This window comes from Lactuca virosa, chromosome 4, assembly GCF_052849685.1.
Source record: "Lactuca virosa cultivar CGN04683 chromosome 4, Lactuca_virosa_CGN04683_v6, whole genome shotgun sequence".
Lineage (NCBI taxonomy): Eukaryota > Viridiplantae > Streptophyta > Magnoliopsida > Asterales > Asteraceae > Lactuca > Lactuca virosa.
Window position 1 is genome coordinate 400506877 of NC_136429.1, and position 72089 is coordinate 400578965.

Genomic DNA, 72089 nt, shown 5'->3' on the forward strand with positions numbered 1-72089 from the left:
TAAGAATATTTTACCAACTATATGTAGTCCGGCATATTGAAATTTATTACAGAAAACTATAATGAAAGATTGAAATTGTTCATTAAAAACCCGATAAACCTCTTCCCATAATCCATCAAAAAAAACAATGTAAGTATACATAAGGTAGGTGTCGGAGGAAGTTATGAAGATTCTACTGGAGGTCTATTAAAAAACACATTCGAAATACATAGATGTTGGGGATGAATTCCAAAATAAAAAATAATATGAGTTTAAATACAATAGGAAGAAGCTAATAGTGACAGAAAATTGTGCTTTTTTAATCAAAATGAATTCAATTTAGATGGTTCTATACATAATATTACATACATGATAGCCACATATTCACTTTATTACCCCCGCCCCTACCCCGTTCCCCCGCCCCCAATTGATTTTGGGTTGTATTTTTTTGGGCTAAAAGAAGTTGTTATTTAGGCTAAAAGAAGATATTTTTTAGGTAACAAATAATTATTTATAGCAGGATTTTACATGTTAGAAATAAAAAAGTTATAGCATCTTAAAAACATTATACTAACAACTTAAAACCATTTTTTTTATGAATTTTGGAAGCTCAAAATCATGTTATTGTTTATTATATTTATATAATTAATATATGTAATTATATATGTGTAATTTATTAACGGGGTCTCCATGAGGGTTTCGGGACTGGATTGCCTACCCTCTCCCCCACCCTCGAAATTTAAACGGGGTTAAACTTGCCCCCACCCCCAATTTTTTTAAAAAAACTTCCCCCAAACGGGATGGGGCCCTAACGGGAACGGGAGCCCACGGGACATTTTGACATCCTTATCCAAATTAGATCTATATATAAAATCATTGATTAATAACTTAAATATTATATTCACAATTTAATAAATTAATTAAATTACTTATTAAGAGTTTAATCCAAAATAGTTATAAAAACGAATACATTCTTACATATTTATACAACACAAAAAATACATATATTCACAAAAATAATACATAAATCATTCATATTTTAACAAAGAAATCATTAAAAAATCACATCTTACTACAATCAATACATAACTCGGTATATAAAATTCACAGCTTAATCTAACAAATTTATAGTTTATGTACAAAAATTATACATTCACAGCCATATTTTCAACTTAAAACTTATATTTATATTTTCAGATCTATATGTTATTGTTTCTTTCAAATGTATTTACATAAATATTCACAATGTAAAATTTACATACTATATTAAAAATTAGATAAAATTATATTTGTGCATAATAATTCTTCGATCTTATATTTCAGAAGCAAACAAAAAAATTATAAAAAAAACAGCTTAATACCAGTCAATTTACATCTTAATACAATCAATTAACAGTTTAAGAAAAAAAATTATAGCTTAATATTGGTAATTCACAGTTTAAACAAAAAATTCACATCTTAGTGCAGCAAAAAATATTATAAAAAATCACAAGTTAATACAAGTCAATTCACGGCTTAATACAATCAACTTACAATTTAAAACAAATAATTTACAACTTAATATAGGCAATTCACAGTTCAAACTGGAAAATTCACATCTTAATGCAATCAATTCACAGCTTAATATAAGCAATTCATAGTTTAAACAGAAAATTCACATCTTAATGCAGTCAATTCACAGTTTAAAACACAAAATAAACAGCTTAATACAGAAAATTCACATTTTAATACCTCAAAAATATGCATTTACAACTATAATATCATGTCGGGTTGTCAACAATATAATACAAGAAAAATATAATATTAGCATCACCAGGAAAGATCAAATATATTTAAAAGAAATTCGTAAATTTTTTATAATTATCTAAGAAGAAAAGTTATCATATTTTGAGAACATCTTTAAATGCATCGTTATTGAACTAAATTAAATAACAAATAAATTATTGAGACAATTTTAAATTCTTTGATTAAAATGTACTTATCAATTAAATAAATTACCATCTAAATGAAATTATGTTTGGAAACCAGAAGGAGAAAAGAAATTATCTAAAAAGAAGAGTTCTCATATTTTAAAAACATCTTTAAATGCATCGTTGTTGAATAAACTTAAATAACAAATTAATAATTGAGACAATTTTAAATTCTTTAATTACAAATATACTTATCAACTAAATAAATTACCACCTAAATGAAATTATCTTTGGAAAGTAATGAAGGAGAAAAGAATAAAAAGTTAAAAACTATTTTTATTTCTGATTTCTACACCTAACGTTAGTTGATGAGTCACATTTACTATGTAAAAGTAGTGATATAGTACATCTACTTTTCAGACTAGACTAATATGTTTTGACTTTTTAATTAATATTTTTATTTTGAGTATCTGTGCACACCACGAACATATACCTTAAAGATAAAGAATATTAGTCACCAGAAGAAATAAAGAATGTTATGAATTTATGATATTATTTTATCAGATTACAATATACTCATAATTTAATTCAGAAAGATTTTATTCACAATTTTACAGTTAAAACTAAGATTTACAAAAGTTGATGACAAATGAGAGATTAAAACATCAAATTCACATCTTAACACAAAGAAAAAACTATCAAAAAAATAGCATCAGAGGTATGATGCACAATCAATTCATAAAAATCACACACCTCAACATAATTCCATGAGAAAAGGCTATTATTTTGCTAAAGCATATCCTGATATTTAAAACCACTGGTAAAGCAAAATCATAATTTTATGTTCAAAATATGCATCAGAACACAAAAACTTCAAACACAAAAGCAATTCTAAAGTTATATTACCTTGGTAAAAACCCTTGGTGGTCAGAGATGAGCAAGATAGATGAAGGTGGTTGGAGACAAAGCAGATCTGGAGGAATCAGAGACAAAGAATATCTAGAGGTAGGTGGTTTTGGTAGATCATCATCGCTCTCCGAAGTTGTAGAGCTAGAGAAAGGATGTCATTGATGTTACAGCATAAGAAAAGAGAGAAAACGATGACACGTGGCATTTTCTAGTGTTTTGGCTATGTCGGAGGATGGAAACGAAGCATACATCTTAGATCTGAAGGTGTAGAAAATCAGATCTTATGTTTCGGCGGTGATAGTTGGTGTTCGAGGGGTATTGTTGGGTATTTAGTGTTGCGTCATGGGCTGTATTTTGTATATCCGGATTGGGCCTGTCCATCCGTGATTATTGATTAGGGTTAAGCTATAAATAGTGCATGCATGTATGCCTTAGATACGGTCGTGATTATTATTATTATTGCTTTGTAAACCTAAACACCTCTACAGTCGAAGTTCTTAATCAAGCTCTTCTGAGGTGTTAAAGTTTAATCATTCGACATCAGTTAAACCATTATTGTGTTCTTCATTACATTGTTTATTGCTTTTCTGCTAAGAATCAATCGATCCTACTAGAACTTTGTTCTAACAATTGGTATCAGAGCAGGAGACTGTGTAATCAATACACATTCCTTCTGTTTGAAGAATTCTTAAGGGTTTCCACTTTTATCGAATATAAAGAAGCCGTCTTCTTCCTGTCGACGATAACTCTTGTGTTTGATAAAACCCTAATCTCAAGTTTACAGGTCTAATTCTAGCAGTTTCAAGAAAAGGCTCATCATGTCTCACGACGATACTCAAACTAATCCCATCATCATCTCCAACAGCATTGGATCCACTACAAGGGTTCCCATTCTTTACACTCAAGACTATGAAGTATGGGCGCATCACTTTGAAGATTACGTAGTTGGATCTGAAGATAATGGTTATCTCATCTGGGAAGCTATCACGCTCGGACCATTTGTTCACTCTGGAACGAACAGGACAGTGAAGACTCAAAAAGAATATAATCAGCTTGTGGTGGACGTAGATAAGATGCCATAGGATGAAAAGGACAAGGTGCTATGTAACGTGAAAGCCATGAGAATGATCAGATTCGCATTACAATCTAACACTTTTCGCTTAGTCGGATCATGCACGACGGCTAAAGAAATTTGGGATATGTTAAAAGAACTTTACTCAACCGATCAGGATCTAGAACACTCAATCCAAACCTTGTTGCTCTTAGAATTTGGAGTTTTCAAACAGAAACCTGAAGAGAAACTGATACAAACCTTCGATCGCTTCAATCATCTCCTAAGCAAGATGATCAAGCATGGAATTGAAAGGAAATTGATTAAGCAAAAGGTGACTTTCATGAATGGTTTAAGACCATAATGGATGGCTGTGGTTTCAACAGTGAAAGCTCATGAACAATTTAAATCATACTCACTCGCGAAACTGGTGGGTATCCTTAAATCCCATGAAAGCGTGGTAACCAAGGAGGCGAAGGTAGTTTCTGGTGTAGGATCGCTGGCCCTTGTCTCAAAAGGAAAAAGTGTTGCAGAAGAAGAGGAGGATTCGGATATGTCTGAGTGTGACCTTACAAGCGAAGAATATGCAATGATGGTCACCAACCCAAAGAAGTTTGCACGAAAGAAGTCCCTGTCAATAAGAACCGAAATTGGCAAGGAAGTTACAGCTCTGAGAAGGTGAAAGAAGAAACGAAAAATACCTCCCAAAAGAATGACGACAAGAAAGAAAGCAAGCTTGCAGGAGACTCTGGATTCGACTGCAATTATTGTCATGGCAAGAACCATTTTGCCAAAGATTGCATGTTGAGGAAGATGGCTGAGAAAAGGGACGGTGAAGATGATGAGGCATATTACATGCGAAAGTTGGAAGAAATAAAGAAAAAGAAGGCAACTAATAGTTCAATGAATGCCTTGATTGTGAAGGAAAATGTGGATGAAGATGATTTCGGTGTCGTCGAAGTCTGGTCAACCGATTCTGAGGATGAAGAAGTGAGAAAACCCACACATGGAAGAGCTTACGTAGCGAGAGACACTGGTTCGGCTGGAAAATGTTTGATGGTTACTGCTGAAAGACCAACCGAAGGTGAACCAAAGGAGCCGAACCTGAATGAGGACAAGTGCTTTGCAGCCAAGCCAGTGAGTGAGAAAATCAGCGACTGTGATCGGCTGATCAAAAAGGTACAATCCATCCTTGAATCACTTAAAGTTCCAGTAACAAATTATGAAGAAGAATTAAATGAACTAAAATTTAAATTTTCCAACTTAAGTGGTAGTCTCACGCAAACTCGCTTAGCGAATTCTAACCTAACTGACCAACTCAGCAGTGTGTCTTCGAAGAATGAGGAGAGAAGGATGTGGATTGAGCAGAAGGAAACGGAGTTAAATAGGGCTAGGGATGAGATTATTTATTTGCAACGAGACAATTTAAAGTTTTTAAAACAAATGAATGTTTTTTGTTTGATTGCTAAACGCTTATATACAAATATTTCTCAGTTGTATTTAAATTGTGAAATAGGGAAAAAGATTCATAAGATGATCTTACCCTTCCTTGAATTTAAGGAGGATGAGGTCATCGCTGAGTGTGAATCCATAATGTCCTCAGAAGAAACTTCCATCGCTTATAAAATCGGACTAGACAAGATTGAGACCTTTATTGACTCTAAGGAACATAAGTGTATGCTCAAAAATCTTTTAGATGAAAATGATAGGTTGAAAATTAAGTCCGAGACCATTCAAAATTTTGACTCGTCTAACGCCAAATTAATTTCAGAACATAAAATGAATATAGAAAATACGTCTGAATTTGATGAGGAAAGTGAGATGAGCGAAATCTCAGTGGAAGATGTGGTTGATTGCTCTGAATTTATGAAGAGCAAAACCGAGAATGAAAAACCACTCATATCTGAGAACTCGGTTGAGTATGCTCGCCTGTCAAAGGACAAGCCACAGAAACTCAAAGAGAAAGCAATGGTCTATCAGAGAGTTCAAACAGTGCCAAATCAAGTATATGCTGTTACAGGGGTCTCTGAAAAACAAACAGCAAAACTGAAAATTTTGGTCGACAAAGACAATGCTGAAGGGTGTGACGATTATTTCTGGTCTGCCCCTATCGATAATGCAGATGAAATTGTCGGCTTATCTGAGCAAACCTCATGGAGGGTAAAAGGGAGATATGTTGCAGAACCCATCAACAAACCCTCAAGTTTTGACAAACCAAGCACGAGTGGAACAAAATAGATACCAGAAGAACCAAAGAAGGCATCTTATGTACCTTCCAAGGTATCCGAAGCTCAAAAGGAGAAGCCAAAATCAAGCTTCAATATTCATAAATCTCAAAAGCAGCTAGCTGAACAGAAACGCCAAAGAAATCAGAGGTACATGAAGAATCTGAATGAGCGAAAACGGTACTGGCAGTCTCAAAACCCTAACTACGTTTCTTCCAAGAAAGAGTCAGGCGTCAAGAAAAATGACAAGCCAAACCGAAAGGAGAGTTTTAGTCCAAGCTCTTACTATTCCAATGCTAAGAACCGAACATCTAGTTTCGGTTCCAACACCAGAGTCGTGAACCGAACATCCAGTCTCGGTAACACCGTCAAGGCTAACAACCGAAAGTCAAGCTTCGGTCCTTCTTGCAACAAACAAAAGAATAATTCCGTGAAGGACATCAAAGGAAAGGGAAAGCTTGATTCGAATTCTGACATCAACAATAAGAAAAAGTCAGTAAACCCTAGGACTCAAAAGAATATTCCAAAACCATCTAACAACAAACCATCTGAAACACCACAATTTAAACAAGATAAAAACAAAATCAAGGTGTATACAATCAAAAGAAAAGACGAAACCACTCTAATAAAAAGAACTTATTTGGTTGATCTTTCTGTTGTTATTCCTTTTTCTGTAAAAGACTTACCATGGCCCAAGAAACTTTGGGTTCCTAAATCTGCTTAAATTTGTAGGTTATAAGTGACGAGCAGTTCGATGACGAATGGTACATAGACAGTGGCTGCTCACGTCACATGACAAGAAGGAGGGAAGAGCTAAGGGAGTTTCGGTCCCTTAAGGATGGTGGGTGTGTGAAGTTTGGAAACAATTCTTATGGCACAATCAAAGGATACGGAATGATAACCAACGGAGAATTCTCGATTAGAAAAGTGGCTTACGTGGAAGGATTGCAGCACAACCTAATCAGTGTATCTCAACTGGTTGTAGGAACCAGTTTGAAAGTTTCTTTCGATGATAAGGGAACTGAAATAATTGAAAAGCAATCCAAAAGAGTTCTGTTGAAGTCTGAACGCAAGGGAGAGATGTATCAACTGAATATCAACCCAATACGAGGAAAACCAGTAATATGCCTGTTGTCAAAAGCGAACTCTGATGAAAGCTGGTTATGACATCGACGTCTATCACACCTGAACTTCAAAGACATTAATAAGTTGGTGCTTGGTGATCATGTTCGAGGCATTCCTCTTCTAAAGTTTGATAAGGAACACCTGTGTGAAGCATGTGAGCTGGGCAAACAAACCAGAAAGAGCCATCCTACACGTATCAACACAAAGATTGTTGAAGCTCTTGAACTTCTGCATATTGACTTATGTGGACCTTCGGCTATCGAAAGCCTCGGTGGTAGTAAGTTCATTCTTGTCATAGTAGATGATTTTTCACGCTTCACCTGGGTTTTCTTTCTTAAACAGAAATCAGAAGCAACTCCCAAGTTGAAGGTGTTTATTAAGCAAGTGGAAGTGCAGCTGTGAAAGCTGGTGAGGAACATTAGAAGTGATAATGGGCTTGAATTCAAGAATAAAGATTTTGAAGACTTTCTGGCAGAAAAGGGGATATCTCACAACTTCCCGGCCCCCTACACACCACAACAGAATGGAATTGTCGAAAGATGAAACCGTTCCTAGTGTGAAGCAGCCCGAACCATGTTAAGTTTCGCTTTTCTTCCCTTATACTTCTGGGCCGATGCAGTTGCAACCGCGTGCTATACTCAGAACAGATCCTTACTTAACAAACGATTCTCCATCACTCCGTACGAGATACTGAACAATAGGAAGCCCAATGTTAAGTTTTTCCACGTATTCGATTCAAGATGCTTCATTTTCAACTCAAAAGAGAACCGAAACAAGTTCGACATCAAAGTCGATGAGGGAATATTTCTTGGTTATTCACTCACATCAAAGGCATATAGGGTTTTGAATAAACATTCCAAGCGTATTGAAGAAACCTACTATGTGACCTTTGATGACAATTACATGAAGAAAGCTCAAACAAGCGAAAGTACTTTGGGGGAAATTTTTCCAGCATCAGGACAAGTCTCGGTTCCCATTTCTAACTTGTTTGAAGAATACATAAGGTTATTTGATGAACCAGAAAAGGCTATCCACTCTGAGGCGAAAGCAACATACAACAAAATTGACAATCTGCAAAAGATCATCGATGAAGCTGCAAAAGAGATGGAAATTAACCTCCTAAACAACCGACTGGTGGTCAACCCTCAACTGACTCACCAAACAATAGCTCAACGTTCAAGGGGGAGGGCTCATTTGTACCAAAAACAACTCTTAATATTCCAATTGAGGGGGAGAATCCAACTCCAACCGAGGGGGAGAATTCTGAACCTGACATGGGATTCGGTTCGCCATTTGAGGGGGAGAGTGAGAATACAAATGACGAAGGAGATCAATCGGAACTTGAAGAAGAGGTAAATGCAGAATTGGATCCTGCATATGACCCTAATTACCCTCCTCTAATGAAATGGACTAAGGATCATCCCAAAACACAAATCATTGGTGAATCATCTGAACAAGTTCTAACACGTTCTCAATTGAAAGCGAAACAAACTGCTTTATTCTCTCAAGTTGAATTCTGCATGTTTAATTCGTTTGTCTCCAAAATCGAACCGAAGACGGTTAATACTACACTTGATCATGTTGATTGGGTACAAGCTATGCAGGATGAACTTCATGAGTTTGAACGTAATCGAGTTTGGAGGCTGATTCCCACTCCAAAGGACGCTTTTGTAGTTGGCTTAAAATGGGTCTTCAGGAATAAATTGGATAAAGAGGGCAACGTAGTTCGCAATAAGTCTAGGTTGGTGGTGAAGGGATATTGCCAAGAAGAAGGGATAGACTATGAGGAGACCTTCGCTCCTGTAGCAAGGTTGGAATCAGTAAGAATCTTTCTGGCATATGCTGCACATAAAAACTTCGAGGTTTTGCAAATGGATGTGAAGTGTGCTTTCTTAAATAGAGAACTAGAAGAAACGGTGTATGTTGAGCAACCACCTGGGTTCGTAAACGAGAAATACCCTGATCACTGTTATGTGTTGGACAAAGCTGTATATGGTCTGAAGCAAGCACCGAGGGCCTGGTATGAAACATTAACTCGCTTTCTTAAAATGTCGAAATTTAAGCAAGGTTCGGTTGACCCAACCTTCTTCCGAAAGAAAGAAGGCGAACATCTAATGATAGTTCAGATTTATGTCGATGACATCATCTTCGGCTCCACGAATCCTAGCTTAACGGCTGAATTCAGGAAGTTGATGGAGACTAAATTTGAAATGAGCGCAATGGGTCCAATTAACTTTTTCCTTGGATTGAATATAAGATAGGGATCAGAAGGCATTTTTATCAACCAGGAGGCCTATACCAAGAACTTGCTGACGAAGTTCGGTATGACGGGAGATTCAAAGGTGAAGGTTCCCATGGCGTTTGGCACAAAGTTAACACCTTCTCTGCAAAAACCTGCTGTTGATGTAACACTCTATCGATAAATGATAGGGTCTCTTATGTATCTAACGGCTAGTAGACCAGACATTATGTTCTCTGTTTGTTATTGTGCCAGGTTTCAAGCGAATCCAAGAGAACCTCACATGGTGGCAGTGAAAAACATTTTCTGTTATCTGAAGCGAACCTCTTCTCTCAGTATTTGGTACCCTACTAGATCCTGATTCTTTGTTCAAGCTTTTTCTGACGCCGATCTTGGAGGATGCGGTCTGGACCGGAAGAGCACAACTAGAGGATGCCAATTCCTTGATGGTAAACTAGTTAGGTGGCAGTCCAAGAAGCAAACCTGTGTATCTCTTTCAACAGCCGAAGTTGAGTACATTGTTGCAGCATCCTGTACCTCACAAGTGATATGGATACAAAGCCAACTAAGAGACTACGGACTGAGTATGAAGAAAATACCCCTCTATTGTGACTCTGAAAGCGCGATAAGAATATGTCACAATCCTGTGCAACACTCAAAGACAAAGCATATTGCACTAAGATACCATTTCATCAAGGACCATGTTGAAGATGGAAACGTGGAAGTACATTTCGTTCGGTCCTCTGATCAACTGGCAGACATCTTCACTAAAGCCTTACCAGAAGCAAGCTTCAGTAAAATTCTACAAGGTTTAGGAATGATGGAAGGAGAGTCGGTACCGAACCCTCAAACCTCTCTCTAAAAATTAGACAAGCGAAATAGAGCGAACGCTCAGTCTATTTCGGTTCCGGATTTATCGGGAACCGAAATGAACCGAACGCTCGGTCTATTTCGGCTCCATAATTTTCGGGAACCAAAATGAACCGAACGCTCGGTCTATTTCGGCTCCGGAATTTTAAGGAACCGAAATGAACCGAACGCTCGGTTTATTTCGCTTCAGTATTTTATGGTTTGATTTCGGTTATATATTTTGTAAACTTTCTTTTAACTCTTTTTCTTGCTATATTTTATTCCTAAAGGTTTTAAAAAAAATTACTTTGTTTTATTTCTATTTTTTGTTTTTATTATTTTTTCAGAAACTTCAAAAATCCAAAAATATTTTCTGTTTTTATTTTTTTTCTTTTTCAGAAACTTCAAAAATCCAAAAATATTTTCTGTTTTTATTTTTGTAGGAAATTCAACCTCAGTATCTGACTTGGAGTGCACAGAAGATCACCACAGTCAAGGTGCTGAAACCTTCGTCTGCAGGGAAGTTTGTCAACGTTAGTTTCAAATTCACCCGAGGTTCAGACAACTCGGTTTCTGTGATTTCCCTGGCAGATCTTCCTAACTTGAATCCTCATGATTGGATCCTGTTGTTCAACATTTTGCTCACTAATGCGAAGGAGTATGAGCCAATCCTGTATCATCTGAAGAGGATGTTGGCTTCCTATGTCCATGAAGTTGCTAAAATGGATCAGGAGATTGCTAAAGTTTTGAAGAAGAAACCAACTGCAAAGCCAACGGAAAGCCTGGAGATGTAAACACGATGCAAATGGGTCGAATTGATTCTACACATCTCACAGTGATGTTCACAAAAGGCGAAGCTAACAGATTTCTTTTTGCTCTTGTCGATAAGCATCTGTTCTCAACCGACTGCTTGGAGCACATAATTAGCATTATACATCGGTGCAAGCAGAACTCTGAGTCAGATAAGAAGAACTTCACTGACATGCTTCGGTGGTATATTACTTTTCGTCATAATCTACTGGCCATTATACCGAAGGTGTTCAAGACAGTTAAGAAGTCTTCTATCGCTCAACCGAACTGAGCTCTCGGCTCCATGGACGCAAAGGGGGAGATTGTTGGGTGTTTAGTGTTGCGTCATGGGCTGTATTTTGTATATCCAGATTGGGCATGTCCATCCGTGATTATTGATTAGGGTTAAGCTATAAATAGTGCATGCATGTATGCCTTAGATACGGTCGTGATTATTATTATTATTGCTTTGTAACCCTAAACACCTCTACAGTCGAAGTTCTTAATCGAGCTCTTCTGAGGTGTTAAAGTTTAATCATTCGACATCAGTTAAACCATTCTTGTGTTCTTCATTACATTGTTTATTGCTTTTCTGCTAAGAATCAATCGATCCTACTAGAACTTTGTTCTAACAGGTATAACAACAGTTGGCAACAATGGTTACGTATATGGTGGTTGTTTGGTGTCGTCAGTGACATCAGTTCACCAGAGTAGCTATAGAGGAGAGGCAATCATCAAAGATTGTAGATCTAGACCCGAACACTTCAGATCTGTAGTAGAAAATTGTAGATCTAGAGGTGAATATGGTAGATCTGAGCCGGAAATCACAGATATGTAATCGACTATATCTTGTACATCTGAAGACGATAGTTCACCGGTGGAAGGAGATGTCGACGGAACACCGGAGATGCAACGGAGAAGAGGTAACGATTGTTCCAGATCTGAAATCTGTCGTCGACGGTGATGACAGTGGTGAGCTCGTTGTTGACGGTGGTGGTGAGGTCGCCGTCGACGGTGGTGGTTGTGGTGGTGTTCATCAGAAGAAATGAGAGAGCTTTTTTATATTCTTGGCTATTATGAAAGAATGTTATATAATCAAACTCAAAAGTAGTGGAATGGGTTTTACACAAAGACCATTATCTCCTTATTGTGTTTTTTTAATTACAAAAAACTTAAGAAAAATTAAAAAAAACATAATTATAAGTTAAAATGAGTGGTTCTTAGGGTTCTTAACATTTATTGGTTCTCATTTGATCTTTTACCTATATATATATATGAACCCTAAGAACCCTCATTTCACAAATATGTATTGTAAACTAGGTATGAGACCCATGTATTACATGAGTTTATTTAAAAGAAAAAAACTAAATATAAATTTCTAAACGTTTGAGAAGTTTGAATTTATAAGAAAAATGAGAAAAATATTGAATTATAAAAATTAAAGTGTTTTTTTCTCTAAATTTAAACAAATAATTTAGATAAACAAATAAAGGAAATTAATGAAGCTTTAACTTAGTAATTTTGAAATTAAAAGGAAAGTTCATTAAGGAAATTAATATGCATTTATTATTGCATTTAAATATTATGTGAAAATTAATAAAATAGAAAAACCATAAAATGAGATGTGAAAAAAAAAATTCAAAATAACCACAAAATAACATTTGGCAAATTAAATGAGGGTGTGACAAGTGGCAAAAAAACTTTCATTTATTAGAGATGATACTTATTAAATATGTTAAAACCCTACTTTTTGGTATGAAAAAGGTAAAATTATAATTTTTACAGTCTAATATTTTCATTCACACATTCAATTTATATTTAAACACAAATTTTATATAAAATTCACAACTTAATACAAATCTATTATACATTAATTCACATATTGAGAGAAGTCAAACATAAACTCTACAAACACCAACTATCACATGCTGCCACTAACCACTTTTTCCATCGTTGCAACCATCCTTTTTCCAAATCAGATTTGTATAGATAAAATCATGCGTTGGCATCTTAAATTATATATTCACAGTTTAATAAAACTATTAATTTACTTATTCAAAGTTTAATGCAAAATAATTACGAAAGTTAATACAATTTTACATATTTATATAACACAAAAAAATATATATATTCACAAAAAAAATGAATACAAACCACCATACATAAATAATTCAAATTTGAACACAAAATTCACAAAAAAATTGTAGCCTATTAAAGTCAATTTACAGCTTAATACAGTCAATTTACAATTTAATACACAAAATTCACAATTTAATACATAAAAATTATACATTCACAACCATATTCTCAACTTAAAACTTACATATACACATTTAGATCTGGAGGCTAATTTTTCTCTTGAAGTTTAATTTGCATAATATTAACAATTTAAAGTTTACATACTTTATTCCAAGTTAAAGAAAATCATATATGTGTATAATGTTTTCTTTCATCTCATATTTCATTAGCAAATACAAAATTCATTAAAAAAATTACAGTTAGTTACAGTCAATTCACAATTTAATACAGTTAATTCACAGTTTAATACATAAAAATTATACATTCAGAGTCCTATTCTCAACTTAATGTACTACTTCAAACACTAATTTACAGCTTAAAACTTATAAAAAATTTATGAATTCACAAACTAAAACTTATATTTTCTTATTAATAACAGTTAAAGTTAACAATAACTGAAACTTTTAAACATCACAATTCACTCCTTGTAAAAACCTAAAAAATCACAACTTAATACAGTTAATTCTTAATACAATTAATTCACAGCTTAATACAGTTAATTCATAGCTTACAAAGACCTAAAAAAATCACAATGTAATACAGTTGATTCACAGTTTAATACAATCGATTCACAGCTGAATACAACCAATTTATTGTTTAATACATAAATTCACATCTTAATATAATAAATTTACAGTTTAATAAATAAAAATTATACATTTACAACCCTATTCTCAGCTTAATAGACTAGTTTGTACACTAATTCACAGCTTAATACTTTAAAAACTCATGAATTCACGGCTTAAAAGATTATATTTTCTTATTAATAAGAGTTAAAAATAACATTAACATAACTAAACAATAATTGCAACATTAAAACAACACAATTTACAACTTAAAAAGAGTTGAACTCGTAGTATTTGAAAAAACATTAACATAATAACACATATTATAAATTCAATTCACATCATAACAACAACAAAACATAATCAGTTTAAAACATTAAATTCACACCTTAACAAATAAGATAATAAACTTGGATTCAAGAGCGGAGACAATACAGGGGCATGCATGTGTGCACCCTCTGTCAACTTTTCTCATGACTCTTTAGTCTTTAGCCATAATATAAATTTTATCACCTTAGCCACCTTAGCCACCCTACCCATATAGCCCAAACTTTTTAAAAAAAAAATTAAATTTACTTATCACAGAAAAAACTAGTTACGTCAATTACACAAATAAATAGATAACTAAAATCAAGTTATTTATTCATCTACTTTTTATATTTGTTAAAATTATTGTTATATTCTATTATTTTCAAAGATATGTGTTGATGTTTGTAAATATTATATTTTTATTATTTTAAAATATACATATGAAATTAAAGGTAAATTACTATTGAAATTAAGAATGACTCAAATTTAGATGTTCGTGTGATAATTGTGGTTATTGAAATTCGTTTTGATTTCAGATTATGGTTGAAAATAAAAGAGATCAATTTTTATTTAAAATTTGATTATAACTAAAATCTATAAACTATTTTTTGTTAACTACCAATGATATATATTGTTTTAATGCAATCATGTAAACTAAATAGTTGATACCTTATTTTTTTTTTAGATTTAACTTCAAAACACAGAAATATCACTTGGTTGAATACAAATAATTGTTTATGTTTTTAATCACTTATAATCAAATGATTGTTTTCTATATTTGTCTCAATTTAATACATTATTTGGAAAATAAAATTAAAGTCTTACACTGATGCAAGCCCCCGTCATTACCAAATTCTAGCTCTGCCACTGCTTGGATTCATAACTTATTAGCAGGTAAAACTAAGATTAACAATAGTAAAAAAAAAGAGATTAAAACATTATATTCACAACTTAACAGAAGTAAAAACAAGTAAAATAAAAAATGACATACCTGAAAGAGATGGATGTGAGTTAGAGGTGGTTCACCAGAGTAGCGAGGTAGCAGCGGTGGTGGTGGTTGATGGCGATCTCTGATGTGGTCCCTTAATCCCGTCAGAGATCGTTGATATGGAGATATAAATCATACATCTAGAGACGGACATCGTAGACCTGTCACCAGAGAGTGTAAATCTATCATCAGAGATCATAGATCTCGACTGAAACACTTCAGATCTGAGAGCCTCGTTGAAGAAATCATAAGTTTGATGTTCTCCCTAGGGTTCTGGAACGAGATGCATCAAAATGAACAATGTTCATGTTCTTCTCTGGTGAAGGTGAAGCCGCCAGAGAAGGTAAAAATGGTGGTAGATCACGACTACGATGGACAAGGAAGACCAGGTTGTTGTTAAATGGCGGTATATCGTTGGTGATCGGAGGTGGTGGTTGTGGAAACACCGACGACGACCTGCAATCATAGAACCAACACCGGAGACGAGCGATTGGAGTTGTCAATAGTCGATTTCTTTTAGATCTAACCAGATCTAGACAGATCTTGACTAGGTACACCATCTGAGACAAGAAAAACCATCGGAATCGCTTAGATCTAACCATGCATGAGCAAGAAGTGTTGGATTAGGTGTCTAAGCCCATAACTATAAGTGGTATATACTTAAACTGATAATAGCACAGTCCATTTGGGTTGCCCTCAAAACTAGCAACTAGACATGATGACTTTTGGAGAGAGGTTTAATTTATTATCTGATTAATAAATTGAAATAAATAATTTGTTGATATATTATGAGAATAATATATTAATAAGAAATTATAATATTTAATTAATATTTAATCAGAAATTAATTGGAATTAATTTTGGGATTAAAGGAATTAACTAAAAGTGTAGGGGCTAAAGTGCAATTGTTCAATAGTTACCAATTTGAAATAATATTAATTAAATATTATAATTTCTTAATAATATATTATTCTCATAATATTAATATATTCAGATTAGGGTTATCCAGAGCATCCTTGGTGCACTATATAAATGTCTCTCCATCCTAGGACTTTCAGCCATTCTAAACTCTCAAGAGAAAGCCGAAAATCTCATCTCCCTTCTCCTCTCTCCTCTCTCATCATCTTGCTAGTGTTGGGTGTGAACCATTAGAGGCACGACATTTGTGGTGCTTTCTCTCTAAGCTTCAACAACACAAGGGTTTCTTGTTATTCATCAATAACAATCAAAGCTATGTTTTTTAACCCTAGATGCTAATTTCAAAAATAGTATAGGATTCCTAGGGTTTCTCAATTGATGTTCAAATGTTGTATGTTCAATTAGAGAAAACATAGATCAAAAAATAGGGTTACATGCACACATAGGTTTTGTTTGTTATGCTCAAAATCCATCAGTGGTATCAAAGCCTTGGCTTGTTTTCTATTAAATGGACTACAATTATTGAATTTGATCAATTAGGGTTTATGTAACGCCCGTAGATCCGGGCTAGTCAATTTAGAGACGATAAGCATCAAAAACGACTTTTTGATGGAAGATTATTTAGAAGGATTAATCTTAACCAAGTTGTAGTATATGTCTCAAGGTTTCTGGATATATAAAGAATGCCGAAATCCGAGTTATAACGAAGAAGTTATGACCTGTCGAAGTTTCGCGACAAACCGGCACGGTGCCGAATGTCGTAAAAAGTGAGTTTTTGATAAACTACTTTTTAGCCTTAGTGATCTAAACGAAACTCGTAGTATTCATTAAACCGAGAAGTTCGATAAAAAGAACGCCCAAATCTGACTGCGTATGAGGAAGTTATGATTTTTCGAAGTTTCAGTTTAGCAGTAGACAACTAAAAACTCGAATTTTAGATCGAGTGATTTTTAGCCGACACAACCTAAACGAGAATCGAAGGTCTCGTAAATAGTAGCACAACGGTAAAAAGTCTGACGAAAACGGACGTTGGATGAAGAAGTTATGAATTTTTAACGGATTTCCTGTCCCGGTCTGTTAAAAAAAATAATAATATAAAAATAAAGTCAAAATTTTCCGACGAAGTCTAAACGAAAGTTGTAGAGCATAATTTTCTCTACGCGTGCATATAAAGAACATCAAAAACGGAGTCCGTATGAGAAAGTTATGGATTTTACAAGATTTGGCACATTTTTCGAGAAATTTCGCATGGATTGGAGCTGGACACGTCACCCTTCGCATGCAGCCTCCATGTGGCATCTTCTGATTGGACCGCAGCCTCGCGTGGCAACTGCTGATTGGTCCGAAGTCGTCACCCTCTTTCCCCATTGGACCGAAGCTCGGTCCACTTAGGAGCTTGCATCTGTCCGAGCCGGAGACCCAGCTGATGACGAGTCCGAAGCCGATGACTCCTCGCGTCCGAAGCTGATGACTCCTCGCATGGAAGCGCGCCAGCTGCTGCATCTGAGCCTCGCTGGCCTTCGCTGCTTCTGCCCCGTGTCCGAACCCCTCGCTGCCGCGTGTCCCTTCTCGGCCGACCTTCGGATTTCCTCTCCTATAAATAGGAGACTTGCGAACCCTCCCGGGTAAAAATGGGATTTTGCCATTTTTGACCCCTTTTTCCATATTTTTACTATCCCGACATCCCCCGAAACCCCGGTACTTATTCCAAAGCCCGAAACACGCCCCGAGATTCCCGAGAAGCCCGAAAAATTTATCTTTTCGGTTTTGAAGCCCGACCTTTCGCAGAGCTCGGTTTCTCAATAAAACTCTCGGTTTTATTAGAAACGATCGTTTTAGGAAACGAATTGCTGTAGGTGTTAATGGACTTGAGTGTTCATTCATTGTACTCTAAGACCCCCGTCATTCAGCAGAGTATGGATGACAACCATTGACTGTTTTGACGGTCTGTGGAACACTAGCAGGCTCGTAACCTGTAGGTGTTAATGGACTTAAATGTTCATTCGTTGTACTCTATTCCCCTCATGAGTTCCTTTAGGGCAAGTAAGGCTGGGGAAAACCCCTTAAGTATGTTCATCAGCTGTATGGAAAACCCATTGACATGTATTGCGGGGGGGGGGGGGGGAACTCCCATGGGAAATACCGTCGATGAATAAGAGCTATGGACTTAGTATATGGAAAACCCATTGACATGTATTGCGGGGGAAAACTCCCGTGGGAAATACCGTCGATGAATAAGAGCTATGGACTAGCACATGGCGACGATGTGACTTCGTGCCTATTTGACATAAATTGCTGAAGGAAAGCAATGTTGTCACCTTGTTGGTTGTTTTATGTTAGGATGTCTTGTTTGACATAACTTGCTGAGGGAAAGCAATGTTGTCACCCCGATGTTTGTTTTATTTGACATAACTTGTTGAGGAACCCCCAAAGCAATGTTGTCACCCCTAGTGATAATCCTTAGGCTAGGCCCCTTATGATAGTTGTTTTAGGGACGTAAAGTGAGGATAATGAGAATGGATAATTAGGGTTATTTTGGTTGATGAAATTAATAAATTTATTGTTGATTGAGAACTTAATAAGTTTATTATTTATTGTGAGTTGAAAACCCTATATGCTCACCAGGCTCCCAAGCCTGACCCACTCAGTTTAAATTGTATCACAGGTATCGATATGAAGTTGCTTTACACTGAGAGATTAAAAGAGAAGTAGATCACTAGTGTAAATGAATGTAAGTTTTGTTTATGCTTATGTTTTTGTATTGACAATGACATCCCAATGGTTTTAGTGAATAAAATACATTTCTTCGGAAATGATTTGATAACATTTTTATCATGTTTTTCTGGGAACAAATTCCGCAACACTTTTAATCAAATGATTACTCTGAAATTATTTTAAAAGCATAAATTAAATCAGTCTTTTCTGGCCTTGAAATTGGGGATGTCACAGTTGGCATCAGAGCATTAGTTTAAGCGAACTAAGAAATTGTAGGATTTCTAGACTTAAACTTAGAATGCTAAGTGATGATTGTGAGATGAGTGTCTACCATATTTTAGACACGAGCACTAGTTTATTTTAGGAAGGATGCCTAAAATGCTTTTATGTGCTAAATGTTTTGTGTTATAGCTATAATGATGCTATTATTTGTTCGGATCTATGGTCTGTTGCCGACCGGATCTGGAAACCTTATGTGTGTAGGATTCTAAGCGTACGATTACGATATTAGAACTAACATGTAAACGTTTCGAAGTGATAAGGAGATTTATACGTCTATCGTAAATAAAGCTTTCTTATCTTAAATTCTCGCCCGGTATACCTAATGTTTGTTTGGGTGTACAAAATATTATGGTGAAGACTCATAGAGAATTGAGTAGATTGAGGAAATGAAAAGCTTATGATAGTGAATGATACCTATCGAAAGATATCGTAAGAGTGGTATCTTGCCTTTAGAATATGTCTAATAAAATAACGAAACGTTTAGAGGGGTACGATACGTCTGAAGTACACCTCCGATTGGCAGGATGATGAATGGTTGGTGTAATTCTTGAAGTTGTCCCATCGTCTGGAATTTCCATCACCAACCAAGTTGAAGTAGAATTGATGATTGAAGATACGCGTGGAAGAAGTCCTAGTAGAGTCTAGGAAAATTCTATGATTAATTGGACACATTCGTATGTGTTAAATTGTTTTGTGATTTTAGGACTTGGGGACTGCGAGACAGTACTTGGGATGAGTATGAGTAGGTGTGAATAGTAGTAGAGATCTATACTACTGGAAGCACAGGACTCACGCTTGGATCAGGGAAAGTCACAAGGTTACCAAGAAACTAGTGATTGATTCCATTTTATTCGGATATGTCATTACCCTTGTTTCGGTAATGACTAGTAAGTTGGTTGTTATTCCGACCCTAGTGGTCATATCAAATTGAGTCCGACTACGATGAGTTTGTTACATGGTTCGGAGGACCAAGTTCGATGTAGCATCTGACTAAAGTCAGAAGGTTGAAATTAATGTGATCGATAGCATCGCGCTCGTTGTTAATGAAGCTTGTAGCTGGGAATGCTATATGTTAAAATGTGATTATATCACATTAAGATACGAACGATGGTATATTCCATTCTGGAATTTGACTCAAAGAGACTTGAGTCTAGACGTTGCATCATCCGATGAAGGTCATTAGAACATGACCTGTCGATCTGTTACAATAGATAAGGGGAGGTACTTATCCTAAGAAGAAGAAGGAGTCCTCAATAAGGATTTATTTTGTAACTTGTAGGTTACGATTGAAAGTCCAACCTAGTACGAAGAGCAGGTGTAAGATTGAGCATTATGGTTATTACTTAGGATAGAAAGATAACGTATGGAATCATTATACAAGTCCTATTTTCGTTGATGATTCCGGGACGTAATCATCCTAAGGGGGAGATAATTGTAACGCCCGTAGATCCGGGCTAGTCAATTTAGAGACGATAAGCATCAAAAACCACTTTTTGATGGAAGATTATTTAGAAGGATTAATCTTAACCAAGTTGTAGTATATGTCTCAAGGTTTCTGGATATATAAAGAATGCCGAAATCCGAGTTATAACGAAGAAGTTATGACCTGTCGAAGTTTCGCGACAAACCGGCACGGTGCCGAATGTCGTAAAAAGTGGTTTTTTGATAAACTACTTTTTAGCCTTAGTGATCTAAACGAAACTCGTAGTATTCGTTAAACCGAGAAGTTCGATAAAAAGAACGCCCAAATCTGACTTCGTATGAGGAAGTTATGATTTTTCGAAGTTTTAGTTTAGCAGTAGACAGCTAAAAACTTGAATTTTAGATCGAGTGATTTTTAGCCGACACAACCTAAACGAGAATCGAAGGTCTCGTAAATAGTAGCACAACGGTAAAAAGTCTGACGAAAACGGACGTCGGATGAAGAAGTTATGAATTTTTAATGGATTTCCTGTCCCGGTCTGTTAAAAAAATAATAATATAAAAATAAATTCAAAATTTTCCGACGAAGTCTAAACGAAAGTTGTAGAGCATAGTTTTCTCTACGCGCGCATATAAAGAACGTCAAAAACGGAGCCCGTATGAGAAAGTTATGCATTTTACAAGATTTGGCACATTTTTCGAGAAATTTCGCATGGATTGGAGCTGGACACGTCACCCTTCGCATGCAGCCTCCACGTGGCATCTTCTGATTGGACCTCAGCCTCGCGTGGCAACCGCTGATTGGTCCGAAGTCGTCACCCTCTTTCCCCATTGGACCGAAGCTCGGTCCACTTAGGAGCTTGCATCTGTCCGAGCCAGAGACCCAGCTGATGACGAGTCCGAAGCCGATGACTCCTCGCATGGAAGCGCGCCAGCTGCTGCATCCGAGCCTCGCTGGCCTTCGCTGCTTCTGCCCCGTGTCCGAACCCCTCTCTGTCGTGTGTCCCTTCTCGGCCGACCTTCGGATTTCCTCTCCTATAAATAGGAGACTTGCGAACCCTCCCGGGTAAAAATGGGATTTTGCCATTTTTGACCCCTTTTTCCATATTTTTACTATCCCGACATCCGCCGAAGCCCCGATACTTATTCCAAAGCCCGAAACACGCCCTGAGATTCCCGAGAAGCCCGAAAAATTTATCTTGTCGGTTTTGAAGCCCGACCTTTCGCAGAGCCCGGTTTCTCAATAAAACTCTCGGTTTTATTAGAAACGATCGTTTTAGGAAACGAATTGCTGCCCGATTTTCATTAAATCAGGTGAGTATATAGTCACTTTCACCTTACACATAGATATGAAGTATTTACATTAAAATACGTGTTATGTGTAAATATATTAATTGTTTATTTGAGGTGACTGTTGAATTGATGTTTTATACAAGTTTTAAACTGTATATATATATTTTTATCTACAAATATGTTGGGTAAAACATGGGTAGATGAATTAGATGATGTGTGATGAAATAAAAGTGATGAGAGGTATCGATGTTTAAGATGATCTAGTCATCTAGCAGAGTATATACAACGGCCACAGACTATTTTAGATAGCCCAGTGGAACGTTAGTAGACTTGTAATCGGTACGTATGTTTGAACTATATGTTCATTAGGTATTTTTGAACTATGTATTCATCCATTAGTTCTTCCTTTCGACACTATTACGTGTCGGGGTACGGGAGCGTACGGGAGTACTTTATCAGAATTTCCCTATACTTTTATTTGGAAGAGCTTTGGAGTCTTTGTTCTTTTATGAAGTGATCGGACGAGCTTCATGAGTTAGTGATATAGATCATGAGTTAAATAGTGGGTGTGTGATGAAAAGTGAGTTGGATAGATGAGATGATCAGTGATATAGATCATGAGTTGAAAGTGAGTGATGAAATATGGGAAAAGCTTTTACCCAGATATTGGCGTGAGTGGTGCAATATGAGAAAAGCCCTTACCCAACGTTGACCCCCGTCATTCAGTAGAGTAGGGATGACAACCACGGACTGTTCTAGATGGTCTGCGGAACACTAGCAGGCTCGCAGCCTGTAGGTGTTAATGGACTTGAGTGTTCATTCGTTGTACTCTAAGACCCCCATCATTCAGCAGAGTATGGATGACAACCATTGACTGTTTTGACGGTCTGTGGAACACTAGCAGGCTCGTAACCTGTAGGTGTTAATGGACTTAAATGTTCATTCGTTGTACTCTATTCCCCTCATGAGTGCCTTTAGGGCAAGTAAGGCTGGGGAAAACCCCTTAAGTATGTTCATTAGCTGTATGGAAAACCCATTGACATGTATTGCGGGGGGGGGGGGGGGGGGGGAACTCCCGTGGGAAATACCGTCGATGAATAAGAGCTATGGACTTAGTATATGGAAAACCCATTGACATGTATTGCGGGGGAAAACTCCCGTGGGAAATACCGTCGATGAATAAGAGCTATGGACTAGCACATGGCGACGATGTGACTTCGTGCCTATTTGACATAAATTGCTGAAGGAAAGCAATGTTGTCACCTTGTTGGTTGTTTTATGTTAGGATGTCTTGTTTGACATAACTTGCTGAGGGAAAGCAATGTTGTCACCCCGATGTTTGTTTTATTTGACATAACTTGCTGAGGAACCCCCAAAGCAATGTTGTCACCCCTAGTGATAATCCTTAGGCTAGGTCCCTTATGATAGTTGTTTTAGGGACGTAAAGTGAGGATAATGAGAATGGATAATTAGGGTTATTTTGGTTGATGAAATTAATAAATTTATTGTTGATTGAGAACTTAATAAGTTTATTATTTATTGTGGGTTGAAAACCCTATATGCTCACCAGGCTCCCAAGCCTGACCCACTCAGTTTAAATTGTATCACAGGTATCGATATGAAGTTGCTTTACACTGAGAGATTAAAAGAGAAGTAGATCACTAGTGTAAATGAATGTAAGTTTTGTTTATGCTTATGTTTTTGTATTGACAATGACATCCCAATGGTTTTAGTGAATAAAATACATTTCTTCGGAAATGATTTGATAACATTTTTATCATGTTTTTCTGGGAACAAATTCCGCAACACTTTTAATCAAATGATTACTCTGAAATTATTTTAAAAGCATAAATTAAATCGGTCTTTTCTGGCCGTGAAATTGGGGATATCACAGTTTATGGCAATTAAACCCTTTTGGACTTAGGGATTGTTGATTTTAGGGTTTCCTTGATCCCTAAGTTTCGAAAATAAGGAGAGGGTTTTAACCCTTTCCCTTGCCCTACAATTTTCGAAATTAGGGTTTCCTTAACCCTTCAGGTTTCGAAAATGGCAAGGATTGAAATCCTTGTTTTCCTCCCTAAGATAAGCATTTTTCGAAAATTAGGGTTTTGATAGGGATTTTCTTACTTTTGGTAATTATCTGTTTATTTGATTAATTGGATAATTATAGAATTTGTTTTATCCCTCCCATGATTTTTGAAATTTAGGGGGAAAGGACTAGGATTAAATTATCTTGATTAATTTAATTGGATAATCCTCAATTGATTTAATAAATTATCTTGATTAATTTACTATAGATGTCAAGTTCAGACAACAATGGTCTTCCTCGTTCTTCGGGAAATGTTTTTCTCTACCTTATGAAGATGATCTTCCACATTCTGGTCAAGGTAAAAGTGTGTTCCCTTCTATACTGGCAACCATAGTTATTAGACTTATCCAAGCGAGAGACTGTTGGATTAGGTGTCTAAGTCCATAACTATAATTAGTATATACTTGAACTGATAATAACACAGTCCTTTTGCGTTGTCCTCAAAACTAGCAATTAACAGGACGACTTTTGGAGAGAGGTTGAATTTATTCTTTTATTAATAAATTGAAATAAATAAGTTGTTGATATATTATGAGAATAATATATTAATAAGAAATTGTAATATTTAATTAATATTTAATCAGAAATTAATTGGAATTAATTTTAGGATTAAAGAAATTAATTAAAAGTGCAAGGGCTAAAGTGCAATTGTTCAATAGTTGAGCAAGAGGTTCCAGAACCTTCCTAGGGAAGGGTTGGACGGTTGTCATATGGATAATCTAGGGTTTCTAGATTATCTCATGTGGATAAATAAGGAGCTGGATAATTACCAATTTGAAATAATATTATTATATTTAGATTAGGGTTATCAAGAGCATCATTGGTGCATTATATAAAGGCCTCTCCACCATAGGATTTTCGGCCATTGTAAACTCTCAAGAATAGTATAGGATTCCTTGCATTTCCTAATTGATGTTCAAATATTGTATGTTCAGTTAGAGAAAACGTAGATCAAAATTAGGGTTGCATGCACACATATGTTTTTGTTTGTTATGCTCAAAACCCATCAAGAAGAACAAAGAAAAGTCGTTGGAATCAACATCTATCAGAGATCACATATGTCAAGTTGTGTTTGGTTCGAACAGAGCTTGTAGATTTGATAGTAGAAGAAAATAACATGAGAGTTGCGACAGTGGCAGCGGTATTGGTGGCGGTCGACGGTGGTGTTGGCAGCCGGTAGTAGTGGTGGCCGGAGAAAATGGTGATACAGTTTTTGTGTTCTTAAGATGGGTGGAGAGAAAATGAGAGAAGATATTATTTTGTTTTTGGGAAATTGTGAGAATGTAATCAGATCTAAACTAATAATATGAAATAAATGAATGATTCTTTTTTTAAGAAAAAAGACCATTATGCATTTTTACCTTTTTGTAATTTATAAAAACATTTTAATAATCAAAATATTTGAAAAGACAAAAATAAGCTTAAAATTAATAGTTATTTAAGGTTATTAATCCTCTCTCTCTTTCTCTCTCTCTCTCTCTCTCTCTCTCTCTCTCTATATATATATATATATATATATATATATATATATATATATATATATATATATAGAGAGAGAGAGAGAGAGAGAGGGAGGAGGGTTCAATTGAGAAAAAGAAAGGTTGTGAATGAGAGAATCATTCTCAGCCACACATTTATTTTGTAGCAAAACACTTAGGCGTACCGGCGGAAACGGATAACGGATATACATGTGTTTTCCAACCAAACATGTTTCCTTAAACTATGCTAATCATTACCTTAATATACCCAAAAACATATTTTTTTTGTTTTTTGATTTTTAGAAAGCTATTTTTATCGAAAAATTATTTTAAATATATCAAAATTCATAATTTTTTATTCTCTATAAATAGACATTCATATTGATATAGTTTTAAGATAAAATAAAAATATTATTTTTTTTAGAGTTCCAACTCTCGTTATTCATAAGTGAATAAAAATTCATCAGATTTTTATTAAAGTACATTCGTTATTCACTTATGAATAAAACGTATGCTTAACTTTTTTTTTTATAGTTTGAGTATCGTTCATATATGAATATAACACGTAATAAAGTTTTCTTACTTAAAATATATTTTTTACATCATCTTTCGTCATATATTCTATTTATATATGAATAAAATGTATATTGGTTGTCGTCATATTTTACATTCATATATAAATAAAACATTTATCAGATTTTTGTTATAGTGAATTTGTTATTTATATATGAATAAGTAGTATAAATGATACTTAAACTGTAAAAAAAATTAAAAATATTTTTTTATTCATAAGTGAATAACGAATGTTACTGTAGTAAAAATCTGATGCATTTCTATTCATTTATGAATAACGATAGCTGGAACTATAAAAAATAAAAAATTTTAATTTATCTTAAAACTACATCAATATGGATGTCTATTTGAAGAATAAAAAATTATGAATTTTGATATATTTCAAATCATTTTTCGATAAAAATAGTTTCTTAAAAATTAAAAAAAAACTATGTTTTTGTATATATATTAAGGTAATGATTAACATAGTTTAAAGAAGCATGTTTTGTTGAAAAACATGTGTATTCTTTTCTCATTTCTGTCGGTACGATAGAGGCTTTTGGGCCAAAAAAAATGAGTGGCTAAAAATTATTCCCCCATTTTCAACCTTTTTTTTTTCTCAATCGAACTTTTATATATATATATATATATATATATATATATATATATATATATATATATATATATATATATATATATATATATATATATATATATATATATATATATATATATATAATTTAATAAATATCTTAAAGATACTAACATCATTCTTTAAATCACTAAAGACAATAATTATAGGGATAATGACTTCAAAGGGTAACGAACTTTCGACTTTGTTCACATTTAGTCACTAAACTTTTTTTCGTTATCTATTTGCCACTGAACTATTGAAACTGTTCACATTTTACCCTTATGACCGGCTGTTACCGGTCATAAGGGTAAAATGTGAACATTATCAATAGTTTAGTGGCAAATAGATAATGAAAAAAAGTTTAGTGACTAAATGTGAACAAAGTCGAAAGTTCGTTACCCTATAAAAAGTTCAATGACTAAATGTGAACAAACTTCCTCTTATATTATGTTTTAGCAAATTATTTATTTTTGTTAAATTGTAGCAACATTTGTTGATGAAGAAATCTATGAAATAAAAAAAACAAAACCCGAAAAAATATATTAAAAAAAACGAAAAACCGAAACCGAAATAAAAAACCAATGGTTTGGTATTTTCCAAAATAAAAAATCACAATTTTCTAATCTGATTTTGGTTTTACAAAAATTCAACTTTCGGATTTCCATATCTAAATCCCTCCCCTTTTTATAATCGAAAAATGATTATAAAACCAAAAAGGGAATGGGAAAGCGCTCAATTCAGAATTTTCTATCCAAAACTCTCCCTTTATGACATTATATATATATATATATATATATATATATATATATATATATATATATATATATATATATATATATATATATATATATATATATATATATATAGAGAGAGAGAGAGAGAGAGAGAGACATGTAAACACCTCTATATAATGTGGGTTCATACGACATGTAAATGTGTGCTTGAGAGATGTAACATTGAGAGTGTTAGTGTGTGTTAATTATGTAGATTTAGATCTAGAACTTTTTTTGTAAACACCTTTCGTAATCGAATGCATCTCTTAAACACCCAAATCACCGTGTTCTTTGTGTGTTCTTTAATTCCGCAAGCTAAACCAATGGTCATAATTCACATCAGTGAGAATGATTCATTTTTTTGTAAAACCAAAATCATATTGGAAAATTGTGATTTTTTATTTTGGAAAATACCAAACCATTGGTTCTTTATTTCGGTTTCGGTTTTTCGTTTTTTTTAATATATTTTTCGGGGTTTTGTTTTTTTTATTTTATAGATTTCTTCATCAACAAATGTTGCTACAATTTAACAAAAATAAATAATTTGCTAAAACATAATACAAGAGGAAGTTTGTTCACATTTAGTCATTGAACTTTTTAGAGGGAAACGAACTTTCGATTTTGTTCACATTTAGTCACTAAACTTTTTTCGTTATCTATTTGCCACTAAACTATTGAAACTGTTCACATTTTACCCTTATGACCGGTAACAGCCGGTCATAAGGGTAAAATGTGAACAGTTTCAATAGTTCAGTGACAAATAGATAACGAAAAAAAGTTTAGTGACTAAATATGAACAAAGTCGAAAGTTCGTTACCCTTTCAAGTCATTATCCCATAATTATAAGATAATATAACATCAGTGTAAAGTCCCTATTCACAATTCTTTTTGCAATCTTTATTCACACGTTATTATCTCTTCTTTTGACGATGTACGCTTTAGATAGGGCGACATGAAGTGTCACCTGGGTGAACATAATTAAAAATGTAATCATAAACAAGTTAATTGATATAACAAAAACTATTAATGAAAACAATAGTATGGTTTTTTTTTTCTATTAAACGACTGTAAATAGTTTGGTTTCGATTTTATTGTAAAATTATCTATATACTGAACTTAACCGTTATATGTAATGAATATATAAAAAATTTAAAAATATTATAGATAATGAGTAATTATAGTAATTAAATAAAAATTGGAATTAAATGAAATGTGATATACATTATAGTTTTACAAATCAAGAAAACATATTAAGTTTGAGAGTGTTTATTGATGACTTTGTATTACTATTTTCAAGTTTAGAAACAAGAAAACTTAACAACTAAAATAATAACTTTTATGTCGGGTCCGATTCAACTAACCATTTTAACATGGATAAATAAAATCTAAATATAAAATTAACAACTTAGAGAAATTAAATTACCTCCTACTTTTTATTCCTATAATTATTGTTACCCATTAAAATTATGACAAATCACCATTCAATTTAGGGCGTGTTCGGCAAGGAGCCTTTTGGAGCTTTTGAGAGCTTCTGGCTTCTAGCGTTTGACAAAACGCTCCGTTTGAAACAAAAAGTCTCGTTTGTCACTACAAGCTTCTAACGTTTAGTGTAATCAAAACGCTCCAAATCCAAATGCTACTTCATATAGCATTTAACAAAACGCTACAAGCTACAAGCTACCCGTTACCTGCTACAAACTACCCGCTATCAGCTAGTTTTGCCGAACACGCCCTTAATTTTATTTGATATATTCCTAATATAGTCTTAATGAGTTAGTTAAAAAAAATTTAGAATGATGACACTTGTCATAATTGTATTGGGTATGAACATTTATAGGCATAAAAACATGCAAACAAAATACAAACAAGAGCCAGACCGTGAGACATTACATATTTTGGAATATATTTCAATGTAATATATTCTAACATTACATATTCTAATATTCTATTGTTCGTAAAAAGAGAAGATGCAATATATTCTAACATTACATATTTTGGAATATTTCAATGTAAAATATGTTAAAATTATTGTTTTAAAATATTAGAATATTACACATATCTAATTTTTTTTATTAAAACTAGAATATCAGAATACTTCACTAGAAAAAAATGGTATCACTATCTCACAAAATTATGTCGTCTCACATGAACCTAACCTTATATATATATATATATATATATATATATATATATATATATATATATATATATATAATGAAAAGGACTACACATCCAGTCATTCCAGTTACAAACACCCAGATTATCCCAATACTTAACCCAATTACACACCGAAGTAATGATGCAATCCGTCGTGGTCGGAGGGGTAGAGACTTTGTTATTGAACACCTTGTCGTTTCTAGCTTTCCAGATAAACCAAAGGAAGCCATAAATAATAGTAATCAGAATTTTTCGTTTCTTTGTGCACCTTCCCTACCTAGCTAGCAGCAAAATCAACCAATTCCTTCACCGAAATGAAGACTTGAAGTAGGATGCCACACCAATTAAAAATCCACAACAAAATCTCCTTTGCATAGGAGCAGCCCACCAAGATAAGATCAGAAGAGTCTAGCCCATTATGACACAAATGACATGAAGTGAGAAGATTGAAACCTCTGAGAGAACGAGCTAAAGAAGTAGGGATGTGATCCAAGCAGGTGCGCCAAATGAAACGAGTGACCTTACTAGGCACTACTTTCAACCAAACAGTCGGATTACACACTCCATAAGTTATTTTAGTAAAACAAAATATTTGCCACACAAAACCTGTAGGTATCATTATCATATATATATATATATATATATATATATATATATATATATATATATATATATATATATATATATATATATAATCAATACATGATAAGGTTACAATAGATTGTTGTTATCTTTATAACAAACTTATAATTCAAACTATTCTACATTATCTCTTATCCTTCGGTTTACAATCCCCCTCAATCTTAACCGTAACAAGGTTCAGATTGTATCTCAAACGGTCAAGCATGTTACGAGTTGGTGGCTTAGTGAATCCATCTGCTACCTAATCATTAAAAGATATAAATCGAACATCAAGAGCACCCATAGCTACCCTTTCTCTAACGAAATGAAAACCTATTTCTGTGTGCTTAGTACAAGCATGAAATACTACAGTAACAGTTAATTAAGTAGCTCCTAGGTTGTCACACCACAGTACCAACGAGCGAGACAAACACACACCGAACTCCTTGAGAATAGATTTTACCCATATTGCTTCAGTTGTACCATTAGCTAAAGCTTTATACTCAGCTTTTATGCTCGATCGAGACACAGTAGGTTGCTTACGAGAACTCTACGAGACCAGATTTGGTCCAAGAAACACTGCAAAACCCACCAGTAGATCTATGATAATCCAAACATTATGGCTGGTCTGCATTTGTGATTATGCTTAATAATCTAGAATTGGATTTTCTGATGTGAATCCATGTAGTTATCGTGCCTTTTATATATCTCAAGATACGTTTGACTACTTCCCAATGAATATCAGTGAGTCTTGAAAGATATTGACAAACCTTGTTGACTGCAAAGGAGATATATGGTCGTGTTAGTGTAAGAAATTGTAAACCACCAACCATGCTTCTGTATCTGAAGGCATCATCATCGCTGAGAACTTTTCCATAATCACGAGCGAGTTTATCTGTGACTGACATGGAATTTGAAAAGCTCTTACAATTCTCCATTTGGACACGACAAAGTAGATCAGAAGCTTATTTATGTTGCAACAAGATTATTCCCCCTAAATTGTGAGCGACTTCAATTCCCAAGAAGTATTTCAACCTGCCAAGATTCTTGATTGGAAATGAAACAGACAAGTTATGAATCAGCTGATCAACAACCTTTTGTGAAGAACCAACAATGACAATGTCATCTACATAAATTAGCATGTAGGTAGTAATGTCTACTTTCTGCAAGAAAAACAAATATGTGTCAGCTTTAGACAATTAAAAACCAAGCTCATGTAATTTATCACTTAGTCTTGAGAACCATGCACACGGAGATTATTTCAACCCATAAATCACCTATTGTAATTTGCACAAATAATGAGATAGTTGAGGGTTCTTAAAACCCGGGGGTTATTACATATAGACTTCCTCATCTAAAAACCATGAAGGAAAGCATTACTAACATCGATTTGGCGCAGATGAAATCCCTGAGAAACGACAAGAGCAAAAACGAGACACATTGTGGCTGGTTTTACAACTGGACTAAACGTGTCATGATAATCGATGCCATGTTGTTGAGTGAAACCACGAGAAACTAGACGCGGTTTATGTTTGTCAATAGAGCCATCCGGATGTTGTTTGAGCTTAAAAACCTATTTACAACTAACAAGATTAAGACAAGGAGGCCGTGGAGCCATAACCCAGGTGTGTGTTTTGTGGGGTGCATCAATTTCAGATTTCATGGCTAGACGTCATGCCGGGTCTAAGAGACCTTGATGATGAGAGGTAGGCTCAGCAAAAGAAGCTCGCTTCTTGGGGTCATATCGAACCGTCCCATCAGTATAAGTTTTTCAAAACACCTTTCCTATTTGGGCACGTGTCACAACTCCTTGTGGTGGTGAAGACGAAGTCGCTGGTTCATCAGTGCTAGCCGAGGCACCATTATCGGTAGGAATAGGTGCTATAACAGGGGATGATGTGTCAGCACCAGCAGTTAGGTTCTCTTGAGGTGTTTTGTAGATGTTGGCAATATAGGACCTCGTTGTTCGGCTGCACTTGGTCTCTGATTTCTTATTAGTTGAGCAAGAATAGGAGCAAGTAATGTTGAAGCTACATTAGAAACATTAGAGCACAAATAGGATAAATCATAATTATGCATATGGTTATTTCTAATTGTCGGTTCAGTTTGAGGAAAAGATCTAATTTTGGATGTAGATGATGGAGAGTCAGAAACAATTGAGACTTCAAAAGGAAATCGTGACTCGTAAAAAATCACATCTCGTGATATATAAATTCGACCAGAACTTTTATCTAGACATTTGTACCCTTTTTGCATGGAGATGTACCCTATAAAGACACACATCTTGGATCGAAATTCAAACTTTCGAGAGTTATACTTACGAAGACTTGGCCAACATGCACAACCAAAATTACAAAGAAAGGAATAATCCGGTTGAATATTAAGAAGACGGGTAATAGGTTCAGAATTCTTTATGACACGACTTGGCATGCAGTTTATTAAGTAGCATGCATTTAAAAATGCCTCATCCCAAAAATGAAGAGCAAGAGACGAGTGTGCTAGAAGAGCTAGACCTGTTTCCACAATATGGCGACGCTTTCCTTTAGCCATTCCATTTTGTTGTGATGTGTGTGGACATGACACACGATGAGATATACTTGTTTTGTTAAAAATATTTATGGAGTTTATGATATTCACCACCCCAATCAGATTGAATTACAAATATTTTAGCATTCAGGAGACGCTCAACATGATTTTGGAAATTATAAAAGATTTGCTCAACATCATACTTATGCTTAATTATATAGATCCAGGTATATCGACTAAAATCATCCACAAAGCTAACTTAATATCTAAAACCTCCACTGGACAATTGATCAGGTCCCCACACATCTGTGTGAACAAGCTTGAGTGGAGATAATGTGACATGAAAAAACTTATTATAAGGTTGTTGATGACTCTTTGCATGTTGACATGCATCACAGACAAACGACACATTATTAAAGGAATGAACTAAATTATTTGACTTTAAAGTGGACTTGTTTATTATTGAAGTAGGATGACCAAGCCTTTGATGCCACTGAGACGGAGACACTTTAACATTGAATGCAACGGAACAAGAAGAACGACATATTGGCACTAGATAGAGACCTTCTTTGCTTCTACCGAATAGAAGCATTTTCTTCGTTGCCTTGTCATTACAAAGATACGAATTTTGGTCACTGTTTTAGTTCCCTAAAGTTGCACTGTGACCACCACCATAATCTTCTGACTGGTATGCATGATTAAATCGATTTCTGCAACTCACAGTTGTGTGGCCAGGAATGCCACACACTTGACAACTGTTAGGGTCGAATTATATTGTAATATGTTGAAGTTTGTTTTACCCTTCGTATGTTTTGTTAAGTTTATTTACTGAGGTGTATTTCGTACGAAGCTTAATTGTCAATGCCTTAGTATTTTTTGTATGCTTTCACTGTTCCTATAAATATGGAACTTTACTAGAGTTAGACAAGAGTCCTTTATAGAACCTGTCTATTTTCTCTGCAAAAAATGAAAGCATAAATGAGCAGAAACCAGATCTTATTTACATCGTTTGTTCAATCTGCATTCGTTTAACTCTGATTTTGATTAATACTTGATACAACGATTCATCAATTGGTATCAGAGCAGGAATCATGATCTGAGATCTAATTTTCATTCTATTTCAAAAGGTTTTTGAATCAAAATTCTGGTTCAAAAAGTTCCGCATCTTTTGACGTGAAATTTTTTTCTAGATCTTGAGTTGTGATTCGATTCTGCAACAGATTTGTTGAATCGAGTATTCTACTTTATTTTTCTCTTCAATTCAGCAATTTGCTCTCAAATTCTCTTTGATTTCTCAAAAAATTTCTTCCGTACATCAATGGCGAACTTCAATCTCAACTCGATGACTTCATACTCTCATCTGCTAGGATCTTCAACTAAGATTCCTATGCTCATTCCTGAATACTATGATCAGCGGTCTGATCATATGCAGGATTACTTGAATGGAATCGATGAAGAGCTTTGGACTTGCATCTCAGGGAATGTTACTCTTCCAACGAACCTTCAACCAATTGGATCTTCATCCAGTACTACAAGTGTGGAAAATCAAAATGATCGTATGAAGAAACTTGAAAAACGATGCATAAGGGAGTTGCGTGGTGCATTGCCTCCGGTGGTGTGTAACTATGTCAGAAGTTGTACAACTGCAAAGGATATATGGAATAATCTCAAAGAAAAGTTTCAAGGCAGCGAGAAGACGAAAATCAATTCAGTTAAGCAATGTTTGATTGAATTGAAGGATTTCAAGCAAAAAGATGGTGAAACGATTAAAAGTTACTATGATAGGCTGAATGAGCTGATATACAAATGCAATCGTTATGGAATCATGAGGTCTGCCATGGAATTCAATCTTACCTTTGTTATGGGACTCCGTAAAGAATGGAGAAGTGTTAGCATGATGGTGAAAAATCAACAAAGTTTCGACACATCTTCTTTGAATGATTTGTACAATCAACTGAAAACTCACGAAAGTGAAGTGAATGAAATGGCAGAAGAATCGAAGCTAAATCTGGGAGGTCCGTTAGCACTTGTCGCAAAAGTGACTGAAAAGGAAACTATCGAAAAAGATGATTCTGATGATGAAGAGGGGTTTATAATGAATTCGGATGATGAGGCAATTGCTTTTTATTCTAACAACCGAGTCAAAAAGTTTTTCAAGAAACCGTTTAATTCGAAGGTGAAGGAAAGTGAAGGAAAGGAAGTTTCGTGAACAAAGTTGCAGGAGAAGAGAAGAAGAACTATGAGAAAAATGATGCGAAGGGTGCTGAGGAAAAGAAAGAGAAGAAATTGAAAGGAGATTCTGGTATGGATTGTCATTATTGCAATGGAGCCAATCATTTAGCAAATGATTGCATGCTTCGAAAGAAAGATGAGAAGAAGAATAGAGTGAAGGATGAGGCATATTATGTGGAGAGGTTGGAAGAAGTAGGTACGAAGGCGAAAAATCTGTCTTTGGTGGCTCAACGTGAATAGGAGAATGATGGCACATATCAAATCTGGTCTTCAGGCTCCGATGATGAGGAAATGCGTAATCCTACGCATGGGGCAATGTATGCAAAGCTGGAGGAAGATTCAGACGAAGAGGTCAAGGGCCGTTGCTTTGTGTCAAAATCTGTTGATAAGTCTCCAATGACAACAAAGGTACGTAACATTCTTCAATCTTTCAATATTCCGTTAAGTGCATATGATTCTGAAATTGTTGCTTTTGATGATACTGTTGCTTATTTCGATAATTTGGTTGTTTTTGATAGCAATGAAGCTAAGAAATTAAGCAATCAGTTGTTAGAGACACAGAAGAAGTTAGATTCGAAAGTGGTCAAGATAGAATGTTTAGAATTGCAAATTACAAACATAATGTGTGATCGTGATTCGTTATCTAGTGATGTAAAACTTTTGTTAGCTCAACGAAATATCTACTGCAATTCTGCTAAACGTCTATATGCGAAATTAACTGCATTGCATCATTCGTGTGATATTAGCAAGGAACAACATAGGAAATTATTACCTTTTCTAGCATACGAAAGAGCGAAGGTAGATAATATTTCGTATGATTGTGAGAAAAACATTGCTGAGTTTGATAAAATTTCTGATGATAGATATGCTTATGGAATTGTCAAAATTGATGAATGTCTTGATACAAATGAATTGGTTAACATTGTGAATGATACTTTGACAAAATCAGAACAAATCAAAATTTTGAAAAAGACTGAGAATACGACATCTGATTCTCAATCTAATTTTGCTGATATTGAAGATAACTCTGACAATATTAGCGAAATTAGTGATATTGAGGATGTTGATTGTTCTCAGTTGTCTGTCATTAATGTTGCATCAAAATCTAAAGGAAAAGAAAAACTTAAGGATTTGGAAGTTAAGATTGACATTGACAAACCTTCAACTTCAAAAGATTGTGATTCTGAGTTTGTGGATATCCGAGATAGTCAAACGGATAGCAGTGATGATGAAAATGATGATGACGAATTGGACAAAAAGGTGTCTTCTAACAAAGATTCGATAGAAAAAGAAATTCGTCGTGTTGTTGTTGATCAAGTATTTGGAGACACTGAAAATTTCGACAAAGTTTTGTCTGAAAAAGGAGCCCATTATTTGGAAACAAATCAAGTGGTGTATCCTAATTTCAAGTGTACTGATGATGTCGTCTTTCCAAATCAAGTGTTTGTTACAGCTGGAAATGTTGAAAACATTAAACCAGAATTCACCAAAATGGTCGAAGATGACAACAAGAAGACAACGAATGAAGGATTCTTTTCAAATCAAAGCACAGTCGAAAATACCTTAACAAAGAATTCGTATGTTTTTCAAAGACAAAAATCACAACGCAAATGGGTTGAAAAATGAAAAATTGTGAAAGAAGTTCCAAAAGAAGTTGTTGTGGAAAAAGATACTATTGTCAAATTAAATTCCAAAGAATTTAAAGAACAAATTGACAAGTTGTCAAAAGAAAATGCAATTTCAAAAAGACAAGCTCGAAAGAAGATTTTTTGGCAAACAATGGAAATTCGAAAACAACAAAAGGGATTGAATTTGAAAACAACTGAAAACAAAAAGACTAAATCTGTTGAAAACAAGTCTTCTCATTCAGAAATTTATTCAGATCTTAAGCAAAATCCCGCTCAAACAAATAAATCTAAATCTGAATTTCAACCAAAAACAAATTTTTCGAAAGTTTCAAACTCATCATTTTCAAGAGATAACAAATATACATCAAAGAATGTTCAAAATCAATCATCACATCAACGATTTTCTTCTAATCAACAAACAAGGTTTTCTCAAAAACAAAAATCTCCAAATCGATTTTCTCAAAATCGAAGTGTTGGCAACAATGATGGAAGTCGATACGCTATGGCATTTCGACCTAAATCAAATGTTGATTTCTTTCCACAAAAACCGAATTTTCCGAATCCTACAGGAAAACAAAATTTAAAAGTTTCGTACACAAAAGGGTTGTCTCGTGACAAAAACATCGATCATTGGTTGGAAGGAAAAGGTCTAAAATATCAATCAAGGAAATATTCTCAACAACAAATTCACGAAGCTTATGAGAATTATGTGAATTCTTCGTCAACTGAAAGCTCGTCATCAAAAGATTCGAATGTTTCGGTTAAAACTTGGCAACCGGTTTCGAAAGACAAGCTTGATCATACTCAATCTAAAAAGACGAAGGCATGTGTCAGTGACAATCCCAAACTAACAAAAACTTATGTTTCTATTTCTTTAAATAATGATGTTGATTTAATTGATAGTCTCAAAACAAAAGTTTGTGATTGGGTTAAAAGTTCTTCATTCCATTCTGTTTTCAAAACTAATTTCCAAGGACCCAAACAACCTTGGGTACCTAAATTCTTTCATTGATCGCAGGTATTATGTGACGAGCAATATGATGAGAAATGGTATATTGATAGTGGTTGCCCACGTCACATGACTGGACGAAAGGAAAACCTGAGAGATTTTCGCAGCTTGGAGAATGCAGAAGTTGTGAAGTTTGGCAATAATCACAAATGCCAAGTGAAAGGCTATGGAAAAGTCACGAATGGAAAATTCACTGTTAATCGCGTTGCTTATGTCGAAGGTCTTCAACATAACTTGATAAGTGTTTCCCAAATTGTTGTGGGCACTGGCAATCAAGTGTTGTTTAACGAAGAAGGTAGCATCATTTCAAATGTTGAAACTAACGAAGTCTTGCTCAAATCCAAACGACATGGTGACATGTTTACTCTTGATATCAAACCAATCATTGGCAAACCCTCAGTGTGCTTACTTTCGAAAGCTTCCTCTGACATCAGCTGGTTATGGCATCGACGTTTATCGCATTTAAACTTTCAAAACTTAAATAAATTGGTTGTTGATGATCTTGTTCGTGGTTTACCTGTACTAAAATTTGACAATGATACATTGTGTGCAGCTTGTGAACAAGGTAAACAGCACAGGAAAGACCATCCAATTGTGATAGATTCGAAAATTGTAGAACCGTTGGAACTTCTACACATTGACCTTTGTGGACCATCGACTGTTGAAACACTCAACAAGAAACGGTACATTTTGGTTATTGTTGATGATTTTTCACGATTTACTTGGGTATATTTTCTCAGGTTAAAATCTGAGGTTGCTCAAACAATGATCGAGTTTATTAAGAAGATTGAGATGAGTCTGAAGAAAAATGTTCGAAAAATCAAAAGCGATAATGGATCTGAGTTTAAGAACAATGAGCTGGATTCGTACTTAACAGAAAAAGGAATTTCGCATAATTTTTCTTCGCCTTATACACCGCAGCAAAATGGTGTGGTTGAAGGAGAAATAGGTGACTTTGTGAAGCAGCAAGAACTATGTTGACATATGCGAATCTTCCTCAATATCTATGGGCTGAAGCAGTTTCCACAGCTTGTTTCACTCAAAATCGATCTTTCATTCATCGTCGATTCAATATCACTCCGTATGAAATTATCAATAATCGGAAACCTAATGTCAAATTCCTTCATGTTTTTGGCTGCAGGTGTTTTATCATGAATCTTAAAGATAACCTTTCAAAATATCAAGCTAAAGCTGACGAAGGCATATTTTTGGGATATTCGCACAATTCGGTTGCATACAGAGTGTTAAATAAGCGAACACGAAAAGTCGAAGAAACTTGCAATCTTACTTTCGATGATTATTATGTCAAACAAGTTGAAAAGCAATTTGAACAAAAACCAATTATTAATGAATCATCTGATGAAACTGAAGAATCAAATTCATCTGATTTTGATTATGATTTAATTTTTGGTATTCCTGACAGGGCTGTGGATGCTGAAGTTCATGCGAATGATAATCATCACTCTGAATCTTCGAAGCATAATGATGACTTGGAAATTCCTCAAAACATAGTAGATGTTAATTCAACAACGAATTCTCTTGGACTTGGCGAAAGTATACTTGATAATCCAGTCGAAGGAGAGCACTTGGATTCGAATACTCTGGTTGAGGGGGAGCATTCTTTCGAGGGGGAGAATAGGAGAATGGATGATGTTGTTGAGGGGGAGCATCAAAATGATAATAGTGTTGAGGAGGAAAATGATACAATAAATCTTAATCAAAATGATGATTTTCATGATCTAAATGATAATGTTTCTGTTGTAGGATCTGAAAATGAAGAGATGTACGAAGATGCACCTTTGGAATTTGATCCGGCTTATCCACCGTTAGAGAAATGGACAAAGACTCATCCAATAGATCAGGTCATTGGAAATCCTCAAGATGGAGTATTAACACGAGCTCAGATTCGTGCTAAGAATGAGGTATTAAATACTCATCAAGAATTTTGCATGTTCAATGTTTTCATATCTAAAATTGAACCAAAGATAGTTAAGATGGCAATGGAACACTCGGATTGGGTTGTTGCAATGCAATCAGAACTGGCTGAATTTGAAAGAAACAAGGTTTGGAGGTTAATTCCTAAACCTGAAAATGTTTCGATTGTCGGGTTAAAATGGATTTTCAAAAACAAAACCGACAAAGATGGAAATATTGTACGAAATAAAGCACGTTTAGTTGTAAAAGGATATTCGCAACAAGAAGGAATTGATTATGAAGAAACCTTTGCCCCTGTTGCAAGACTCGAGGCTGTTCGAATATTCTTAGCATATGCAGCTCATAAGGATTTTGATGTCTATCATATGGATGTGAAATGTGCCTTTCTCAATGGAGAACTTGAAGAAACTGTTTACGTAGAACAACCTCCAGGTTTCGTAAATGAAATGCATCCTGATCATGTATATATTTTAGATAAAGCTGTATATGGGTTAAAACAAGCACCAAGAGCATGGTATGCAACTCTTACCATTTTCTTAAAACAGACGAAATTTAAGCAAGGATCAGTTGACCCTACATTATTTCGAAAGAAAGTTGGGTGTCGTCTGATGCTTGTTCAAATTTATGTTGACGATATTATTTTTGGCTCTACTGACCCTGCTTTGTCTAGAGAATTCAAAAACTTGATGAAAAGCCAATTCGAAATGAGCATGATGGGTAAAATCAATAATTTTCTTGGCTTAAACATATGTCAAAACAGAGAAGGCATATTCATCAATCAAGAGAAATATACAAGGAATTTGCTCGAAAAGTTTTGAATGACAAATAGCACGAAGTTAAGAGTACCAATGGCTGTTGGCATAAGGCTAACACCTTCGTTAGAATCGCATGCGGTTGATCTTACTTTATACAGGAGCATGATAGGTTCATTGCTTTATCTTACTGCAAGTAGACCTGATATCATGTTTTCTGTATGTAATTGTGCTAGGTATCAAGCAAATCCTCGAGAACCACATTTAACAGCTGTGAAAAATATCTTTCGTTATCTCAAGGGAACAATTTCGTTAGGATTGTGGTATCCTTCGAAAACAGGATCTTTCATTCAGGCATTTTCAAATGCAGATCTAGGAGGGTGTACATTGGATCGAAAAAGTACTAGTGGTGGTTGTCAATTTTTGGAGGGAAAGTTGGTTAGTTGGCAGTCGAAGAAGCAAACGTGTGTTTCGATTTCTACTGCTGAAGTCGAATATGTAGCAGCTGCTGCTTGTACATCACAAATTATTTGGATTCAAAGTCAGTTGAGGGATTATGCAGTGAATATGAAAAAGATTCCATTGTACTGTTATTCTCAAAGTGCTATACGCATTTGTCATAATCCAGTACAACATTCGAAAACTAAACATATAGCTCTTCGTTATCACTTTATCAAAGATCATGTGGAAGATGGAAACATTGAAGTTCATTTTGTAAAAACAACTGATCAGCTTGCTGATATTTTTACAAAAGCTTTGGATGAGAAATCGTTTGTTCGAATTTTGACAGGTTTGGGAACGGTTGAAGCGAGTTCAGTTCCAGTACGGATTTCGAATGTATAGCAAAGGTGTGTTATACAAATATGTCGATTCAGAGGCAATAAGACGCCATTCAGCGGTTACTGTTCATATTCAACGCTTCGACACGCTTCGAATTCGACAATTTGCATGTTGGCTGTGTGCTACAAAATTTTCGTTCGTTTGTCAAATTTTTGTAAGGTTGTCCAATTTTCGTTAGTTTGTCAAATTTTCGTAAGAATGGCGAATTGCAGTTTGTTTACAAATTTTCGTTTGTTTGTAAAAATGTTTTTTGTAAGTTTGTATTTTAGTTTTCTTTTCGAAAAAAAAATCAAAAACTCCAAAAAGATTTTATTTTTGTTTTGTTGTTATCTTTTCGAAAAATCAAAAACTCCAAAAAGATTTTCTTTTGTTAATTGTTTCATTTTTCGAAAAATTCACAAAAACTCAAAAATATTTTTTTTGAAAAATCAAAAATATCATAAAGATTTTTGTTATTCTCTTTGTTTCTTTTTCATTGTGAAGATAACACGAATATTTTTTCAAGCGTCATGCTTATGTTTCTGTGGGAAGGTAAACTTTCATCAACTATGTACTAGTTAGGTTGTCCCTAGAAGCATGTTGCAGCATGTTGACCCAAGCCTCTGGAGACTTCATGTGTGTTTACGAAAGCCTTAATGAAATTTTTCATATGAAAATTTCTTCCCAAGTCAGGCTTATATTCACATTAGTCGATTGAGCTACCTTACTCTTCTCAGATGAGTTAATAGTTATCTGTTTTGTCTGAAAATAACAGAGGTACAATTTGTTCTTCATAACCACTCTTTTTCATCACAAAACTTCTTACACTTGCACACACGAAGACATATATCCAAGAGATCTTTGATTCAACCCATCAAGATTTAGATATATCAAAATTATGTGTTAGTGATCTGACATCATGAGGCCGTGATGAAAGTGAAACCCAACTTCATATCTTAATAAGGAATTGACGGGGAACTATGTTCCAGATTTGACGAAACATTTGTTTCAGTACCATTTTTCGAAACTCAAAATCATATTCTATTCTTATGCGTGATCTTGATCAAACTATCGAAACCCACGATGTTTGTTACCCAACAGGATCCAGAACAAATATTTTTTTTATGAATATGATTTCTGTATGAGTTTCATTTGCTTTCAAAGTTACTATCAACATATTTCAAAGCATACTTGTCACTGACTACACTGGTCAAACAAGTAATTTCTGTTACAATTACTCGCCTTATGTTTAGGATGATATGTAACGAAATTTTAAACCACCCAATAAGCCTAACAAAAGAAGCCCTTCGATACTTCTCTACAAGTATTCGATTGTAATTCACGGGAAGATATACAAGCAGTTAATTATCTCTCTTGATAATTAATGAAGTAACCTTTGCCCGGGGTTTATCTGCTTTTGTGTCGAAATTTTTGACATCACAGATCCAAATTTTCGTTAATTTGTTTCTTATCTTTTCTTTGGCACACAGCACACACGAAATCCTTGAGGTTCTGAGTACTACCAACTCAGGCTGATGATTTCGACAGTCTAGCACATGACTTCGTCTCTAAACCCAAAGACGAAAGAGCTTACCCTCCATCCGAAGGTTGATGACGCTTACTATTCCTTGAGGTGACACGAACAGACTGTGTGAGGAGAAGTTTTCTGGTTTCAAGGCGATGTGACAGTTACTTTTTGACGCATGGCAACTTTATTGGCAGACTGGTGCGACTTTTAAGGTGCCACGTCAGATCTCAATCAATGTCTATCCCGCGTTCAATTCAAATTAAGGGTTACATATAAAAAGGGCATTTACGGATTCTTTATCTTTTTACGCTCACAAAAGAACTCAAATACCCAAATTCTCTCTGTTCTTCAAAGCTTCTAAACCCTAATCATGGCTGGCGTTGATTCTACTTCTCGAACAACTGAAGACATCACTACTCAACCGATCATGAAGATTCAAAGCACCAATTATCAAGTGGAAGGGGATGTATCTCTGTATCCAGAAGAATTAAAGATGCTAATTGTCACATTGAAGAGTTCTGTTCTTTCAAAGGCGATGTTCAATTTATTCGCAGTTCCTCTCTCATGGCTTTCTCAGGCAGGATCCACTGCTACTTATAGCAAAGCAATGGATATCATCACCTTTCAACTGGTGAATGACAAGAAAATCCGTTTGTCCAAGAAGATCTTTTGTCAGATTCTGGATATTCCCAATTATCAACATGTTACTGATCTTTCTTATGTACAAGTTATTCATATGTTTAATGAGATGTGTCATCAGCCCCCACTTACGAAGATTAGTGATTTCAAGAAGTCAGCCCTGCCAACTGTTTGGAATTTCTTGTTTGGAATTTTTCTTCGATGCTTAACAGGTCGAAGTGTTGGCTTAGACAAAGGTCGCATGGAGGTTTATGCGATGGTGGCAGGATTGTATTATGATATCTCTGTCGACTACTCTACACAATTATGGAAGGAATTCCAAAAGAGTGTCGAAAACACGAATGTGGTTCAAGGCATTTCGTGTGCTAGGTATTGGAGCTTAATCCTTGGTTATTTCTATGATAAAGAAGGAATTGTTGTCCCTGCTGATGAAGAAAAGGCAGAGTTTCTAAAGTATCACTTTCCAAAGGAAGTTTCGGATGATTTGGAAGTCTTCACACACATTGCTCAGATTCCTGATGCAATGCTAAAGAGGGTTGAGTCAACGAATTCGGTGTTGGTTGAATATTTGAAAACAATCAATCCAGATATTGAGACTGGAAAATTATTGTCGGAAGAAGAAGCTGGTCCTTCCAAGAAGTCTAAACATTCTAAAAAGGATGCAAAGGCTACACCAGAGAAACCAGTGCACAAATCAAAGAAGTCTCCAGAGAAGATTATGCACAAATCCACAAAGTCTCCAAAGAAGCCTGAGACGGCTGAAGTGAATGTTTCGACTGTTGTCATCAAACCAGTGGAACCTGTTGATGATGCAGTAGTGGCAGAGAAAATTCCTTCAAAATCTGGTGTTTTCCGACGATTGAAGAAAAGGACTAGGGGTTCACGAAAATCTTCTGATGTTGTGTTAAAATCTTCTCATTCTAACGTTTGTAAACCACAACTCTCTCATCAAGGAGTCATTTTTCGAGAGGTTCCAGTTCCAGTTTCGCCTCTGTCCAAGAAACGTCGAGCTGAAGATGTGGCCAAACACATTTCAAAGAAAAAGAAACGGCAACGCAAGTTAGTTATCCAAGAGGCGTCTTCCGAAGAAGAAGTAGTTCCTGACACACCAGAACCAATTGTTTCTCAATCTGTATCTACTCCTGAGCAGACTATTGTCATCCCACCCGAAGTCTCGTTAACTGAATCAAATACTGAGGAGGTTCGAACTTCAGGCATTTCTACACACGTATCTGATACGGATGTAAATGTCAACATGGGTGAGGGAGAGTCGAACAAAGAAGTTGAGGCTACTACTCAAGGTATTCTTGTATCTTCAATGGCAGATACTTTCGTGTCCTTACCTCCTTTTCTTATTCCAAATAATACAAGTTCTCCAACCTTTGAACATATACTTCATCAACCCTTTACAACTCTTTTTCCATCTCAATCCACTGATTCACCCAAGATTGATTCGCCTGTTAAAACTTCACCTGTTGTTGAAACGGATACTGACAATGAAGGTTTTGGAGGCACATTTGAAGATTTACAGTTTGATGATGAAGAAGATCACTTTCCTGATCATATGTTGATGACAATGAAACAATTCAAGACTCTCAACAAGAAATTGAATTCTATTCTTCAATCTCAAGCAGATTTGGGGAGTAATTCGTCTGTTTCTAATATGGAAGTTGATATATGCTGAAAACGTTCGAAGCAAAGGTGGTGATTAAAGTCTCTGGAATGGTCCGAGATTCAGAGATTCGACTCTTGGAGAAGATTGATCACAATGATCAGAATGATGAATTAAGGCTAAATTCTCTCAATTCGATGTTTAGAGGGGAGGTGAAAGAATTCAAGCATTTGGTAAAAGAACGACATGTGTTATTCGTTTAAGATGTCAAGAAAGTGAGGGAAGATGTGAATTTGCAAATTCAAGAGCTTCGCCAGGATATGCAAAAGGAAATCTCAATTGTGAAACGGGATTATGCTTCGATTAATCAGAAAGTTGACATTATTTGTGATGCTGTTACCAAATATGTCAAGTTGTACGAAGATTTGAGTCCTCAACTTACTCAATTGTCGACAATGGAAAATCAAAGCTTTATGGAAGTCCTCAATCTGCTAAGGACCTCAAAGATTTAACTGTTAAATCAGTTTCATCTCCGTTTATCACTCCGGACTTTTTGTCTCAAAAGTTCGTTCATTTTGAAGCTATTCTACACAAACAACTTGCTCCTCTTTCTCACATTTCTAGCCTTCTTCCAACAAATGTCCCGCCTGTTTTCACAGGGGTGCAAGGGGGAGAAAAGGAGGTTGGTGGTACGAAGGCTAGTGGTGAAGATTTGCATGCAGATGCAAAGGTTGTTGGAAAGGTGTTTTCTTCGAAGATTCCAATAACAAAACCAACCATGTCAACTGTTGAGCCAGTCATTTCGACTGTTGTGACAACAATGCCAATATTAACGAAGCCAATTTCAAGACCAATTTCTAAAGGAATTGTGATTGCGGAAGGTGGCAGCAGTTCGAAGCCTAAGGAAAGTGTTGATAATTCCTCTGTAAAAGACAAAGGCAAAACTGTTATGGTCGAAAAGTCAAAGGAAGAAAAGAAAGCTGAAGCAGAGGCTGAGGTTGAAAAGCTCTGAATTGTACAAAGCATTATGCGTCTTCGTGCCAATGATCCACCTGGGATGAACAAGAGTGATCCTTTAAAGCATTACAATTATGAAACAATAGAGTCGAAAGTTGCATATAACCATATGTATGCTTTCGAAAAGAAGCCAAAGAAAAGCTATGTTGTTCTCAATACATATATGAGTCAATTGGATTTTCCCATCAATGAGATGATGTTCATCATGGCTCAGTACAAAATTGCTGAGAAATTTAACAATGATGATGAGTACACATACATGAAGATCAGATTTCATGCTGTACTTGGAAAGCTTCCAGAGGAGATTTGGTCTCTGGTGAAGATAAAGAAGGTGATAAGCATAAAGCGAGATGTGTTGTTTGAAAATATGATGCAGAATCTTTGCTTTATTGTTTCGAGGGCGAATGGGCAAATGTGTGATTTCTCTGTGGCTGATTTTCCCCTAATGAACTTGTATAATCTTATACAAGTTGCATTGTTGCTAAAGGATAAAGATGCTTCATATCTTCGAGAAACTGATCCTGAAGTTTTTCGACTTGGGTTGGCTCACATCAAGATTTTCATTGACAACTATTATGAGTGTTTAGCACTTACTGATGTTGAGTTAGCTACAGCAAAGGGATTGACTGTAAAAGTGCCAATGGAACTTCCTTTAACTCAACCTGAGTTGAAGAAGTATGCAGATGAAGAAATATGTTTGAAGCCATTTGGTATGGTATTTGCTGGGAAAGACAAAAATGGGAAGGCGAAAAGATTCTTGTTTCAAGCTTCCGAAGTGGAAAGATATACAACATCCCAATATATGAATTTCATTGTTCGTATGAATAGTTGCAAGAAGAATAACGAAGGAGATAAGAAGGAACTGAAGAAAATAATCTCATGGTACACTGAGATTCGAAGGGTTATGCTGTATGCTATACAGATACTCTTGAACTGACGAAGTTCGACATTATTACAAAGGGGGAGATTGTTAGGGTCGAATTATATTGTAATATGTCGAAGTTTGTTTTACCCTTCGTATGTTTTGTTAAGTTTATTTACTGAGGTATATTTCGTACGAAGCTTAATTGTCAATGCCTTAGTATTTTTTGTATGCTTTCACTGTTCCTATAAATATGGAACTTTACTAGAGTTATACAAGAGTCCTTTACAGAACCTGTCTATTTTCTCTATAAAAATTGAAAGCATAAATGAGCAGAAACCAGATCTTATTTACATCGTTTGTTCAATCTGCATTCGTTTAACTCTGATTTTGATTAATACTTGATACAATGATTCATCAATAACGTAGTCCTCCACCATAGTTTCTTTCACGGCCACCATAATTACTTCGTTGCCGATTATTAGACCCATTATGTCCATTTTTATTGAAATTTCGACGATGAGAACTCTTGTAGAGTTATATCTCGTTGGCTACTGACCACTATAATAGTTGTGAAAAGATCACCATGACCCGGACCTAGACCAACAAGAATGTAGCCTATGACCTCTTCATTGGTCATGGAATGTCCGATATTAGCCATAATATCAACTAATCATGTCATATTTTGATAGTATTCCGATGCACTCATATCATCCTTTTTTGTAGTTGAAAACGTGAGGGCTGATGCTCTTAGAAAACTGGCCTCTACATCTTTCGATCATCTAACCAAGAAAGTTTTAGTGGAGATTCTCCCAGAGATAAGCATCAACAACAAGCAAGTTGATGTTATCACAACAGCTCTTGATTAGACCAAGCCCTTAATAGACTACCTCCTACATAGGGTCCTCCCAGATGATCCCACAAAGGCTAGGAAGGTCAAGGTCAAGGCCCTACAATTCGTTGTACAGGACACACAAATGTACAAGAGGGGATACATTGCACCATGGCTAAAGTGCATCACCCACTTCGAAGGGAAACCACTTTTAGAAGAGAGCCATGCAGGGGAAGCCGAAGCGCATGCAGGTGCACAGGAACTCACCAGGAAGATATTCCGCATAGGGGTATATTGGCCAGACATCTATAAGGATATGTCTAAGCTCACCAAAAGATGCTCGAAGTTCTAATCTTTTGCTCCTTTCCAAAACCATATCGTCATGCCACTAACCAACATCAGCAGTCCCTGGCATTTTCACAAATGACGCATAGATATTGTTGGACCATTTCCAACCGCCCCGGGTGGAGCCAAATTCTTTTTGGTCACTGTCGATTACTTCACTAAATAGATCGAGGGTCGAGCCCCTGACCATCGTCACGGGAAGACATATCATAAAATTCATGCGGAATAACATCCTCACATGTTTTGGCACCCTGAGGATTCTAATTAGCGATAATTGCACACAGTTTGAAGGCAGTCCCTTCCAGGAGTGGTGCGAAGAAAAGCAAATCCATCACTGATTCACATTAGTGGCACACCCACAGGCCAACGGCCAAACAGAGGTATCGAACAAGACAATCGTCAATTGCCATAAGAAATGATTGATGAAGTCTAAAGGAGCTTAGGTTGAAGAATTACCCACAGTATTGTGGTCGTATCGCACGACCTTGAGATCTAATAGCAGGAAAACACCCTTTATCCTAACATACGACATAGAGGCAGTGCTCCCACCTGAAATCTTGGTCCATTCACTACGAGTGACGGACTTTGACGTAAACTCCAATAAAGTGGGACAACGTCAAGACTTAGACATGCTTGAGGAGAAATGCAAACTCGCCCAGCTCCGCCAAGTTGTCTACAAAACTCGCACCGAAAATTACTACAATCAGCGTGTATGAGTAAAGAATTTCAAAGTAGGAGAATAGGTGTTGAGAAAAATGAATCCAATCATGCCCAACCCAGGGAAAGCTAAGTGTCACCTGGGAAGGACCATAAAATATAGTTGAGACATACCAGAATGGAGCTTATGTCTTGGAAGCACAAGACCGGAGGCCCATCCCCCGGAAATGGAACGCACACAATTTATACCATATTTACACCTAGAGCAAGGAGAGAAGATAGAATAAGGCATGTCAAGGGCGAGGGCAATGTGATCTAAATCTAAGTGGATAATCACACCCCAACGGTTAACTCTAGTTTTAGCCCCATTTTTGTGTCAAAGTTTAGTCATTTTTGTCCTCATTAAACAGTGTTGATATTTCCAGAACATTATCAGTAGAATAATGGACGTTGACTACTTTTGAAAACAATCCGGATGTTTATTATTATTCAAGCTTGATATCATTTCAATAAGCGGTTGTGCACATTTACCAAGTGATAACAAGGACTAAAAATCCACCTCACTTGAGCGAAATTGATGCAAGGATGCAACCATAGGCTTTAAAGGCTCATAACCTTTCCCTAAACATGTCAATCTAGCTCAAAGGACCATTACCTTTTCCGGTGACCTTAAAAAAGGCTTTAAAGTCTCATAACCTTTCCCTTGATATGAAAAATACCTAAGTCCTAAACACCTTGAGGTGACGATCTCGGCTTAGCTTATATGACTAGGGCCAGAGTGCAACTCTCGTAGGCCCAAGACTTAGAACAAAGTCCTAAAGGGTAACTAGAAAACTTTACCTAAAAGGGAATATCCTAACTAAAGTGAACCGGTCAAGGTTTATAAGAAAAGGCTATCCAAGGCCTCAGCCTAAAAATACAAGCCAATGAATCGAAAGAAGGATGAGCCCCAAGCTCACGAGCGCAAACTCTCGGGCCAGGACCAACAAACTTTGGTTAAGTATAAACAACTTTCATCTATCAAAGGAGATTATCCTTCGAGTCTTAGTACCTTACCAACAAAGTAGGAGCCATTCCCACTCAATTCCTAAGGCCAACACAAGCCTTTGAAAAGAAATCCCCCAATGGAAAAAAACCTGAACAAATGTACCTCAAAGGACAACATCAACCTCTGAGGAAAAATTAAACCAGTGGCCAACATAAACCGTCTGGGACCAAAGCAAGCAAGCTTTAGACAAAAGATAGCCATACCATTAAGTTACAAATCAAGATAAATTGTCTGTCGAACACATCCTGGACTTAAAAAAGACCATGCATGGTCACCAACCAAGTTAAACTTTGTCCAAATAATGTTTCTAAAACACGACTATTAAAAGCTCAAACCAAGAGAAGAGGGAGAGATCAGTTACCAGGTTAATTGGAGGAGGGTCCAGTGTTCTGAAAGCTACTTTCAATTGGTTCTCCTTGGGGTCGAAATCAAAGCATAGTTGATAGAGGACTTTCAAATCCAGCTCATCCGAATGGAGATATGAAGCAATATATGTCTCCATAAAGGCCTTCACGGAGGCATGCATTGCTTGTGTCTGCTCCACTGCTACACTTGCCTCCTCTAGATTAAATTTTCTGGTAGCCACTTGCTCTCGCACTGCCTACCTTCCACCATCTACACTAGCAGCCATACACACTGACTTCATCCACTGAACCCCCAACAAGAACTTGGGGCTCTCAATCAACTGATCCACCATGTGAACAACACCCTTCTGGAGAACCTAAGCCATGTCCTCCTCGACTCCTCAGTCACCAACTGCTCACCCTGTTGCTTCACTTGTCCCTCTAATGCTTCCTTCTCCACCGCCAAGGTCTCCACTTTCTAAGATAGACACTCCACCTCTCCGTCCAAGCTTGTCACTTGGTCCTCCACCGAAGCTTTCTTCCCAGAAAATAGGTCATATCACTCTTCAAATTTATGCTTCTCCTCCTCAAGGCCTAACACCTTCTCCCTTAATTCGTCGCGTTCAGCTTTGATGGTGGTCCATTCCGCCAAGTCTGAGCCCACATGACGTAGGCGCCCAACTGCAGCCACGAAGTAGGGAGCTACCTAGGTCGCCACATACTAAAGGTTGTTCGCCATATGGGAGTTGGAGAGGAGATCCAATACTTCTATTGTAGCCGAAGGGAACGCGTGACAACTTCATTCATACGCAACAGTATGCTATGTGAGTAGGGACCCATGAGAATCCATTCCAGGAGATAAACGTCGGGAGCCACTAGTAGCGTAGGGGAAGCGCCGTAAACAGTGTTGTCTCTCATCAGAGATATAGTAGATCACAACATAGTTGACAGAGGCCTGTCAAATCCAGTTCACCCGAATGGAGATATGAAGCAATATATGTCTCCATAAAGGCCTTCACGGAGGCATGCATTGCTTGTGTCTGATCCACTACTACACTTGCCTCCTCTAGATTAAATTTTCTGGTAGCCACTTGCTCTCGCACTGCCTACCTTCCACCCTCTACACCAGCAACCATACACACTGCCTTCATCCGCCGAACCCCCAACAAGAACTCAGGGCTCTCAATGAACTGATCCACCATGTGAACAACACCCTTCTGGAGAACCCAAGCCATCTCCTCCTCGAAAATCTTCCTCCTCGACTCCTCAGTCACCAACTGCTCACCCTGCTGCTTCACTTGTCCCTCTAACGCTTCCTTCTCCACCGCCAAGGTCTCCACTTTCTTAGATAGACTCTCCACCTCTTCGTCCAAGCTTGTCACTTGGTCCTCCACCGAAGCTTTCTTCCCAGAAAATAGGTCATAGCACTCTTCAAGTTTACGCTTCTCCTCCTCAAGGCCTAACACCTTCTCCCTTAATTCGCCGCGTTCAGCGTTGATGGTGGTCGATTCCGCCAAGTCTGAGCCCACATGACGTAGGCGCCCAACTGCAGCCACCAAGTAGGGAGCAACCTAGGTTGCCACATACTAAAGGTTGTTCGCCATATGGGAGTTGGAGAGGAGATCCAATACTTCTATTGTAGCCGAAGGGAACGTATGACAACTTCATTCATACGCAACAGTATGCTATGTGAGTAGGGACCCATGAGAGTCAATTCCAGGAGATAAACGTCGGGAGCCACTAGTAGCGTAGGGGAAGCGCCATAAACAGTGTTGTCTCTCATCAGAGATATAAAAGATCACAACATAGTTGACAGAGGCCTGTCAAATCCAGTTCACCCGAATGGAGATATGAAGCAATATATGTCTCCATAAAGGCCTTCACGGAGGCATGCATTGCTTGTGTCTGCTCCACTACTACACTTGCCTCCTCTAGATTAAATTTTTTGGTAGCCACTTGCTCTCGCACTGCCTACCTTCCACCCTCTACACCAGCAGCCATACACACTGCCTTCATCCGCCGAACCCCCAACAAGAACTCAGGGCTCTCAATGAACTGATCCACCATGTGAACAACACCCTTCTGGAGAACCCAAGCCATCTCCTCCTTGAAAATCTTCCTCCTCGACTCCTCAGTCACCAACTGCTCACCCTGCTGCTTCACTTATTCCTATAACGCTTCCTTCTCCACCGCTAAGGTCTCCACTTTCTAAGATAGACTCTCCACCTCTCCGTCCACGCTTGTCACTTGGTCCTTTACCGAAGCTTTCTTCCCAGAAAATATGTCATAGTACTCTTCAAATTTACGCTTCTCCTCCTCAAAGCCTAACACCTTCTCGCTTACTTCGTCGTGTTCAGCTTTGATGGTGGTCGATTTCGCCAAGTCTGAGCCCACATGACGTAGGCGCCCAACTGCAGCCACCAAGTAGGGATCAACCTAGGTCGCCACATACTAAAGGTTGTTCGCCATATGGGAGTTGGAGAGGAGATCCAATACTTCTATTGTAGTCAAAGGGAACGCATGACGACTTCATTCATACGCAACAGTATGCTATGTGAGTAGGGACCCATGAGAGTCCAAATGAAGAGTCAGAAGAGGAAGGAGATGGTGGGAGCACTGACTCGGAACCCGAGATCTACAATCCTCCCCGAGGAGCAGCAAATCCCCAAAGGAACTTTCAGGGCCCGGCGCCCCGCTGGGCTGTGGATCTGAAGTGATGGAGCAGGGAACATGGGCAACGCCCGCCCTACGGCACGGCACGAGGCTTTTATAACCTCAGCAACGGGGGTTCGGCTGACAGGCCACTCCCTGTCATGGTTCGACGCATTGCCAACCAAGGCGAGCAGGCAAGAGTGAATGCCAGCCAACTCTTGGACATTGGGGCCACCGCTGCTGTCACTGCAGTACGTCTTCGTCGTCTGGACGAAGAACATGAGCGGACAATAGAGCACACCTTTTCCCTACAGAAGGACATCACTGCTACTAGAGCCGAGCTAAGGGAGTTCCGTAGAAGCCAAGCCGCATTGGAAAGGCGCGTCATCGAGGCTGAACGTCAAGTAGCCCGAGCTAAGGCATCCACAACCACATACCATGGTCCGCAACGTGCTACCCGCTCGGAGTAGAGCGCGTGCTTCTGGTGCTATATCTATACCTATCGGCTAAGTGTTGGTGTTACCTTTTCTTGTATAAATGTAAACCCGACGGATTGTGAGTACACAATTCGGAGGCCGGAATGCTGTCAATTTTTCCCATTTTCATTGATGTACCCTAGACCTATAAAAGGTCAAATTTTCCTGATCGTTGTATCATATACTAATATCAATGAAATTGACACGCATTTATTATTTCCTTGAGTATTCCATTTAATTCTTAAAAGAATCATACACTTATTTTTGAAAGTTTCCATTAACATGCAAAAACCAGAAATGTTCAGAACCAAAACTTATAATACTAAAACCTTCCATAATCATTTCTAATGACTTATCAAGGATTCGTCTCTTAACTTGTGGCAGAATCATGCCACCAAGAAGAAATCCTCGACGCTTCAATAATACAGGAACACCAACACCACCTCCACCACCCCCTCCGTCGATGGATGCTGCTACCTTTCAGGCTGATGTAACAGCTGCCGTAACCGCAGCAATGGCGCAAATGAGTAACAACGGATCAGGAGGAGGAATAAACAGCTCTACAAATGGCCAAAACCAGAGTCGTTCCGGGGAATGTACTTACAAAGACTTCTCCAACAGCAAACCCATCCCCTTTAATGGAACCGGGGGAGTGATGGCTCTATCCCAATGGATAGAGAAAACGGAAGCCGTGTTCGAGATATGCTCATGCCCCGAAGAGAGAAAAGTAAAATTTGCCGCCTGTACTTTCTCTGAACGAGCCCTAACGTGGTGGAATGGCCACGTCAAGTCACTAACTCTGGTGGTGGCAAACTCCATGGGTTGGGAGAACCTGAAGCAAATGCTATTACGAGAGTACTGCCCAAGGGGTAAAATCCAAAAACTTGAACAGGAACTTTGGGAATTGACTATGGTGGGCTCGGACATCACAACCTATACGAATAGGTTCAGTGATTTGACAATACTTTGCCCAGGGATGATGGCCCTAGAAAGCAAGAAGGTGGAAAGGTATATCTGGGGGCTGTCGCCCCAGCTTCGAGGAAGTGGGCTAGCTTCCAAACCCATAACGTTCGACAGTGCCAAACAACTGGCACAGTCCCTCGTCGATCATGGGGTCTGCCAAGATGTCACGACCATCGTTCCGGAACCAACCAAAGGAAGCAACAACAATAACAGCAATGCCAACAACAACAAGAAGAAGAAGTTTTGGAACAAAAGGAAAAGTCAAAATTCGCAAGTACCTTCAAAGAAACAAATAGTGGCGGTCCATGCTGCTACTGCCCCCACTGCTGTCCCTGTTACCCCTACACCGGTAAAGCAATATGCTGGGAACCTACCAAAGTGCAACAAATGCAATCACCATCACAACGGGAATTGTCGGGAGATGCACTGTAAAAACTGCGACAGGAAAGGGCACACTGCCCGTTTCTGTAGGGCACCGGCGCGACCAATTACCCAAGTCCCTGGTGCTGGAGTGAGCCAGGCATGTTATGGGTGTGGGGAAACTGGGCACTACAAGAGGGATTGCCCTAAGGCAAAGAATGCTGGCGGTGTAGGAAGAGTGCTGGCAATAGGGCAGAACAAGGCAATAGCCGATCCCACAGTAGTTACGGGTACGTTTCTCCTCAACAACATTTATGCATGCATACTCTTTGACTGTGGTGCAGAGAGAAGTTTCGTGAGTCATAAATTCAAACACTTACTTAATCAAAAACCCCAAGCACTCAATAAAATATTCACAGTAGAAATGGCAAACGGTAAAACGGAAAGCGCAAACGATATGTACATAGGCTGTACGTTAAATTTAAATGAACACTCGTTCAATCGATCTTATGCCGATTACTATAAGAAGTTTTGACGTCATCATCGGTATGGACTGGTTAAGCCTTCACCATGCCGATATACTATGTCACGAAAGGGTCGTTCGCCTCAATCTGCCAAGCGACAAAACTCTTATCATTTATGGTGACAAACCTGGTACAAATTTACAAATCATCTCTTGTGTCAAAGCCCAAAAATACCTTCGCAAAGAATATCATGCCTTCCTAGCCCACGTGGTGGACAAGAAACGAGAAGTGAAAGACATTAAAGACATTCCGGAAGTCTGCAATTTCCCAGATGTTTTCCCAGAAGATCTTCCAGGAGTCCCACCAGAACGTCAAGTCGAGTTCAGGATCGACTTGATCCCCGGAGCTACCCCAGTATCAAAATCTCTGTACCGTCTAGCACCGGCTGAAATGCAGGAGTTATCCAGCCAGCTAAACGAACTTCTAAGCAAGGGATCATCAGACCGAGCTTCTCACCTTGGGGAGCGCCAGTCCTGTTCGTAAAGAAGAAGGACAGATCTTTTCGCATGTGCATCGATTACCGAGAGTTGAACAAACTCACGATCAAGAACCGATATCCCTTACCGCGAATAGACGATCTATTCGACCAACTACAAGGAGCGAGCTATTTCTCAAAGATTGATTTAAGATCTGGGTACCACCAGCTGCGATTTCTGGAAGGAGATATTCCCAAAACGGCATTCCGGACTCGCTATGGTCACTACGAGTTTGTAGTGATGCCCTTTGGATTGACAAATGCACCGGCAGTGTTCATGGACTTGATGAACCGAGTATGTCGTCCTTTCCTGGACAAATTTGTGATCGTGTTCATAGATGATATACTCATCTATTCAAGGAGCAAGGAGGAACATAGCCAACACCTCCGACATGTCTTGGAAACATTAAGGACAGAGAAGCTTTACGCAAAATCCTCAAAGTGCGAATTTTGGATTCGGAAAGTAGATTTCCTAGGTCACGTGGTCAGCAAGGAGGGGATACACGTGGACCCTTCCAAAATCAAGGCAATCGAGAACTGGACAACTCCAAGGACTCCAACGGAAATCCGACAATTCTTCGGCCTTGCTGGGTATTACCGAAGGTTCATACAAAACTTTTCGAAGATTGCTAAGCCACTTACCACCCTGACTCAGAAGGGTGTAAGCTTCAGTTGGGTAGAAAAACAAGACGTTGCATTCCAAACACTAAAGCGAGCCCTATGCAGCGCACCTATATTATCTTTGCCAGAAGGAATAGATGACTTCGTGGTCTATTGTGATGCGTCAAACCAGGGACTTGGATGTGTCCTAATGCAGCGAGGGAAGGTCATCGCCTACGCCTCAAGACAACTGAAGACGCACGAGGTAAACTACACGACACACGACCTCGAATTGGGAGCAGTAGTGTTCGCCCTAAAAATCTGGAGGCATTACCTTTACGGTACCAAGTGCACCATCTTCACCGATCACAAAAGCCTCCAACATATCCTCAACCAGAAAGAACTCAACATGAGACAAAGACGGTGGGTGGAATTACTAAATGATTACGAATGTGAAATTCGTTATCACCTCGGAAAAGCCAACGTGGTTGCAGACGCTTTGAGCAGAAAGGAGTACTCGGACCGCCAAGTAAGAGCATTAACCATGACCATACACTCACACATGTCCGTACAAATCAAAGAAGCAGAGGAAGAAGCCTTGAGGCCAGAGAACGTGTCAGGTGAAGCATTGAGAGGAATGGACAAAAACCTTGAAGTCAGGGATGACGGAATTCGTTGTCTCATGAACCGGATCTGGACACCGAAATTTGGTGGATTCAGGGATGTTGTCATGAAGTAAGCTCATAAAACTCGCTACTCCGTACATCCCGGCTCAGACAAGATGTACTTAGACCTCAAGAGGTTGTATTGGTGGCCGAACATGAAAGCCGAAATAGCTACCTTTGTAGGCAAGTGCCTGACTTGCGCCAAGGTTAAGGTAGAATATCAAAAGCCCTCGGGACTACTTCAACAGTCAGAGATACCCGAGTGGAAGTGGGAGCGGATAACCATGGATTTCATAACCAAGTTGCCTAAGACTACGGGTGGACTCGACACCATTTGGGTTATCGTTGACCGATTAACCAAATCCGCACACTTCCTACCAATAAAAGAGACAGACAAACTGGAGAAGCTGAAAAGGATCTACATTAAAGAGATAGTACGCCTTCACGGAGTACCGATATCTATTATCTCTGATAGAGATAGCCGATTCACATCACGATTCTGGCAGTCGCTGCATAAAGCTATGGGAACTAAGCTGGACATGAGTACAGCCTACCACCCACAGACAGACGGGCAAAGTGAAAGGACCATTCAAACGTTAGAGGACATGCTAAGATCTTGTGTGATAGACTTTGGTAAGGCTTGGGATACCCATTTACCGTTGATCGAGTTCTCGTACAACAACAGCTATCACACTAGCATCAAAGTTGCTCCACTCGAAGCCCTCTACGGCCGTAAGTGCAGATCACCTCTGTGCTGGGCTGAAGTGGGCGACACGCAACTAGCAAGAAGTCAAGTACCAGACAGCACTCTCACTGGCCCGGAGATCATAAGAGAAACTACTGAGAAGATTGTCCAAATCCGAGAACGATTAAAAGCTTCAAGAGACAAACAAAAGAGTTATGCGGATAAAAGACGGAAACCCTTGGAATTCCAGGTTGGGGATCGGGTACTATTGAAAGTCTCCCCTGGAAGGGTTTGATACGTTTTGGAAAACGTGGGAAACTCAACCCTAGGTATATCGAACCATTCGAGATCCTTGCCAGGATCGGCCCGGTGGCATACAAACTTCGATTACCGCAGGAACTCAATAACGTACACCCTACCTTTCACGTGTCGAACCTAAAGAAGTGCTAGTCCGATGAAACCCTCGTCATCCCTCTGGACGAAATTGAAATCAACGAGAGTCTCCACTTCGTGGAAGAGCCTGTAGAAATCATGGATCGGGAAGTTAAAAGAACTAAACAAAGTCGCATACCCATTGTGAAGGTCCGTTGGAATGCCAAGCGGGGACCTGAATACACCTGGGAGCGCGAGGATCAGATGAAACAAAAGTACCCACATCTTTTTCCTACTCCATAAACCCTGTCTTAGATTAAATTTCGGGATAAAATTCCCTCTAACGGGGGGATGATGTGACAACCCGATATTTCAAGTCAATGTAATGTCCAAAAAGTCAGATAATATTAAACTATGTTTGATGTAATAAAATGGCGTCAAAAATGAAGTGTTCTAAAGTCTCATTTGTGTTGCATAAAATGTTAGATATATTGTCAAGGTTTCCAAATATATAAAGGACACCCAAATCCGAGTTATAACGAAGAAGTTATGACCAATCGAAAATACGCGACACAACCGGTAAAACACTGTTAAGCGTAAAAAGTGAAACTTCAATAAAATACTTTTTAGCCTTAGGTATCTAAACAAAAGTCGTAGATTATGTTAAACCATGAGAATACATAAAAAGAACACCCAAATCTGACTTCGTACGAGAAAGTTATGATTTTTCTAAAGTTTCAGAACAGCAGTAGACAGCTAAAAACTCGAAATATAGATCGAGCGATTTTTAGCCGACGCAACCTAAACGAGAATTGAAGGTCTCGACAATAGTAGTACGACGGTGAAAAGACAGACGAAAACGGACATCGGATGAAGAAGTTATGCATTTTTAACGGAATTATCCTGTCTCGGTCTACTTAAAATATAATATTAAAAATTAAAGTCAAAATTAGCCGACGGAGTCTAAATGAACGTTGTAGAGTATATTCTCACCTACGTGTGGATATAAAGAACGTCGAAATCGGAGCTCGTATGCGAGAGATATGAATTTCGGAAGTTCGAGGCACGCACACCAACCTTATCCGAAACTCACGACGTGAGCAAGAGAGACTCACGACGTGAGTCTATGACTGATGTGTGCCAGAGCTAGACCACCAGTTGTCGCGTCTACGGTCCAAACTCACGACGTGAGCCATCCCACGCTCACGACGTGAATCCTGAGAATTCACCCTATAAATAGCATGTGAGGGTTCCGACTCTCATTGCTCATTTCCCTTTTCTCTCTCAGTTCTACTCCACATTTAGCACCCCGAAACGACCCCGACACCCCGGTTACATATCCAAGCCCCGACGAAGGTCCGAATCGCCGACAATCCCTAGAGACTTACCACTTCCCGGTCGAAATGTTGCCCAAGAAAAACTCGTTTTCTTCAAATCACCACACTTTCCAGGTGAGTTCATACCCCTACATTTTCACGTCTTTTTCATGTTTTAGGGGGGGGGGGAATACAAGTGAAACACGAGATAAACTCACACTTAAAACACACGTCGTTAGAAATGTTTTTCAAATACTTTATCTAGATTTTGTTTATGGATGATTAAACAACATTAATACCAATGTTACACTTCACATGCAAAGTTGATCTTACACCAAGTTTTTATCACCGAATGGAACACACTTTCGGAAAAACTATAACGGGTATAGTTTACGGGTTATTCATTACATCTTTACGTAAACATTGTGAAAATGAAATACTTTCATCTACATGAAATATAGACTTTTCTTTTTGTAAATCTATTAATACTAAGTGTTGTGAGACATTCAACTTCAACGTACTCACAAGTACGCATTTCAAGTCCTGTATTATAAACCATAATCTCTTGTAGGGAGAGCGTGATACTTGTGTATAGATCTATACGGGATTGACAATCCCGCACCTAAGACTACAATGCCTGAAGAACGTTGTTACAGGCAGTCTGGGTCAATAGCATGGTTATAAAACTCACACGGAAGTATTAAAATAAGTTTGATTTACGAGACTCTTGAATGCATTCAGTAAATACATTATTTGAGTATAAATACACTTCCACCATTTTGAGCACGAAAGATACCATTGTACTCCAGCCTTTGGAACTTTTCAAACTATATGTAGAAAATATTGGATTTTCTGGAAACCATGTTCAGTTATTTTTACTAAAAGACACAAATTTCAGAATAAAAATGCTTATGAACTCACCAACTTAGTTGTTGACATTTTTTCAAAACTACTTGTATTTCTCAGGGAATCAGTAATACATGTAACCATCAACTTTTGGAGAAGGAACGCTAAGGCGTCTATTATCAAAACATTTTAAATCATCATATTTGTAATATTCTTTTGAAACATGTATTACACGCAATAATGTAAGTTTTTATTATATTTATGATGGTTGTGTTTACTTTCTTTACAATATTCAACTGTTATGATACTACGTGAAGTCACCCACCCCCGAATGTTTCCGCCATTCTGGTTTGGGGGTGTGACAGCGCCCAACTGCAGCCACCAAGTAGGGAGCAACCTAGGTCGCCACATACTAAAGGTTCTTCGCCATATGGGAGTTGGAGAGGAGATCCAATACTTCTATTGTAGCCGAAGGGAACGCATGACAACTTCATTCATACGCAACAGTATGTTATGTGAGTAGGGACCCATGAGAGTCCATTCCAGGAGATAAACGTCGGGAGCCACTAGTAGCTTAGGGGAAGCGCCATAAACAGTGTTGTCTCTCATCAGAGATATAGTAGATCACAACATAGTTGACAGAGGCCTGTCAAATCCAGCTCACCCGAATGGAGATAGGAAGCAATATATGTCTCCATAGAGGCCTTCACGCAGGCATGCATTGCTTGTGTCTGCTCCACTACTACACTTGCCTCCTCTAGATTAAATTTTCTGGTAGCCACTTGCTCTCGCACTGCCTACCTTCCACCCTCTACACCAGCAGCCATACACACTGCCTTCATCTGCCGAACCCCCAACAAGAACTCAGGGCTCTCAATGAACTGATCCACCATGTGAACAACACCCTTCTGGAAAACCCAAGCCATGTCCTCCTCGAAAATCTTCCTCCTCGACTCCTCAGTCACCAACTGCTCACCCTGTTGCTTCACTTATCCCTCTAACGCTTCCTTCTCCACCGCCAAGGTCTCCACTTTCTAAGATAGACTCTCCACCTCTCCGTCCAAGCTTGTCACTTGGTCCTCCACCGAAGCTTTCTTCCCAGAAAATAGGTCATAGTACTCTTCAAATTTACGCTTCTCCTCCTCAAAGCCTAACATCTTCTCCCTTAATTCGTCGTGTTCAGCTTTGATGGTGGTCGATTCCGCCAAGTCTGAGCCCACATGACGTAGGCGCCCAACTGCAGCCACCAAGTAGGGATCAACCTAGGTTGCCACATACTAAAGGTTGTTCGCCATATGGGAGTTGGAGAGGAGATCCAATACTTCTATTGTAGCCGAAGGGAATGCATGACCACTTCATTCATACGCAACAGTATGCTATGTGAGTAGGGACCCATGAGAGTCCATTCCAGGAGATAAACGTCGGGAGCCACTAGTAGCGTAGGGGAAGCGCCATAAACAGTGTTGTTTCTCATCAGAGATATAGTAGATCACAACATAGTTGACAGAGGCCTGTCAAATCCAGCTCACCTGAATGGAGATATGAAGCAATATATGTCTCCATAAAGGCCTTCACGGAGGCATGCATTGCTTGTGTCTGCTCCACTACTACACTTGCCTCCTCTAGATTAAATTTTCTGGTAGCCACTTGCTCTCGCAATGCCTACCTTCCACCCTCTACACCAGCAGCCAAACACACTGCCTTCATCCGTTGAACCCCCAACAAGAACTCAGGGCTCTCAATGAACTGATCCACCATGTGAACAACACCCTTCTGGAGAACCCAAGCCATGTCCTCCTCGAAAATCTTCCTCCTCGACTCCTCAATCACCAACTGCTCACCCTGCTGCTTCACTTGTCCCTCTAACGCTTCCTTCTCCACCGCCAAGGTCTCCACTTTCTAAGATAGACTCTCCACCTCTCCGTCCAAGCTTATCACTTGGTCCTCCACCGAAGCTTTCTTCCCAGAAAATAGGTCATAGCACTCTTCAAATTTACGCTTCTCCTCCTCAAGGCCTAACACCTTCTCCCTTAATTCGCCGTGTTCAGCTTTGATGGTGGTCGATTCCGCCAAGTCTGAGCCCACATGACGTAGGCGCCCAACTGCAGCCACCATGTAGGGATCAACCTAGGTCGCCACATACTAAAGGTTCTTCGCCATATGGGAGTTGGAGAGGAGATCCAATACTTCTATTGTAGCCGAAGGGAACGCATGACAACTTCATTCATACGCAACAGTATATGCTATGTGAGTAGGGACCCATGAGAGTCCATTCCAGGAGATAAACGTCGGGAGCCACTAGTAGCGTAGGGGAAGCGCCATAAACAGTGTTGTTTCTCATCAGAGATATAGTAGATCACAACATAGTTGACAGAGGCCTGTCAAATCCAGCTCACCCGAATGGAGATATGAAGCAATATATGTCTCCATAAAGGCCTTCACCGAGGCATGCATTGCTTGTGTCTGCTCCACTACTACACTTGCCTCCTCTAGATTAAATTTTCTGGTAGCCACTTGCTCTCGCACTGCCTACCTTCCACCATCTACACCAGCAGCCATACACACTACCTTCATCCGCTGAACCCCCAACAAGAACTCAGGGATCTCAATGAACTGATCCACCATGTGAACAACACCCTTCTGGAGAACCCAAGCCATGTCCTCCTCGAAAATCTTCCTCCTCGACTCCTCAGTCACCAACTGCTCACCCTGTTGCTTCACTTGTCCCTCTAACGCTTCCTTCTCCACCGCCAAGGTCTCCACTTTCTAAGATAGACTCTCCACCTCTCCGTCCAAGCTTATCACTTGGTCCTCCACCGAAGCTTTCTTCCCAGAAAATAGGTCATAGCACTCTTCAAATTTACGCTTCTCCTCCTCAAGGCCTAACACCTTCTCCCTTAATTCGTCGTGTTCAGCTTTGATGGTGGTCGATTCCACCAAGTCTGAGCCCACATGACGTAGGCGCCCAACTGCAGCCACCATGTAGGGATCAACCTAGGTCGCCACATACTAAAGGTTGTTCGCCATATGGGAGTTGGAGAGGAGATCCAATACTTCTATTGTAGCCGAAGGGAACGCATGACAACTTCATTCATACGCAACAGTATGCTATGTGAGTAGGGACCCATGAGAGTCCATACCAGGAGATAAACGTCGGGAGCCACTAGTAGCGTATGGGAAGCGCCATAAACAGTGTTGTCTCTCATCAGAGATATAGTAGATCACAACATAGTTGACAGAGGCCTGTCAAATCCAGCACACCCGAATGGAGATATGAAGCAATATATGTCTCCATAAAGGCCTTCACGGAGGCATGCATTGCTTGTGTCTGCTCCACTACTACACTTGCCTCCTCTAGATTAAATTTTCTGGTAGCCACTTGCTCTCGCACTGCCTACCTTCCACCCTCTACACCAGCAGCCATACACACTGCCTTCATCCGCTGAACCGCCAACAAGAACTCAGGGCTCTCAATGAACTGATCCACCATGTGAACAACACCCTTCTGGAGAACCCAAGCCATGTCCTCCTCGAAAATCTTCCTCCTCGACTCCTCAGTCACCAACTGCTCACCCTGCTGCTTCACTTATCCCTCTAACGCTTCCTTCTCCACCGCCAAGGTCTCCACTTTCTAAGATAGACTCTCCACCTCTCCGTCCAAGCTTGTCACTTGGTCCTCCACCGAAGCTTTCTTCCCAGAAAATAGTTCATAGCACTCTTTAAATTTTCGCTTCTCCTCCTCAAGGCCTAACACCTTCTCCCTTAATTATCTGTGTTCAGCTTTGATGGTGGTCGATTCCGCCAAGTCTGAGCCCACATGACGTAGGCGTCCAACTACAGCCACCAAGTAGGGATCAACCTAGTTCGCCACATACTAAAGGTTGTTCGTGATGGGTTTTGAGCATTCTAACACTTCCTAAGTGTACATGCAACCCTAATAACCTTGGATCTATGTTTGTCTAATTATCATGCAAAGTTGAATTCCAAGGTTATATTCCTATCTAGCATACATGGGGAACATTTTTAACTTGAATGAAAGATAGAATAACTTAACTTGTTGTTGATTATGATCCTTGAACCCTTGTGAGCCTAGCACCCCAAGTGTGATGCCTCAAATGCTTCACACAACACCAAATGCAAAGGAGTAAACTTTGAGAGAATCTTACACTTGCAAAATCGGCTCTAGCCCTCTTGTTTCTTAGTGTCACCGATTTTGGGGAGAACACCTTTGTTTATATAGTGTGTTGCATTAGGTAAACCCTAATGTAACATGACTCTTCATTTCATGATCCATGGGTTAACTCCATGGAGCATCCATGGAGCATCCTATGGGTGGAACCCAACTTGATAATCCATGGAGCCTCTTAGCCCACTATATAAGATATGGAAGATTTATATAATCTACCCATATATTTAATTAGTTATCTTTTGATCACTTAATTAATTCTTGATCAAACTAATTAAATAATATTATTAATATATTAGAACTTATAATATATTAATAAACCATAAGTGTTATTTCTCTCATTTTAGTTTATCCAATTGCATGGTGCCATGCAACCCAAATGGACCATGCCGGGTCGGGTCAAGTACATACCAGAAATAGTTATGGACTTAGACACCTTATCCAATAGTCTCCCACTTGGATAAGTCAAATAACTATAACTGCAAGTATGACTTCAGGAACCGATCAGCAATCGTAGCTCTTTCAAGGTCTCTCGGAACTGAGAAGATGATGATACGCCATTTAAGATAAGTGATCATATAATCCTCTGTTCTAGATATCAGCCGGACAAATACATGGAACAATGTCTTACTTATTGTCCAGCAGTTTGTTTCCCGATTTCCGATTTGTTTGACAAAGAACTTAATTGAACACATCAACTTAGTTCTGACCGGGCTCGGTACATAGGTCAAAACAAAATCATCGAGGGGCCTAGATATCAGCTTCTAATCCAAGAAGGAACAGCAAAACTTCGACTCATATGTTTGTTCTACTACTCATTGAATTATACACAAGAGCACGTTTTATAACATCGAGTTACCAATGTGTTTTCGTACAATCAATGCATAACCAACTCATAAGTAACAAATCATATATCTAGGTTTGAAGACTTATATGATATTACCGTCTCACGATCACTCGAGATAAATTCCATGAAGTGATTCCAGTGAGCGTGGGTTGAGTCCAATGCTCAGAACTTATGAGCACTCATGAGTGTTGTAGCCATGTCCAACAACTTAGACCTCTGCAACCAATCATGACAGTCTTGATTCATACCTACTTCCGACATATGACCGACTGTGGAGGTTCGAATAATATGATATACCAAACATAATTATTCTGGAAGTCAAAACATGCAAAAGAAATATAGTAAACGATCGACAAGAGATAGCAACACTTTACTCATAAATAAAACACCTTTTATTCATCATCTAATGTCAATTACACTTTACAAATTTCAAGGTTATCTAACTACTAAATCTAATATCATCCTTCATCCCTATGCTCCGAGCATGCTGGAGATGCTTAACCCGAGTCAGTCCCTTCGTGAGGGGATCTGCTGGATTCTCATCCGATGATACCCTCTTTGCCACGAGGAGTCCTTCTTCTATTCGATGTCTGATGAAATGGTATTTTCTGTCGATCTGTCTAGATCTCCCGTGATCCCTTGGTTCCTTGGCTAAGGCAACTGTACTTTCACTATCACAGAAAATTTTCATTGGCTCTTTAATAGCTGGTACAACTCCAAGGTCTCCAATGAAGTTCTTCAGCCATATCGCCTCCTTTGCTGCCTCGCTAGCTGCTATATACTCTGATTCGCAAGTTGAATCAGCCACTGTCTCTTGCTTGGAACTCTTCCAAGAAATTGCTCCTCCGTTTAAGGTAAAGACCCAGCCTGACTGAGAGCGGAAATTATCCCTATCAGTCTGAAAGCTAGCATCACTATACCCTACAACTCTCAAGTCTTCACTCCCACCAAGGGTAAGGACCCAGTCCTTAGTCCTCCGTAGGTACTTGAGGATATTCTTTACCGCAGTCCAGTGTGCCTTGCCAGGGTTCCCCTGATACCTGCTAACCATGCTCAAAGCAAAGGATACATTAGGTCGAGTACACGTCATAGCATACATGATCGATCCTACAGCCGAAGCATAAGGTATTCGACTCATTTCTGCTATCTCAGCCTCAGTACTAGGGCTTTGTGTCTTACTTAATCTGGCGTTACTCTGGATGGGTAACTCTCCTTTCTTGGAGTCCTGCATGCCGAATCTCTTCAGCACCTTATCCAAGTAGGTACTCTGACTAAGTCCAATTAGTCTTTTACTCCGGTCTCTCAAGATCCTTATCCCTAGAATATAGGCAGCTTCTCCTAGGTCCTTCATAGAGAAACACTTCCCAAGCCAGGACTTAACTTCCTACACAGTTGGGATGTCATTTCCTATGAGTAGTATGTCATCCACATACAATACCAAAAAACTAACTATACTCCCACTAGCCTTGACATATACACAAGATTCATCTTCACTCCTAGAAAAGCCAAATTCTTTGACTTTCTCATCAAAGCAAAGATTCCATCTGCGAGGTGTTTGCTTTAACCCATAAATGGATTTCTCAAGCTTACACACTCTATTAGGGTACTCTGTATTGACAAAACCCTCTGGCTGACTCATGTAAACATCCTCAGCCAACTTTCCATTAAGGAAAGCGGTTTTGACATCCATTTGCCATATTTCATAGTCATGAAATGCAGCTATGGCTAACAGAACCCTAATAGACTTAATCTTGGCCACTGGAGAAAAGGTCTCATCATAATCAACTCCCGGAGTTTGTGAGAAACCCTTTGCAACCAGTCGTGCCTTATAAGTGTGTACATTACCATCCATGTCGGTCTTCTTCTTGAAGATCCATTTGCACCCTACAGTCTTACGACCTGGTACATTCTCAACCAAGTTCCAAACTTGATTGTCATACATGGACTGTATCTCGCTGTCCATTGCCTCTTTCCACTTGGCTGACTCAAGGCCTGCCATGGCTTCCGCGTAACTGTTAGGTTCATCCAGACCTATCACTGTCTCATCACTGATAAGTGTATCACCTTCTGCAGTAATATGGAATCCATAGTAATGCTCAGGTGCATTCTTAACCCTTGTGGAACGCGTCAGAGGTACAGACTTGTCAATTGGCTCAACACAAGTTTCCTCCTCAAGTTGAGTGCTAGGGTTTGAAGTTCCTTCACCACTTGACTCTTGAATTTCTTCAAGGTCAACTTGCCTCCCACTGTCTCCTTGGCTTATGAACTCTCTCTCTCGAAAGAAAGCCCTCCTAGCTACAAAGACCACATTCTCACTAGGTCTGTAGAAGAGGTAACCAAAGGATTTCTGTGGGTAGCCGATGAAAATACACCTCTCACTTCGAGGTTCGAGCTTATCATGAGTCTCGCATCTCACGAAAGCCTCGCAACCCCAAATCTTAATGTGGTCTAGTTTGGGTACTTTACCAGTCCACATCTCATGAGGAGTTTTGGCAACTTTCTTTGTGGGAACTAGATTAAGGATATGGGCGGCAGTCTCTACGGCATACCCCCAAAATGAGATTGGTAGCGAAGCTCGACTCATCATGGAACGAACCATATCCAACAAGGTTCGATTACGCCTCTCAGCTACACCATTCAACTGCGGTGTCCTGGGGGTGTCAATTGTGAGACAATCCCACATTCCCTAAGATAGTCGAGGAACTCTGAACTAAGATACTCACCACCTCGATCGGATCGAAGCATCTTAATGTTCCTGCCTAATTGATTCTCGACTTCCTGTTTAAACTCTTTAAACCTCTCAAAAGTCTCTGACTTATGCTTGATTAAGTAGACATATCCATATCTACTGTAATCATCAGTAAAAGTCAAATAATAACGATTAGCATCCCTTGTGGCATGTTTGAAGGGCCCACACACATCCGTGTGTATAAGATCCAACAAACCTTCACCCCTCTCATAAGAACCTGTGAAGGGTGACTTTGTCATTTTTCCAAGTAAGCATGATTCACAACTATCATCTGACTTTAGGTCAAATGACTCCAATACTCCATCCTTTTGGAGTTGGCCTATGTGTTTCTTGCTTATATGTCCAAGACGACAATGCCATAATGATGCTTTATCCAAGTTATTATCATTAACATAATCAATACACAATACATTATTTCCTAAGTTATCAACCACAGATACAGTTTCATACACACCATCACAAGGTAATGCTTTAAAATAAAGAACATTATTAAAGAAAGCATTAATCGAACCAACTTCATTATCAAATGAAAAGGTGAAACCTTGTTTATACAATGCATGAAAGGAAATAATATTTCTTGCCATTTCTGGCGAATAACAACATTTATTCAAATCTAAACTAAACCCACTACTTAGCGATAAAGTATAAACTCCAATCTTGGTGACAGGTAAAGCTTTCCTATTCCCCATGATTAAGTTTATTCTTCCATGCTCCACATTCTCACTTCTTCTTAGTCCCTACAAATCAGAACAGATATGAATACCACAACCGGTATCAAGGACCCAAGAGTTAGAATGGGGTGAGTTATTAGATAAGATAGTGTAAATACCTGCATGGTTGGGTTTAACTTTCCCATCCTTCACATCTTGCTGGTACTTTGGGCAGTTCCGCTTCCAATGTGACTTTTCATGGCAATAGAAGCATTCAGCCTCTTTAGGGTCAGAAGAAGGAGTGACGATACCTTTCTTGGTTCCACTTGAAGAAGAGCCATCAAGGGTCCTAGCCTTGGTACCCTTCGAATAGCTCTTCCTCTTCTTCCCTCGACCTTTCCCGATTGCCAAAACCGGGGCGGAGTTTCGAGTAGGAGTGTTAACAACCGACTTACCCTTAAGACCTGTTTCTGCGGTCTTGAGGAGTCCCTGAAGTTTGCTGAGTGTGACCTCTTCCTTATTCATTTGATATGTCATGCGGAATTGATCATAGCACGATGATAAGGAGTGCAAAATGATATCTATTGCAAGCTCCTCAGGGAAGTTCACATTAAGCTTCAGCAACCGATCCACATACCTTTGCATTTTCTGCATGTGGCTCGTTATGGATTCCCCGTCCTTCATCATGGTTGTTATGATAGAGCATATGATTTCATACCTCTCTTGTCGTGCACTTTGATGGTATCTTTCCATCAGATCTTGGTGCATTTCAAAAGGGTAGAAGTCCTCATAGGACTTTTGGAGTTCCGCTGTCATGGTGGCCAACATGATGCATGCCACTTTTGTAGCATCCCTTTCATGTGCCCGGAAGTCAGCGATCTCCTGGGGAGTTGCAGTGGTCTCATCAATCTCCTTAAGCTCCTTGTCAAGGACATATTCTTTGTCCTCGTAGCGGGTAATCATCCTGATGTTTCTGATCCATTCATTGAAGTTGGATCCATCAAAAATGACTTTCCCACACAAGTTCATAAGGGTAAAGGAGCCATTAGGATTAGAGCCAGAAGCAGCATTGTTTGAAGACATCTGAAAGAAGAGAACAAGATGAGTTTAGATATTAAGAGAGTCCTTAATAAAACACTCAAATGTAATATTAAGGCTAGGATCCAATCACAATATATTATAACTTAGAAGAGGTATGTCGTAATCCAAGCTATAACATATTTGAAAGGTAGGTGAATGACGATTCACCAATTTCCACCATGAAAAACGAAATATAGATATTAGGTTTTTAATTGGTTCTTAGAAATTCCTAGATTCTTTTGAGATTCAATGAATTTTTTTTTCAAAGGCATGTTTCAATCTCGAGTGTGCCCTCCAAGTTTTGTGACTGGGATACCGAGGATCACAAAACGAGGTGTGAAGTAACCATGCAAATCACTTGGTACCCTTAAAGTTTATCACTCAATCGATGTGCCGGTAAACCACACACGCTCCACCAATACTATGATAAACCTTAAGTCACCCTTTACCTACCTTGTTAAGTCCAAGTTAGTGTGCCGGTTAACCACACACGCTCCACCAACGACTTAAACAAAGTGTAAAGTGTAATTTCATGGATTAGCACCTTATTCACATTTTTCCTAAAGTAACTAAAATTGGGAATTTAATAAAAGCATTTAGTTACTTTATAATATTCATCATACTTTTAATGAGAATTTATAAGTCCTTGTCCTACCCGTTCGGCTAACGACCATCCACCGATCAAGGAAGCGGTGGGTGAGAGTGGACACCCATTAAGTTGCCATTTTATAGGCAACAACCTTATACCCCCCTTATAGACCGGCTTAGTGAATGAGGCGTACTAGCGGTAAGACGACTTGATCTTATACATATATATATTAGTAACTTATAATATTATAAAGTATAAGGGTTGAATTTTAACTTTTAAAATTCTAAGGGTTGGAACTAAAGTTTTAATCAAGACTTTACTTGTTCCAAAACTTGAGGGCAAGTTTTGTAAACTTCAAAAACTTTTCATTTCTTATAACTTATGAATTAATTGAGTAATAAAAATGAAGACTCTTCATTTTTATAACTCTTGTGTTCTTTTAATGGCTTTAATAAAAGTGAGACTTTTGGTTTTCCATAACTTGAGAACAAGTTATGGACTTCATTAAAACACATTATGATCATGAATTAAACTACCATGAAGGTTACAAACAATTCCTATGATCATCTAATCTTCATAAGTTCAAGAACATGAATATGAACACTTTCAAGAATAAAAAATTACACTTAAAAAAAACTTGTAATTTTGATAATTGCCATTGTAAATGGATTAGCATAAACATTACACCATCTAAAACAAGTTTTAAAGCATCAAAACATTTTAGGGTAATGTTTCTAGTCCATTTCCAGCAACAAATGTGCAAACTTTCATACGAGCAGAAAACAGAAAAACGATTTTTTTCAAGCAGTTTGCACAAAAAAAACAACAAACAAACCTAGGCTCTAATACCACTGATGGGTTTTGAGCATTCTAACACTTCCTAAGTGTACATGCAACCCTAATACCCTTGGATCTATGTTTGTCTAATTATCATGCAAAGTTGAATTCCAAAGTTATATTCCTATCTAGCATACATGGGGAACATTTTTAACTTGAACGAAAGATAGAATAACTTACCTTGTTGTTGATTATGATCCTTGAAACCTTGTGAGCCTAGCACCCCAAGTGTGATGCCTCAAATGCTTCACACAACACCAAATGCAAAGGAGTAAACTTTGAGAGAATCTTACACTTGCAAAATCGGCTCTAGCCCTCTTGTTTCTTAGTGTCACCGATTTTGGGGAGAACACCTTTGTTTATATAGTGTGTTGCATTAGGTAAACCCTAATGTAACATGACTCTTCATTTCATGATCCATGGGTTAACTCCATGGAGCATCCATGGAGCATCCTATGGGTGGAACCCAACTTGATAATCCATGGAGCCTCTTAGCCCACTATATAAGATATGGAAGATTTACATAATCTACCCATATATTTAATTAGTTATCTTTTGATCACTTAATTAATTCTTGATCAAACTAATTAAATAATATTATTAATATATTAGAACTTATAATATATTAATAAACCATAAGTGTTATTTCTCTCATTTTAGTTTATCCAATTGCATGGTGCCATGCAACCCAAATAGACCATGCCGGGTCGGGTCAAGTACATACCAGAAATAGTTATGGACTTAGACACCTTATCCAACAGTTCGCCATATGGGAGTTGGAGAGGATATCCAATACTTCTATTGTAGTCGAAGGGAACGCATGACGACTTCATTCATACGCAACAGTATGCTATGTGAGTAGGGACCCATGAGAGTCCATTCCAGGAGATAAACGTCGGGAGCCACTAGTAGCGTATGGGAAGCGCCATAAACAGTGTTGTCTCTCATCAGAGATATAGTAGATCACAACATAGTTGATAGAGGCCTGTCAAATCCAGCTCACCCGAATGGAGATATGAAGCAATATATGTCTCCATAAAGACCTTCACCGAGGCATGCATTGCTTGTGTCTGCTCAACTACTACACTTGCCTCCTCTAGATTAAATTTTCTGCTAGCCACTTGCTCTCGCACTGCCTACCTTCCACCCTCTACACCAGCAGCCATACACACTGCCTTCATCCGCCGAACCCCCAACAAGAACTCAGGGCTCTTAATGAACTGATCCACCATGTGAACAACACCCTTCTGGAGAACCCAAG